The sequence below is a fragment of the Eptesicus fuscus genome, chromosome 11 (assembly GCF_027574615.1).
Source record: "Eptesicus fuscus isolate TK198812 chromosome 11, DD_ASM_mEF_20220401, whole genome shotgun sequence".
Taxonomy (NCBI): Eukaryota; Metazoa; Chordata; class Mammalia; order Chiroptera; family Vespertilionidae; genus Eptesicus; species Eptesicus fuscus.
Window position 1 is genome coordinate 52,325,292 of NC_072483.1, and position 72,089 is coordinate 52,397,380.

Sequence of the window (72,089 nt, forward strand, 5' to 3'; positions counted from 1 at the left end):
GCCAGTGTGGCTCAGTGGTTGAGCATCAACCTATGAGCCAGGAGGTCATAGTTCAATTCCCAGTCAGGGCACTTGCCCAGGTTGGAGGTTAGATCCCCAGGGTGGGGCGTGCAGGAGGCAGATGATCAATGCTTCTCTCTCATCATTGATGTTTCTATCTCTCTCTCTCTCTGCCTCCCTCTCTGAAATCAGTAAAAATATATATTATTTGAAAAAGAAACTTCATAACACTAAGTCTTTATTCCAATAATGGCTGTTGAACTATGGAGATATTGTATAAAATCATATTTTAAAAATATTTTATATAGCAGGAGCACTGTAGACAAAACAAAACAAAGAAAAACAAAACAAGAAACAAACAAAAATAAAAAAACCAAAACCTTGCCTGGAGAGGAATTACAACTTTCACTATGATCCAAATTTTGAAAATCTGGTGTTTCCTTTCAGTTCTGTTACAATGCATGCAATATAGTATCAAGAACCAAATCCTGTTTTTGCTTTATGTATCAAATAATTACCCAAGGCCAAGAAGAATATATGAAACTATATCTCTAACTCATGTTAATAATCATACATTTCTTTTTAAATTGCAGGAAGTAACAGAGCCATCAAGAATATACAAAGTGCCCGGCCAGCATGGCTCAGTGGTTGAATATCTACCTATAAACCAGGAGATCACCGTTCGATTCCTGGTCAGGGCATATGCCCAGGTTGCAGGCTCGATCCCCAGTGTGGGGTATGCAGGAGGCAGGAGATCAATGATTCTTTCTCATCATTGATATTTCCATCTCTCTCTCCCTCTCCCTTCCTCTCTGAAAGCAATTAAAATTTTTTTCTTAAAAATAAAAAAAGAATATGCAATAGCAATGATAAGACTTACTGTGAACATTTTACTTATTTATAAATGTATATTTTATATCTCTCAGAAATAGTGATTGCTTTATCAAAAGCTTTCAGGAAAATGTCCCCAAATACTTGAGCTTTATGGAGAAACTGTATGGGAATCCTTTCACTTCCTTTTTGATGCTGTGATTCCTTAGTGTCCATTTCATAAAAGATCTTTCTCAAGTACACTGAAGAATGTAGAATTATTTGGACAGTTGCCATTAGCACTGAAAATTCAACCTGTTCAAGGCCTTAGCCCAATTTTGTGATTTATTTAAATAATAAATATTTTTTCCTGTTTATATAAATTCATTGCTAACTCAGGCATTAGAAATGTACTTTTTGTGTTAATTCCTAGGTTGTGGCCAAGATATCCTAAGGGCCAGAAGAAACAAAGCCAAGGAATACATAGTTCCTTCTATTTCTGTTGCTAGTGATTGTGTTGGCAGAAATAAGACTTGGGATTCCACGCTGCAAAGAGTTTTGCTTCCCAAGTTTGCTAACTCAGGTTGCCAGTCTTCACCTGCAGTTGTCAGAATAATGCATGACTCCCATAACCACAGAAGTATAAGTTATACACAGAATGCTTATGGTATCATCTACCAATTTTTCTTCATTCATCCACCCATCCAACAACTATTGAACACCTACTATGTATCACATGGGACACAGCGGAAAACACAAGCACCTCTGCCTTTGTGGAGCCCAATTCTAAGAATAACTTTTCCTTGAGTCTCTTGGACCCTGGTAGGTCACTCCTTTGCCTCTGTTTTGTCATTAGGTTTTGACAACAGTAGCAAATAACTCTCTGCATTCTTGTGGCTGGTAAGAGTTTTGCTTTTAACATTTACTTGTTTTATGCTATATTGACTATAAATATCCTTAAAATATAGACCAAGCATATAATAATTACTTTAAAAAATCTAATGTCATTTCTTTCTTTAGAGCCTTTTCAGAGGAGGTGTTTTCTCAATAAAGTGTGTAATGACAGCACTTTTTTGAATTAAGAAAATTTGAATTATTTCAGTGCAACGTATGTGCCTGAGTGACTGCAATACTAGAACAATTAGTTAATGGATTAATGGGACCATTAATGTGTTGCAGAGGCTAGTTTTGTTTCTGCTAAAATGTCTTTTACTTTTCTCATGTTTAAAAATTGAATCTATTTATTGTGTCATTTGGCCCATTGATGCTTCTCTTTGCTGTTATCACCTGTGCTAATAATAGTATCTGGAGTCTAACAGTCATGGCATGGACTTACACGTTTAAGTGTGAGTGATGAGGGATGGGCATAATGTGAAGATCGCAGCTTCATTTTTGACTGTCAACAAGGTAGTTAACAGGGTGTATGGTTTAGTTTGCACAACAAAATTGTAGCAACTTATACTGTGCTCAGTGGAGCACAGACCAGGACATCCTGAGGTGTTAATTGTTCCTGAGGTGAGGGTGATTTGATGAAGTATTGGGAAAGGTGGGAATAGTGATTAAGATTAAGTAGGATTTCTCTGCCACATAGAAGCTATTTTCAGAAACGTTAATGAATGATATGTTCACCCCTATGACCACAGTGAGATGAACAGGAAATGGAAAAATCTTTGTTAATTGACTAGGTTCAAAAAATCGGGGAGCACACAAGCTCTTTTCTGTTTTAAAGGGCAGTTTTTTTAAAGCCTGACTTATGACTGCCCCACATTATCCCACTCTAAAGAGACAGTCAGTTGTTTCTAAGATGCGGATGCATTCCAGGAGAGAGAGCTATGCAGGAATGTGTTTTGAAGCAAAGAGCAGTTGGGAAGTTATGAATGGCAATTATGAATGGAAGCTATGAATCACAGCCAAAAATCAGTTGGGTTCATATCTATGGATCTGAAATAGTTTTTGGAATATGCTTCTGTTTTCAAAACATTTCCAGAGAATTTCTTTTATTTCTTGGAAGTCATAACAAGACAAGTCCCCTTATTGAATATGGGACTGAATTAAATGAAAATAATAAAATAAAAAAATTTCAAAGGTAAAAACAGGAACGTTTATAGATTTGTTTTCCATTTGTCAAAACTAGGCTAAGTACAGGAATTATTTTATTTAACTTTTATTTTAACCCTACAAGATTAGCACATTTTAATATCCCTTTAACAGCTGAAGAAACGGAGGCAAGGAGAGATCAAAAACTTTCCCAAGCTCACATAGCTAGTAGTATTTGGATGGGAGCTCCGTAGCTCATGTCCCTGACCATCTTTTTACAAGGCCTATCAGGTTTTAACAAGGGAAAATGAAATTCTGCATTCTTTTTTTATCTCATGCTGTTTATTCAAAGGTCAAATTCACATCTCTCCCGTATGGGCATTTTGTGGTTCTGTCTAGAAAATTGTTCATGATTCTTTTCAAAGACCTCTTTGACTTAAGGGACTTACTAGTATGTCCAATTTTATAAGTTGCCTGGTCTGAGCAGCTTAAAATTATCTGGTGCTTACTTGCAACCTTTTTCGTAAATGCCCTTCCGGCTTGGGGTGGCTTTGGTATTTCATATTTAGTAAAAGTGTCTGCCACCTGCCCTTAGAAAATATCTCCGTTTTATGTCTCCCAGACTGCTTGTTGCTGAAGGCAAAATGTGGAATGGAGAGTGGTGCAATTTTACTGTGCTATAGAAATTAGGTGCAACCACTACATTAAAAAGCAACAGCAGGTGCTATAAATCTGAACTTTGTTTGGGGGAAGAAAAAGAATAAAAGTAAAACATGTGAATGGATAGGCTGCTAACTTGCCAAGTTAAAGACAATTTTCCTAGAGAAACAATTAAGGCTTTCTACAAAGAAATCATGTTTTATTTTTGGATTTCACTTAAAATGTTAAGGTACAATGCATATTTCTAAATAATTAATTATTCAGTCAAATTCTATGAAGCTATTTCATTCAACTCCTTCAAAGCACTTCTATTTTCACAATATTTAAAAAATATGTTCTTGTTATTAAAGTAATTAATATTTATTCTAGAACATCTAAAAGTACATGAGTAACCCAAAATATCACAACACAGAAATATATACTGCTAACATTTTAGTATAGCTCCTTCCAATATTTATTATACACACACAGTTCTTAATGTATTCTGTTCTCATCGCTTATCAATATGTCACAGTTTTCCATCTTATTAAATATTCTTTTATAGCATCATTTTAATGGTGATTATATCATATCTTAACCAAACCATTATGTTAGAGATTAAAATTGTTTCTAGTTTTACACTGTTATAAATAATGCTGCATGAATAATTTGTAGCTAACTCTTGGTATACATTCATGATTATTTTTTCTTAGGATAAATTCTTATACCTGAACATGCTGACCCCAAATGTTTGGAAAATATACTGCCCAACTGCTCTTCCAGAAAGGCACCAGTTTGCATTCACAAACATAGAATTTCTTTATCTTTCTTTTGAGTAGTTTTGGTGAGTTCTTATTTCTATATATATATATATAAAAAACAGCCCTCCTTTGATTTGTCTGTCCAGTGGACACTGGATGAGCTGAGATAGTTCGTCAGTCATCTTTCCATTCATTTTCACTGCTACCGCAGGCTTTATATTTTGCTCCACTGTATTTTGGTAGAGTTGCCATGAAGGAGAGATATTATGGAGCAGATGGGTGAGGAAAGAAGTCAACACACTATCCTAAACTGGACTCCTTGGGGTATAGTGCTTTCCTGTGACAGATTTATGATAGCAGGCAACAAGATGCTCACTCTTTTTTTATTTTCTGCAGTAACCAACATTTGGAACACTATATTATAGTGTGTGAAAGGAAACTAACACATTCAAAACTCCTCTTGTGTTGTTTCATAATTCTGCCCTGCTCGGTGCGTCCTGGGCACAGTGGTTTGGATTCCCCCCTGTGAGATTCTGCTCCTCACCTGTGGTCGCAAGTGGCTTACTCCAATAATCTAGAATGACTCTGGGCCTTAAAGCCACAGAGAATGTCTTTAAAGATGAGGAAGACTCCTGGAAGGATGATATCTGCCTTCCACTTTTACAGGACTACTTCACTTTTAAACAGAGGTTTGGAAAAAAAAATTCAGCTTTTTATTTCTTGGAATGATCAGTTATTATTTTCTTTTCCACATATATCATGTTTAAGTGAGAAAACATAAACTTGTAGGGTTCTATCTCAAGTATGCTAAAAATTAAAAAAAATCATTTATTCAAATAAAATGAGTCTATTATAGAACTAGTGTTGTTTTAAACAAAGAAAAAACTCATAGACACAGAGAACAGTATGATGGTTACCAGAGGGAAATGGAGGAGGTAGGGCAGAGGGAGAAGAGAGTAAATGAGGTCAAATGTATGGTGACAAAAGGTGACTTGACTTTGGGTGGTGAACACACAGTGCAATGTACAGATGATGTATTACAGAGCTGTATACTTGAAACCAGTATGATCTTATTAAGCAATGTCATCCCAATAAATTTAATAAATTTTTTAAAATAGTGTAGTTTTATAGCACCAGCCCTTTATTATCCAATTATGTCTATGTAATTAACCACACAGCAAACTGCTTTAATTCTACATAGTTTACTTGTAGATTTATATGGAGCAGAAATTCTGTTTTCCTTTCTTCTTATGAACAAGCAAAATTAGTGATTTAGTGTGAAAATTCCTAGGGATTAGATCATTTGAAGCTGATATGGCTCTTTGACCACAAAAAGGAAAGTGAAGCTCTGATAATAAAATGGGGATAGTTATAGTAAAAAATATATTTCATAACCCAAACATGAACCCAAATGTTGGCTATATGCCTTCAAAGTAGTTGGCAAAAAGGGGCTTAGTCTAAGGCATGTGTAAGCCGACGTTGTCATTCATTAATCCTAGAGACAACTGGAAGTCATTTAGCCTATGGATTGAGTGTAAATGTGCACAGAGTGGATTGGTTGGATAAGCATTCCAAACTGAATGATTCAAAGGACGATTTTCTTCTATTACATCCATTCTTTATAAAAGAAATTGGTGCCACTAAATCATACTGTGTTCTAAAGGTAACCTTTTGCCCAAACTTCTCAATTCAAAATAGTCAATTTATTGCATGTCATATACCTCTTCTTAACCTAGACAAATAAAACTGTTCCAGCTTTCATAAGAAGATTTATTAATATGTATTTTTAGTATTTGACTTGCTCACCATAATTAGCCTGGGTGTGTTCCCAATTCAATAATCTTCACTGATGGTATATTTTTAGTGATGGAAGAGCTTTATCAAAACATCAAATCCACCACCCACACTCCTGGGAGATAAAAAAAAGACTTTGGAGCTGCAAAACACAATCCGGCAATGAATTTGTTAATGTCACTGGAACATTATTGCAGACAATAACTAGGCCAATGAACAGCCTCACTCACCTGGAGTTAGAAAAGTCTTAACAAGCCTGTGTATTTGAGAATGGTAGCCAGTCAGGCCAAAGCAACATGGAGACCCAAAAGAAGTATCTTCGCAAACAAGGAAATGCAAGTTCGCATCCATTGTATCTCAAGGAAGCAGGCACAATTATGGAAAGCAAACAGTTTAAACTTTTTTTTTTTGGCTGAACTAAGCTTCTGTGGTGCCTTGAAATAATAATAAATACTTCTACACTCTATCCAGAGATGAAACCCCTAATTAAGTGGAGCCCAAGAATGATAATCATGCAAAACCATGGTTCTCAGGTCTGATACCATGAAAGCTCCAAGAGTTTGGCTGGGGTGCCTTAGAGGTCTGGGTTGGGGTTCTCTTGCCTCATCCAGAGCTCTGCCTTGGACCTCCTTCTAAGTGGCCACTTAAAGAAAGGACACCTTTGAAATAATAACAGTGATAACAATTACAAAAACAGAAAAGTACCAGTATAACTATAAAACTGTGGTCTAGTAATGATTACATTATGACCAGCATATTGACTTGGCCATAAACATCAGCAATTGAAAGATGTTCTAATACTCTTAGATTATTTTTTGAAGGAAAGATAAGGCCTAGCACAAAATAGATACTCAATAAATGTTTGTAGAATAAATAAATTAGTGAATAAAAGAGAGAGAAAAGTGTTGCATCAGAAGTTTAAAGAGCTAGATTCAAATCCTGATTTCTTTTCTTTTTAATTAATTAATTAATTATTTAATTATTTTTATTGATTAAGGTATTACAAATGTGTGGTTATCCTCCCATTGCCTCCCCACCCCCCAATCCTGCCCTCACTCTCACCCTCTGTTGTCTGCGTTCATTGGTTATGCTTATATGCATGCATACAAGTCTCTTGGTTGATCTCTCCCCCTTACCCCCACCCTCCCTTACCTTTCCTCTGAGGTTTGAGCATCTGATCAATGTTTCTCTGTCTCTGGATCTATTTTCCAAATCCTGAGTTCTTGAGGGCTGTCGGCTTCCTCTCTGGGCCTCTGTTTCTCAAAATAATCAATTTTGAGATGCCTTCAAGTCAGCCTGGAATTATGATCTGAAAAATATGTGCTATGTTGGAAAGAAATCTATACTAATAAAAGGGTAATAGGCTAATTAGACCAGACATCTTTCGGACATCCATCCGGACGTCCTTCCGGACAAAGCCACGGTGGTGGGGGCCGAGGCAGAGGCTGTTGGGGCAATCAGGCCAGCAGGGAAGGGCACTTAGGGGTGACCAGGTATGCAGGGGAGCAGTTAGACGTCAATCAGGCTGGCAGGGGAGTGTTTAGGGTGTGATCAGGCTGGCAGGCAGGCAAGCGGTTGGGAGCCAGCAGTCCCCCCCCCACTCGCCCCCGTGCACGAATTTCGTGCATTGGGCCTCTAGTTTGCAATGAAAAGAGAAAGTTACAAATGCTGAAGGTCAGATAGGTCAATAAAGATTAAACCACCAGCAGCATCTGCAATGTCCAGCACAGCCTGCCTGGAAAGCTGAATATCACTGCTATTCCCAAGTCATTTCATACACCTTCTCAGAATATCTTCAGCCCACTTTATAACTGGCAAAACTGAGGTTTGGCAGGGCAAGTAATTTTGTTAATGTTACCCAATGGAAGCTAAGTCTTAAGACTCTGTCACCTCATGGACTCAAATATATAAAAAGCTTTTATAACCTGATCACCCAGGTGGGAGGGAAACATAAAGTGGCAGAAGGATTCCAAAGAATTGGGGTGGCCTAGTTCTCTCTTGAGAAGGAAGCCTATAACCTAAATCTTGTAATTTCCGATCCAGAGTTTCATGCATGAAACTTTATGGCCTCTTGAAAGGTGAATGAGTAGGTTTGATTCATTGGAAGTCAGAACAGCTTTTTTAAACATTTGAGAATCAAGATAGGTAGTTAGTCTGCCTTATAAAATTTTCTTATGGATGTTGCCATCAGAAAAATTTATCTTAGCTTCGTACACTGCAAGCTTATTCAAATCCATTACATCTTCAGATTCAGTCATTGTTAGTTGAGGGTTTTAGCATTAATCCTAGCTGCATCTTAATTCATGTGATCTTGGAAGTAGCGATTTGTTTTGCTATCACCAAGTTCCATCCATTTAAAATAGGTCACCAAGATGTCACATTTTATGAGGTTATTTATACTACCTTACTCTTTTGGGCTGCAGTTTTACAGGTTATTTTTCTTCTGTGTATTAATGAGAGGAGTTAAGAGTACTGAATTTTGTTTATTGGAAGAAATTGGCAACTGTGACTCCTGAGTAAATAAAAAAATACAAAGCGTGAAATAATGAAATACCTTATCTGGCCAAGAAATGGTAAATTCTAATTTTATAGTATTAGTCGAGAAAACCTTTTAAAAATATTCTTTATTTCCTAGTTTATTTGTAAATTGATATAATCTATACATGTAGCTTTAAAAAAACACACCCAAATATATTTTAATAATCCTTCATATCTTTATGTATCTGTATATATAAATAAGTATACATATTTCACACATATTCTAGCATAAAATGAATTACTGATGAATGTTTTTAAAAGATCTTGTCCAATAACTAGTTTCTAGATATATGAACAAGATAATTTTCTACATATGAAAGATAGTTAACAAATAGCAACTATATTTCCATTAACAAATAACTATAAGTTCTAACTTGTCCTAATTATTTCTAATAATATCTGTGGAGACTATTGTCTCAAAAGTATGGATGTGTTGATGATAGAAAGCAGGTTGAAGAGTACTGATTTATTACAACCCTTCATTAAGGTTAAAAGCATTCCAGTGAGATGAAGACATCTGCCTTGTATTTTCACATTTCAGAAGAAAAGTTAAGGATAGGAAGAACAAAAAGAAGAAAAAACAATGTTTCAAGTTGAAGTTAGGCCAGGTTTGAAAAAAAAAACAAACAATGCTAGCTTTATATCTATAAAAGTTTTCAAAAAAGAGTCTTCTTCATGCCCATAACTTTCATTAATTATTATGCTACCAAATATATTTAATACTGTATATTAACAATGAAAATTATTCACCGTGTCCCTAAATTATTTTTCAAATTTTTATTTACAGTTAATCAACACATGCATCTTTCAATCCTCTTATTTATTTATTTTTTGTCTTTAAAAATTGACAAAGAAAACTAATACTAGAAAGAATTAAGATAGGTTAATTATGCAATATACTAGAAAAAATATATTTTTAAATAGGCCATTTTACCCCCTCTTCTTTTAGGGGTGGGACTGGGTAAGGTTGGCAATTACAGGGTTTAGTGAATAGTCACTTGATATCTTCGAAATCAAAGGAAAGGGCCACTGGAGAGAGGCTGAACTTAGCTGTTGCAGGATTTTTATCTCTCTAAATGAGTGCTACTGACAGGAACCATATGTGTTACCCACCATGGCTGAGGAAGAGAACACGGGTGGTTTTCCAAGGAGCCGTGACCTGCCTGCATGTGCATGTCTATCTGTGAGCTCATGTACAAGTCTGATGTATTTATGATGTTTAATAAACACTTGGAACCACATGTGAGCTTGGGGACTAAATCTCTCACTTAAAAGATTATATGTGAATATTCAGGTTGATTTTGCCTTACAATTAAAATCAATCTTTGTACTTCATGGTGTTTGTCATGACACAAAAACATTTGTGGAAGTGTGAGGCTCTCTTTGAAATGACAGAAGAAACATTAATTTGTTTCTAGTTAAGCTTGTATTTAGCCCACTTGAAAATAAGAAACAGCTTAGGCAGAGCTGATGATTACTCAGGACAATTTCACTTAAACGCATTTACTTCATGCTGTAGTGTCAGGGTTTTTGAATGGCAGATATTGTCCCAGAAAACACAGATGGAAGTGGCACTTTACTTTGTGTTTTTGTGGTATATCTTTTGCCATTTACTACTTTGTTTTTTCATTTATTACTTATATGTGGCATATCCTTTTTCTTTCAACCTCTCTACATCATTATGTGTGAAGTGAGTTTCTTGTGGAAAGTGCATAGTGGAGGGAATGATTTTCTTGAATCTATTTCAATAATCTCTGTTTTTGATTGGTATTTGTAGACCACTTACATTTAATATAATTATTGATATGTTTAGATTTAGATCTATCATGTTATCTTTTTATTTTCTGATTTTCATTCTTCTGTTTTCTCTTTTCTGCCTTCTTTTGGATTAGTTGAACCATTTTTTTAGTATTTGATCTTAATTGTTTGTGTTTTTGACCATATCTCTTTGCCTTGATTTTTAGTGGTTGCTCTAAGGATTGTAGTGTATATATCTAATTTTTTATAATCTGCTTCAACTCAATATTTTATCATTTCAAGAGGAATGTAGAAAATATACCACCATATTGATCCTTTTATATGCCCCTCCTGAGATATTATAATGGTCACATATTACACATGCCCATATGATAACTCTATCAATTATGCTATAATAGTTCCCTTTCAACCACTGAACATTTTTTTAAGAACTCAAGAAGAAAACGGCCTATTTATATTTACCCAGATATTTACCATTTCTGTTGCATTTCTTTCATTCCTGATGTTCCAAGTTTCTTTCTAATATCATTTTCCTTCTTTCTGAAAAACTTCTTTAACAATAAATTATCTTAGCTCTCCATCTACGAATGTTTATTTTACTTCCATTACTAAAGAATATTATTTCCAATATAGAATTCTGTGTTGATAGTTCTTTTTTTTTCCCAGCACTTAAAAGCTGTTGCACCACTTCCCATTGGTCTCCAGGGTTTCTCATGAGAAATCTGAAGTTATTAAAATCTTTATTCTCCTATAGATAACATTCTTTTTCCCTCTGGCTGCTTTCAAGATTTTTTTTCTTTGCCTATAGTTTTCAGCAGTTTGATTATAATACTAGTATGTCTAGCTAGGCATGGATTTCTTTGAGTTCATCTTGTTGGAGTTCACTGAGCTTCTTGAGTCTTTAGGTTTATGTCTTAAAATTTGGGAAGTTTTCCATCATTATTTCTTCAATTTTTTTTGTACTACACTCTTTCTCCTGTTCTTTTTGGACTCAATTGACATGAATATTAGGCCTTTTACTGTTATCCCACTGGTACCTGAGTCTTCATTAATTTTTTACATATTATTTTCTCTTTGTTACTTAGTTTTCATAATTTCAATTGATCAATTTTTACATCCAGAGGCTGTTTTCTTTGCCATCTCCACTCTGCTATTGAGCCCATTTAGTGAGCATTTTTATTTCAGTTATTGTATTTTTAGTGCAAAAATTTCCATTTGATTCTTCTTTATATTTTCTTTTCAGAGTTTCTATTTTTCTCTTTGCTTTAAGAGAGTTTGCCATTGCTTGTAGGAGCATTTTATAATAGCTGCTTTAAATTCTGTTAGATAATTTGACCATCTCTGTTATCTTGGCATCCATTGTTGTTGTTTTTCTCATGTGAGTTGAATTTTCCTGGTTCTCATATGCTGAGTAATTTTAGACTGTAGCCTGAAAATTTTGAATATTGTATTATGAGAACCTGGGTCTTGTTTAAATCCTAGGGAAAATATTGATACTTTTGTTTTAGCAGGCAATTGACCTGATTATGTTCAGGGTACAAGTTCCAACTGGTTTTTCCATGGACCAGGATCGAATGTCAGTTCAGGCTTTAAAGCCCAGTGTTATTCAGATCTGTGCCATGAGTACACCACTAAATCATAAATCTGAGACCTAGGTAAGAGTTCATCTATTCACTTGTCAAAGTCTTATATATGATAATTCAGATGAGGTTCATTCATGTACAAATTTTGGAGTCTCAGAGTTGATAAATAACTTCATGGGTTGTCCTCATGAAATCTTCCTTCTCCACAACCTCCCTAGTGCTTTCTTGTTCCCTGGGACTTACCTTTTGAAGCCTCCAGTCAGAAAATTGGGGCTCTGCCATGCATTTCTGTAGCTCTGCCTATCTCCAGGGCCAGGTGACAAGAAAAAATTAATGGTAAACTCAGACCAGTTCAGTGGAACTTTGAATTTTGATCCTCTTCCTCAATTTTTTATTCACTATTTACTTTTCAGAGTCTCAAATCACTGACTCACACATTTACTCCAGGTTTTATAGCTGCATTCAGATGAAGAGCAGGAAGGAGTGTGTTTTTCCCTCTTACTCAGAAAGTGAATCTTGAAAGTGACATTTTAAACTGAAACATTTTGTTAAAGTAAACTTATCAGATTTTCAGGTCTAGTGACCTCAAAATTGAGGTCATTCAATTTAAGAAGTTTTCAAATATTTAAGTCTTAAATACCTACTGTTATAAAGAATGGCATACTTAGGTACTAAAACCAGGAAACAGCTGTGACAAAATCAATACAGTATCATCCTCTCTAATAAAATGGTAATATGCAAATTAACCATCACTCCGCTACATAAGCCACGCCCACCAGCCAAGCCACGCCCACCAGCCAATCAGGGCGAGTATGCAAATTAACCCCAATCCAAGGTGGCTACAGCCACAGAGAGCAAGGTTTCCTAGGTAACAGAGCAAGCCAAGCTTTCCATAGCCATTGCAGGCCTAAGCCTCCACTCAAGCTACAAAGTTTCAATTATAGAAGGTAAACAAATTCAAACAAATGGCGGCAGAATGGAGCTTGAGAGAGCAGGTCAGGGTTGCCGGCAGCAACAGGGGAAGCAAAGCTTTCCGTACACCCTGGCCGGGCTCACCCGCTTAAGGCAACAAAGTTTCAATTGTAGAAGGTGAATTAACTGCCACAGAAATGGCTGCCGCCCCAGGCTACAAAGTTTCAATTGTAGAAGGAAAATAAATTCCAGATACCAGGGCCTCCCCTTGAGTTGCTAGGGGGCGTGGCCAGCCTGCAAACCACCACAGGCCCCTCGCTCAGGCTGCCCCACACCCTAAGGGAACCCCACCCTGATCAGGGACACCCTTCAGGGCAAACCAGCTGGCCCCCACCCCTGTACCAGGCCTCTATCCTATCTAATAAAAGAGTACTATACAGATTGATCATCACTGCAACACACAATATAGCTGCCCCCATGTGGTCAAAGATCCTGCCCCCATGTGGACACAAGATGGCCACCACAAGATGGCCAGCAGGGGAGGGCAGTTGGGAGGCACCCGGCCTGCAAGGGAGGGCAGTTGTGAGGGACCAGGCCTGCAAGGGAGGGCAGTTGAGAGGGACCAGGCTTGCAAGGGAGGGAAGTTGGAGGTGATCAACCCTGCAGGAGAGGGCAGTTAGGGGTGACCAGGCTGGCAGAGGAGGGAAGTTGGGGGCAAACAGGCTGGCAGGGGAGCAGTTAAGCATCAACCAGGCTGGCAGCAGAGTGGTTAGGGGGTGATCAGGCTGGCAGGCAGAAGCAGTTAGGGGCAATCAGGAAGGCAGGCAGGCAAGCAGTTGGGAGCTAGCAGTCCTGGATTGTGAGAGGGATGTCCGACTGCGCGTTTAGGCCCGATCCTGGTGATCGGGCCTAAACGGGCAGTCGGACATCCCTCCAGGGGTCCCAGATTGGAGAGGGTACAGGCTGGGCTGAGGGACAACCCCCCGCCGTGCACGAATTTCGTGCACCAGGCTTCTAGTATAAAATATAGGCCTGACAGTATAGCTTTGTTCATAGATATGCATAAAATACATATGCAACCCTGAAATTTGCTCCTTCTGATTCTTCTGGCTTGTCTACATGGTGGTTCCATATTATAGTCTCATTATGTGAGGTATTTTTAGTTCACAAATAATCCTTGAGTTTGTACGTATAAATGTGTGCATGTGGACATACACTTACACATACAGATCTTTGTTCAGAAAAAATAATTTGTATAGAACTGGATTTTCCTAAAACAGTGGTTCTCACACTTTTTGACTCAGTATTTCTGGTGTAGGGTCCAACAATTTGCATTTCTAACAAGACAATGCCAGATGGTCCCAATGTTTCTGGTTTCAGAACCACTCTTTGAGAACTGCTACCATGATGGAATGATCAGAGCACACCAGAATTTTATGTGGCTCATGAAAATGCATAAATTGATGATTCAATTGGAATTTGTAACTTTCTATTGACTTTATGAGATTTGCCAGGAACAAATTCATTTTGACCTTGAGTTATCTTTTTATCATAATGACTTTAAATTTAAATTTTGATTAAAACATAAATATTTTCAGTCAGTTCAACTGCTGTTATATATAAATATGTATACAGACAAGTGATATGCAGTATATTCATAATACTAACATTGCAAGTTGAAATGATAATGATTCATTTAATCAAACAAATTCTTTTATTTCTCCAGTGTTAAAAACTTTTGAAAATTAATTATCTTAATTGCTATTCATGCAATTAGGTTTAAGTTACTTTTAATCTAAAGCAGAAGTTGGCTTATGGGCCAGATCTGCCCCATGTCCTGTTTTAGTATGATGGGTAAACTAAGAATGTCTTTTACATTTTTAAAAACTTAAAAAAGATGCAAATCAAAACAATAATGAGGTACCACCTCACACCTGTCAGAATGGCTATCATCAACAAATGACAAGTGCTTGAGAGGATGTGGAGAAAAAGGAACCCTCTAGCACTGATGGTGGGAATGCAGACTGGTGCAGCCACTGTGGAAAACAGTATGGCATTTCCTCAAAAAATTAAAAATGGAACTTCCATTTGACCCAGTAATCTCACTTCTAGGAATATATCCCAAGAAAACAGAAACACCAGTCAGAAAGGATATATGCACCACTATGTTCATAACAGCACAATTTACAATATGTAGCTAATATTTGGAAACAGCTAAGTGCCCATCAACACATGAGTGGATTAGAAAACTGTGGTATATCTATACAATGGAATACTATGCTGCTATAAAAAAGGAGGAATTCTTACCATTTGCAACAGCATGGATGGAACTGGAGAGCATTATGCTAAGTGAAATAAGCCAGTCAGAGAAAGGTAAGTATCACATGATCTCACTCATTTGTGGAATATACTGAACAACATAAATTGATGAACAAAGAACCAGAGCCATAGAAGCATCGAACAGACTGTCCAACCTATGAGGGAAGGTGGGGGGTGATGGGATAAAAGATCAACCAAAGGACTTGTATGCATGCATATGAGCATAACCAATGAACACAGAGGTCGGGGGAGAAGTGAGGGCATGTGCTGGATGGTGGGGGTGGGTGAGGAGAGATCAAGGGTGGGGGGAAGGGAGACATATGTAATACTTTAAACAATAAATAATTTAAATTTAAAAAAAGAGAAAGAAAGAAAACTATACCACAAAACCTGTATGTGACCCAGGAAGCCTATGATATTTACAATTTGACCCTTTAGGAAGAAAGTTTACTGACTGATCTAGAGCACTGTCTGGTTAGCCGAGGTTGTGCATTTAGAGATGATATAACAGCAATTAGAAACAGAGTTTTTGTTATCAGATTGCTCTTGTTCAAATCCTGCCTCTATTAACGACTTTATGTAGCCTGGGACAATTTAACACAACTTTCTGTGCATCAGTATCCACATCTACATAAAACGGAGATGATGAAAGTACCTAACTCATAGAGCTATTATTGATTTAATTACTTAATACATGTAAAGCCCTTAGACTACTAGTACCTGACAGATAGTAAGCACAAGGTCAATATTACCTTCTAGATGAAATACTGCCTAGACATTAAAGATGATATTTGTACTAAGCATTAATAATATATATACATATATATTAATGTTAATATTTAAATATCATGTGAAAAAAGCACAAGATAGTCTGCAACAAAAAAATATGCATTGGCAAAAAGAAAATATAGAAAGGAAATACTTCGACTTATTAGTAATGGCCCCAATTTATTAGCAATGGGACTATGATTGATTTTCCACGTTCTACTTTCCCACATTTCCCAAATTTTCTAAAATTTACTATGACTCTCAGATGTGCCTCCGAGGTGCTTATCCCCAAGACTGGATAAGATGAGCCGAGGCTGTGGTAGTCACCATATTTCTGCCAGTATTTATTTTGGTCTCTGTAACTCAGGCTGTTCACATTCCTTGTACATAGTTGTATTTAATTAGGACTTAGAGTTGGCCATAAAATATGCTTTAATTGTCTGTTATTTCATAAATGATGGCCAAAATAACAACCCTTGATAGGAAGAGTTTGGGGGTGAGCACCATTTGGTCTGTTCATCTTCCAAAGCTCCCTGCCCCAAGCAAGAGATTTCTGTTCGTTATCTCCTTTTATCCTGGAGAATTACGAATCCTGCACCACCATATTAAGTACCAATTAAGCAGAGATTTGTCATTCCTGCTTGAGAACATTGAGCTGGGCTGTGGCTGCATATTTCACAGACTTCTGACAGAAATTATTTTAATTAGACTGCTGCTAGCAGCATTTAAAATAGTCTGTAGGGCCAGAGAGAGGAAGAATGGCTCCTCAGTCAGATAATTTACTTATTTTTCTTTTTCACTCACCATAAATCTTAGGGTTGCGGTTATTAAGCCTTTGGTAGGGGGAAGGGGATAGTCAGGGAAAGAAGTCAGCTCAACTTTATCTTGCTTTAAATACCAGAGAATAAAAATCTCCCACAACTTTACTAAAAGAAAAACGTGTTCAAGCAAAAACTGACACCAATAGAATATTTTTATGTCACAAATATTTAACATTTTAAACAATAAAAAAGGATCCAGGCACCTTTTACATATAACTAAGGTGGTTGGAACCTTTCATTTTCATCTTTGTTATGCCCCCCAAATTGAAGTCATTACTTGGCAATGACACTTAAAAGCAAACTAAATAAGTACCAACTAAACTGAACTCCACATTTAAGAGACTTTGATTAATCGGAACACAAGTTTAACAATTGTAAAGGATACATTTTAGTTTATGAACCCCGTTTACTAAGATGAGAAAATGGAATAGTACAATTTTTTTTCCTCATTGAAGAAATTTTAAGTGAAGATGTCTCCTCTCCATTCTGATCAATACTCAGTTAATTGGAATATTAATCAAAGTGCTTATTTCTAAGCACACTGATTTATTTAATCAGTTGAAATATATTTGAGTTCATATTCTAAAAATATTCTATAATATTTAACTATCAAAAATGCATATTTTTCTTTGTGCTCCTCATTCACACATGTGGCCTAATCTTCCCTCTATGAAGCACCCACAATCCCATCATTTTACCTTCAATTGCAGTTTTCATGCTTTATAGCTTAAAGCATTGAGAGGGTTTCCCACATGAAAGCCAACAAACTTCCAAATTACAAGATGAATCCAAAGACTGTAGGTACTACAAGCTAAAAGATTCTCTGTATGCCCATTATTGAAAGTGAAAAACATTAGTATCCCATGATAGATTTTAATGGGAAGATTGGAAGAATAGATAGAGCTACTTTGGATGTAACACTAGGAGAGATCTGCCCATGGACCCCAAGTTGTCATGAATGGGCTTTTAATCTCCCTTCAGACTGACTGACTACTACACTATTTTTACTATTCATTAAAAAATATTTTTGAAAGACAGGACATGAAGACATTATTGCATTTCTTACTGTAGAAATGGTAGCCTGTGGTAATCTGTGGGAGAATTTGTGCTTTTAGAAAATGAGATTAGAATTGCTATGGAACTGTGAGAACCCAGAGATGAGTAGAAGTGAGTGGAAAGTATGAGTGAAGAAGAAATGGTGGCCATATCCACTGAACACCAGAGGTGGTTACACCTGCCATACATATGTGATTCTACTTCCTGAATCTGTCCCTGGTGGCAGTGAGAAGAGCATGCAGCTGGGGAAAGATGGAGATGGAAGTGAAACCTCAGCTCTTCCTTGAAACAGTTATTGGCTAGGAATTAACAATAATTAGTATGGTAATTAATTCATAGTCTCTTTGACTTTCTAACTCTTCAGAACCAGATTCTTCGAGTCTTATTTTCTCTCAAGTAATTTTGAATGTTTTTCATATTTCTATTTATAGTGCCTATCCCAATTTTAGTATTACAGACAAAACAAATTTGCATTGGCTAATATAGACATTCTAAATGAGTGCTTATAAATTAATTTCCTGGCAAAACCCAGTGAAGGAAATCCCAAGTGAATGTCTGCCATGCTTTAAATCCAGCCACCTTCTCCTTGCTGATATATATTTTATCTGATGCCTTCCTCTAAAACAGACCAGTTCTTTCTGCATTGAGGCTGATCACATTCCTTGATGATTTACCCAAGTGTCTAAGAAACAACTTAGCAGCTACAGAATCTCACACTCCACTCTAGCACATACTTGCATCACATGTAGATTTGCAAGGCCCTTGAAACTAAAGAACCATCCGTAGTCAGGAACAACCATTAGGGTAATAGGAGCCAAAAGGCTGAGTTTCTAGTCCAGTAGTTCTCAAAGTGTGATCCCCAAACAGTAGTAGCAGCAGCAGCAGCATAGACTAGAAACTTGTTAGAAATGCAATTTCCTTAGCCTTCATGCCAAACCTGGTGAACCAGAAATTCTGGAGTTGGGTCCCAATTAGAAGTAGTTTCGTAAGCCCTCCAGGTGATTCAGATGACAAATTCTGAGCACCATTGCTGTGGCCCACTTTGACTACACATAAGAATCCCGTGGAGAGCTCTACAAATTCCTGATGTCTGTGCTTCACCACCAGCAGTTCTGATTTAAATTGGGCTTCAGTATGGCCTCGGAATCTGTATTTTGTAAAAGCTTCTTGGTGATTCAAATGTGTAGTGAGGGCTGGAAACCATTGTGATAGCCCAGACCAAAATGTCTCCTAATTCATCAGTCTTTTGGCAATAATTGTCTACTGCCTAGGTACACACATTTCCATAAGTTAGAAGATTAGTACTCTTTGTCCTTCTGAGTTATTCTTACTGTCAAAGTATCATTCTATATCTATGAGCAAGGTTTGTTTTTCCTCAGCATTTTCACTTTTTTTAGCCTTTTTGCTTTAAAAAAAATTTATCATTTCCATCCTTATCATATACATAGCATCTTTAGAATTCTCAGTGCTTTTGTGGTTATAAACTGTGATGGGATTAATAATGTTTGTCAAATACTCAAAATGAAGTACAAATACACCAGACAAAACTTTTCCTGCCATGTATTAGTGGCAGACATGTTGACCTGTTTCCACTTTGGAGGATCATTTTGTTCTCATCTCTAAAATTTTCCACTAGATGAGCTACTTCACATGACTTATTTCTATATTCCCATTGGGAATTAAATGTAGGCAGGACTATCAGACATTTGGGCAGATCTATATACACACACCAATTCTCACCCTAAAACCTCCACACAAAATCATTTGGTATTTATACCACATCACAGTTATTCACTGATCTATTTAACAAATACTCATTGAGAAGATACTACACATTGAATTAAATAAATATTGAGTAATATTACTATACTAGAGGCCTGGTGCATGACATTAGTGCACTGGGGGGGGGCGGGGCTGAGAGGGGGCTCTCGGCCAGGCCTGCACCCTCTCGCAGTCCAGGACCCCTCAGGAGATGTCCACCTGCCGGCTTAAGCCCACTCCATGGGGAACGGGCCTAAGCCAGCAGGTGGACATCCTCCGAGGGGTCCTTAGCGCTGCCACAGAGGCAAGAGAGGCTCCTGCCACCGCTGAGGCAGTGCTAAGGAACAGTGAGCCCAGCTTCTGGCTGAGCTGCGCTCCCCCTGTGGGAGCGCACTGACCACCAGGGGGCAGCTCCTGCATTGAGCATCTGCCCCCTGGTGGTCAGTGCACATCATAGCGACCAGTTGTTCTGCTGTTCAGTCATTTGCATATTAGCCTTTTATTATATAGGACTAGGGGCCCGGTGCACGAAATTCGTGCACTGGTGGGAGGGGGGGGGGAGGGGGGGTGTGCCCCTCAGCCCAATCTGCACCCTCTTCAATCTGGAACCCCTCAGGGGATGTCCAACTTCCAGCAGTCGGACATCCCTCTCACAATCTGGAACCGCTGGCTCCTAACCACTCACCTGCCTGCCTGCCTGATTGTCCCTAACCCCACTGCCTGCCTGCCTGCTCGCCCCTACCTTGATCTCCTGCCAGCCTGATTGCCCCTACCTTGCCCTCCCCTATCAGCCTGATCACCCCAAACTGCCTGTGCCTTGGCCCCCCGTCTGGCCTCCCTCTGGAGGCACCACCCCCATAACCCCAATGCTGCTGCCACTGCAGATGGTTATGGCTGCCTGAGCCTTGGCCTCTGTAGCCACTGCGGCTTTGTCTGGAAAGATGTCCAGAAGACAACCACTCTAATTAGCATATTACCCTTTTATTAGTATAGATTTGGGGACCATTACAACCACGCAGAACTTGAAGAAAACACATGGCCCTGGTCAGTTTGGCTTAATGGAGAGAGCATCGGCCTGTGGACTGAAGAGTCCAGGTTTGATTCTGATCAGGGGCACACATGCCTGGGTTTCGGGCTCAATCCCCAGTAAGGGGCCTGTGGGCGGCAGCTGATCAGTGATTCTTTTTTTTTTTTTAAATATATTTTATTGATTTTTCACAGAGAGGAAGGGAGAGGGATAGAGAGCTAGAAACATCGATGAGAGAGAAACATCTACCAGCTGCTTCCTGCACACCCACCACCGGGGTATGTGCCCTCAACCAATGTACATGCCCTTAACCGGAATCGAACCTGGGACCTTCCAGTCCACAGACCGACGCTTTATCCACTGAGCCAAACCAGTTTCGGCTGATCAGTGATTCTTATCATTGATGTTTCTATCTCTCTCTCCCTCTCCCTTTCTGAAATTTTAAAAATCCTACCTTATAATAGAGAAACATGCAAATTGACCGCACCTCCGCTATGCCCATGATTGGGCCTGCCAGAGGCTGGGGGCGGGACTCCGGGTGGCCTATCCGGCCGTTGAGAGGACCAAGATGGCGGCGCCCAATCCTCTTAGTTCCGGGGGTCCCGGGGCAATCGCCACCTGGGGGGCGTGTCCGGGCCGAGCCAGGCGCTCCCGGGGGTCCTGGGCGGCGATCGCCACCAAGGGGGGACGTGTCCGGGCCGAGCCAGGCGCTCCCGGGGGTCCCAGGCGGCGATCGCCACCCGGGGGGGGCGTGGCCGGGCCGAGCCAGGCACTCCCGGGGGTCCCGGGCGGTGATCGCCACCCGGGGGGGGGCGTGGCCGGGCCGAGCCAGGCGCTCCCGGGGGTCGTAGGCGGAGATCGCCACCCTGGGGGGGCGTGGCCGGGCCGAGCCAGGCGCTCCGGGGGTCGTGGGTGGAGATCGCCACCCTGGGGGGGCATGGCAGGACTCGCCCAGCCCCTCCCAGGGTCCCTGGGAACATTGCAGGCATGTGGTTGCTGAGACCCAGACCAGGCCTCTGGCCACAGATTCATAGCTTTGCAGAGACCTAGGGCAGGGATCTGCCTCATCTGCAGAGAGACAGAGGTTCTGCAGTGCCCCCAAGAGGTGGGTGGGCCCAGCCAGGGATCAAGGGGCATGGAAGGACTCCTGGCAGAGGGGCAAGGACCCTCACCCCTGAGGTGGGGGTTGAGGGGTGGAGCCACCTCAGTGAAGGGGTGCTGCACTGCAGGGTACTGGACTGACTGAAGTGATTCAGAGAAGCTCCCAGTGCTAATAGGCCTCGCTCAGGCGGCCTTCACACTTCAGAGGCAGTGACTACTGCTCCTGCCTTGACCCAAAAGCAAGCTCGCTACACCCTGCCCCATAGCAGAGCATGCCTAGGCAGTGAGTGGGAAGCCTTCCACCTGCTTCGGAGAAGGGGGGGCAGTAAAGAATGGCGGGAGAGGAAAGAATGTGAAGCATCCGCAATGAAGAGGTGCTTGAGAAAGAGGCTGGGAAGCCTGACTGGAAGGTTTGTTCTGTTTGCTGGGCCGCTGCCCCTTAGGAAGCACAAAGAGCATGGCTCTGAGGGCTTCCTGTGTGCTCTGAGGGCTTCCTGAGTCAAGTTCCACAGCCAACTGGAATTGGCCTCAGTTTCCTGGTCTGTAAAATGGATGAAGCATGTCCCAGTGCCTTCACTGAGCTTTGATGGCCAATTGAGATACTATATAAAGAAAATGAGGGAAGAAGTGAGAAAGGAAAGGAAGGACAAAAAAACAAAAGAAAGATTGAAAGGAACCTGTAAACCCATTGTCACTTAAATAAGGAATATAGTCAGTAGTGTTGTAATGATGGTATGATGCCAGGTGGGTACTAGAAATATCGGGGAACACTTTGTAAAGTATATGATTGTCTAACCACTATTCTGTAACTAATATAAAACTGAAACCAATACAAAATAATGTTGAATGTAAAGAAATGAAAATTGGAGTGAAATTTTTATAAATTTCAAAGTTTAAATAAAAGCTGTAAAGGAAGGAAGGGGAGAATAAAAAGTGTTTTTCATTTTGCCACTTCATTAAAAAGACAGTTGTCTTTATGTGGTGCTTTTATACTTTTCTAAGTCATTATCTCATTTTAATTTCCGGGCAACTTAAAGACAAGATAAGTATTCCCTCCACTATTCAAAGAAAGGAAATCTTGGTGTCTGGTCCTAATGATTCAATCGTCAAGCCCTTATTGTAAAGCAGGGTTAGTAAAATTTTCTGTGCAGGGTCATATCTATACTAATAAAAGCCTTGGGGGTGATCAGGCCAGCAGGGGAGGGTATTTGGGGGCAATCAGGCCCACAGAGGAGCAGTTAGGGGTCAATCAGGCCAGCAAGGAAGCAGTTAGGGGGCAATCAGGCAGGTAGGTGAGCGGTTAGGAGACAGCAGTCCCAGATTGTGAGAAGGATGTCCAAATGCAGGATTAGGCCTGATTCCACAGGCCTAAACCTGCATTTGGACATCCCCCGAGGGGTCGCATATTAGAGTGGGTGCAAGCTGGGCTGAGGGACACCCTCCCCAGTGCACGAATTTCGTGCACCGGGCCTCTAGTATATATATATTTTAAAGAAAACACATGATCTTCACTTTGGGCTTTGTCATCTTACAATATCCTTTGTGCAGTGTTTTAACTTCCCTCAACTTTCCTTTACCCACCTTTAAAGTGCAATCTATTTTGGGGAAGATGATCAGGAAAGTGATTCCAGTGGGTAGAAGTTTTTTTTGGAGGGGATGGGTCATGAAGATATTTAAAAATTGAGCATGGTGATGGTTGTACCACTCTGAATTTACTTTAAAAAACCAGTTCATTGTACACTTTAGGTGACATGTACAGTATATGGGTTATATCTTAACAAAGCTGTTCTTTTATTTCTTTTTAAATAAAGACCAGTCTTATAATCAGTTGCAGGTGTTTTCAGAGGCCCCTCAAGATTTGCTCACCATGTCCCAAATCACGGCTGTGATTCCCAGTTGCCTCCAGTCCTGGTGGATCTGGATGGTGTGGTTTGCAAAGGAGAAGGTGGCAAGAGGCTTAGGGAATTTCGGCAACCCCATTCCCCCGGTCTCCTCATAGGGCACCAGGGCCATTCCCACTGTGCCAGCTCTGCTCCCTTTAACCTGTTGGGCAAAAGAATCCTGGGTGCTCTGGCCAGAAAGTGCATTCTTTCTTAGCTGGCCCCCATGCTTTTTTTAAGGTCGTTTTATGGATTCAAAAGAATAAACAGAGATGTGGAAAGCTTTTGTCAAGGCAGACACCCAGGGAGCGCCGGCTCGGCCCGGACACGCCCCCCGTGGCGATCGCCATGCGGACACCCGGGGAGCGCAGGGCTCGGCCCGGACACGCCCCCCCGCGTGGCGATCGCCCCCGGGACACCCACGGAGCACCGGGCTCGGCCCGGACACGCCCCCCAGGTGGCGATCGCCATGCGGACACCCGGGGAGCGCCGGGCTCAGCCCGGACACAACCCCCGGGGGGCGATCGCCATGCGGCCACCCAGGGAGCGCCGGGCTCGGCCCGGACACGCCCCCCGGGTGGCGATCGCCCCCGGGACACCCACGGAGCGCCGGGCTCGGCCCGGACACGCCCCCCGGGTGGCGATCGCTATGCTGACACCCGGGGAGCGCCGGGCTCGGCCCGGACACGCCTCCCCCCTTGGCGATCGCCATGCGGATCCCCGGAACTTACAGGATTGGGCGCAGCCATCTTGGTCTTCCCAACGGCTGGATGGGCCACCCGGAGTCCCGCCCCCAGCCTCTGGCAGGCCCAATCATGGGCATAGCGGAGGTGCGGTCAATTTGCATGTTTCTCTATTATAAGGTAAGATTATAAGGTAAGATTACCCATGCCATTGACTATTTAACAGATATTAGAATATAACTATCCATTTAAACCAGTCTGGTAGAAATTTCATCAAGGAAGAGTTGCCCAAAGGACTCTTATTATTTAGTGATGTTAATATATGATGTTGATCCCAAAGCTGGTGGCAATGTATAGGGGCTCAGCATGAAGGAACCCACTTTCCATTGCCTTAAAACTGCGGGGGGGGGGGGGGGGGGGAGATTAGATTTCCACACTCTGACATATAGTCCCAATTCAATTCGTCAGATATTTGTTGAATAATCTACCAAATATTTATCAAGCACTTTCTGTGTGGAGGGCACAGTACCGTTTCCAAGTTGCCAAACTGAAACAACAGGAAAGAGCTGTTACTGATGCCTTACCACCGACAGGCATTGGCGGCCCCGCTCAGGTTTGACCTAGGGCAATTTCCTAGTGGCCATATCTGCTTGACCATGCCTGGGTTATTTGGTGCTGGAGGTGGCTAAGGACCATGTGAATAAATGCATTGTCTATTATGTCCAGGCTTCACCTTGTGTGGAATAAAGAAATGGAGACATTTTTTAATGAAAGGAGTTATTCATTTGCTAATGGTCCAATGAAATTTGGGGAATGTCTGCTTTGTAACTCTCCCTTCTGGTGGAAAGTCAAGAAAATGCATGTGGGAAGATGACAGTCTGCATTAATATTCTGACTCATTTCAGCACCTGCCCCACAAACCCACTGGTTTCCCAGAGAAGTGGGTGTCCTTGGCCTTGGGAGGTTAAGGTCCACTCAGTGGTTCTGACCTATTTCTCAGCTTTCAGAGGTTACGGGTTGATTGGGTTTGGTGGCCGGAGTTTCCAGAAATCCCCTCACCCTAAAACACAGCATTTTGAAGTAAATTCAACTTTACCAGGGAGCATGTGGCCAATGCTGAGCTGGTGTTGGGAGTGGGGGGTGGGGGTGCGGGAAGTGGCTGGGAGGAAATAAGAGCAAATTCCTCCGAAATGATCTGACAGGAAATGACACAGTATCGGCCTCATACCACCCGATGGCCAGCCCTCCGAGAGGGAGCAAGCCAGCATGAGGGAGAAGTCCTTCCTAATCACAGAGCCGTGCCAGAGCGCAGTAGGTGAGGATGATGAAATAATAAAGCATTTCCCGTGTGTGTTTTTCATTAGGCCTGTTTTGTTTTGCTTCCAAGTGCTGGGGAAACAGAACAGAAGCCCCGCTTCAACCAGCACCACAGTGGCCGCCTCCCCTGGGAGTAGCAGCTGCCCAAATAGGAGGGGAGCCCTCGGTGGAATTGATTCTAACACCTTCCTAATGGAAATAATGATTTGTAAAGCCCTCTTTATATCCTTTGCTACATAATTAGTAGCCCAAAGAGCAAAAGATTAAAAACGCTGTTTCTACTCCCAGCATTTTTTGAAAATTTAGCAAAACATTAAATGTTCCTTTCTTAGAGCCAAACAGGTAGAAGTCTTTGTATAAACCCAGCCTCGGCTGGTCCGGCTGAATCTCGAATCACTCAACACTTATTACATAGAAATTAACTGGCTTGATGTCAATTAGTGAGAATTTGTTAGCAGACATACCCAATGGAACCTCCCCCTCCCCCTCTCCCAACTTGGTGGGTTTGTGGAAAATATCTACATTCCCTTCATTCAAGCTCACTTAGATAGTGTTAGATGCCACAAGTTGTACAGCCTAGTGTGTGTGTGTGTGTGTGTGTGTGTGTGTGTGTGTGTGTTTATGGCCAGGGCTGAACATCAATTTTCACCTATCTCTCAAAGAAGATAATTAAGAGGAAGCTCAAAAGGCGGCTGGCTGGAAAATTTTCTCCAGCCCCAAGAAATAACCAATCCAAAACGCCTGTTGTTAAATGGGTCATAAAAGCACTGGGAAATCAATATTTGACTTTCTGTTTCAGGAATGGTGGCTGCTACATGCAGTTTTAGATCACTCTGCTATCGTCATTGTGCCCCGAGACTCAAATAATTCCTCCCTTAACTCTGGACACTTTGAAGTGGAAATCTCACTTGTTTATCTTTTTATACATAATCGCCCCCCTTCACTCCATCCCAGTTCTACGAAGCTCACGTAAAACAAACCATGTGATAAATAAAATAAGGACTCATTTTATTAAATATCTAGGAGAAGCGCTTGGGTGACCTGAAAATGTAATTAAACCTCTAAATAAGCAGGTTACTGGCTGAAAAGCGAGATTGATAGATGAACCCCTTCAGCTAAAAGGGATTGCTTAATGGAGTGAGCAACAATCTTGGACTCTCTCCACCTTGGAATCGCAGGTCCAGAATCAGGCGGGCTCCACCCCGCCATCGCCCCTCCTGAGATAAATGAAGCTCCACTCGGCTGCTGCGAGGAGAGCTCAGGGGTGAGACCCGGACCTGCAGATGTGCCACACGCTCCATACAAATAGCCCGAGATGCCCAGGGCCGTGTTTCTAAGGGCTCCTCCTGACTTATCACTCAAAAGGCCGGAAGAACTTGCCCATCTCAGAAGGTTAAATTTATTTCTGAAGTTTTTAAAAGAAGTTATTAATTGTAAAATGAAGAGCTGAAAATGAAATGAAAGCCCCAGTAGGAAAAGTAAGCTAAAACAATAAAAATGACCTGTTGTAATTGTATGCCTACCATTACTCGTCCTCCCAATGCCCCCCTCCCCCTCCTCCCACCCCCAGTAAAAAGAGGCCAGAAAAACTTCTTGGTGAAGTTTTGATAGTATAAATTTTGGGCCCAATTCTCTGAAGTTGATATATTTCAAGTTTAAATATTTGGAACATTTTGGATTTATCATCTTGGTTTTCTGCTTTGTTTAATTTATAAACTGAAATTAAATGAGCCATCCCCCTGAGCGCTGTGTGACACTTCCAGAAATTGACAATGTCAAAACCTAATGTCTTTTCTTTGATAATGATAGGGGTTCTGTAACCTGCATGATCAATGCAATTTATCATAAGATGGAAGCAGCAGCCCTGACTGCAGAGCAGACTGGCCAAGTTGCAGCTTTCTTACTTAGTTTGTTGCTGCTGGTCACCCAGGCCTCTTTGCTCTCATGACCAAAGGTAAGTCCTTCAGCCAACATCTCACTGGTCAGTTCACTCCCAGTATGATTTGGTCAACCCAGAGAAGATAACCTAATAGATAGCCCTTCATGAAACGCTATTTTCCAATCTAGTTTTGTAGAACAGATCATCACTGTCTCTCAGACTCTGAAAGGTAGAACTCTGTCCTCTTCTTACTTTCCGGAGAGAACAAGGGTAGAGTCCTTATCCCTATTTAACCCCTGAAAGGCACATCCTGCTGGTCATAACCATTAGGGAGCTTTGGTGGCAAATAAACTGTAGTTTCTTTTTTTCATAATTTTTATTGATTTCAGAGAGGAAGGGAAAGGGAGAGAGTGATAGAAACATCAATGTTGAGAGAGAATCATTGATTGGCTGCCTCCTGCACACCCCACACTGGGGATCGTGCCCACAACCCTGGGCATGTGCCCTTGACTGGAATCGAACCAGGGACCCTTCAGTCCGCAGGCTGATGCTCTATCCATGGAGCCAAATCAGTCAGGGCAAACTGTAGTTTTCTTCTTTTTGATGAACCATAATGTGAAAAACAATAGATCTCAGACATTTTATAGTCATGTTCTCCACCTGGACTAGAGCAAAATATTACTTTGATTGTAAAGTCAATTTACCCTCTCAGAGCTCGTTACCAGTTAGATTAGTATTTCCCAGAGCACCCTGGCCTCTTTGATATGGAGTAACTCACCACTTCACTTAGCTCCCTAGATACCCATCTTATTCATCTTGGTTCCATGTTCTTTTTCTTGCTTCCCAAAGTTTAGCAAATAGCATATGAACAACTTGGCATTTTGGCACCTACAGTTACATGCTCTTCTATCAAAAGAGTGTTCATCAATAGAGTACTATATGTGAAGGGGTGCAATGTGGATTCGGAGTTTAGTCCACATCTTGAATTGCCCTTATTACATAAGGCTTATGTGTTTTGACTAGACTGACTCTTCAACAGCATGAGAAGTGCTAGAGTATCATGGTCCAGACCATAGACTCTGGAGCCAGACTGCCTGGGCCTGAATCCAGCTCTACCACTTATTATCTTATACGTATACTTACTAGTAGCTCATTGCATGATATTGCGTGCAGTAGGCCACGCAGGAGCCGGCGGGAACCACTGCATGCCGCTGGGAGCCACGCTGCTTCCACAGGAGCCGGGTGGGACCCGCACCAATACTGCGGGAGGTGGGAGGGCCCCGCGCTGCTTCCTGAGAGGTGGGCCCGCTGTCTCCTCTCTGGGCCTGTGCTCAGCCACGGAGGCTGCGGGCCGGGCCCCCTGTTCCCCAGAGGCCCTCAGTGGCCAGGGTGTCATCGTGTTGACGAAGCAAGCGTCCCGCCCCGGCCACTCCACGCCCGCTGCCCAGAGGCCCTCCATCGCCGTGGTGACAAAGCAAGCATTCCACAAGGCCACTCATGCTGCCCGCTCTCAGCAGCAGCTCCCCAGGACTGGGGGACTCTGGTGAGGCTGAGGGGACTGGGTGCCGCCATCTTGTGGCTATGGGCACCACCATCTTTGTGATGAAGTAATGGTTAATTTGCATATTACCCTTTTATTAGATAGGATACAAGTACATAGTCTTTCTGTGCCTCAACTATAAACACGTGTGTTACCTCATAAAGTTTTAAGGATTAAAAGAGTTAATGTAGGTCATAAGCTTAGCTTGATAGTTGGCCCATAGGAATACAACACACAAAGTTGTATTTTTGTATGCATTAGCTGTTACTATCTCAACTTGCTAGGCATTATTTGCAGTGAAGGCTAGCTGTGGAGGGAAATCAGGAGAGGTTCTCTCCAGCAATGATGGTTATGATGGCTAATTGTGCATAGCACGAAATGATACTTCTGAATGCTCCTCTTTACGTAAACTCTCCTCTCCACAGTCCCCGCCTCATAGGAGCTGCCAAAAAGTCCTCAGTTCTTCCCTTTCTGGACAATATTCTCTCACTTCCTCCCTACTCTCAACTCTTTTGGTTTTCTCCAGGTAGCTTCATAATCATGCCAATGTAGAGACAGTAAGTCTCTCAGTTTCTCCAGGTCTGTCTCTACCCATTAACCCATCCTATCCATTAGTAGTGGTACAAAAGGATCCCCCTTGGGAGGCAGGAGAGGGACAAAGACTCTAACTATACTTTTAATATTTTTATCTCTATCAGAGTAAATATCTTTCTAAAGTACCTGAATATGATGCTATGAATCTTTTTAATCTGAAGGCAATGCCTAGAGTCTAGTCATTGGCATATATTGTAGTAGCATATTTATTTTTTCAATTACACTATTTTCTGTCTAGTACACTGGCAGCATGATAGAATCATTACTTTATTATTATTTGTTGTTTTTAAATTACTATAGCAATCTGCATTAAGAGACCTGCGGAAGTCTATATTTCTCTTTTTACTGAACCATCAGAATGGATTAAAATTAATTCTAAATCATTTCTTAAAAAGAACATTTAGTGTTTCTTTGTTCACTACTTGGCTGACAAAGATAAATTATGTTTTGAAATATTATGTGACATTACCTGGTTCTGTTTTCCTATAAAGAAAAGAAATACACCTATGTTTTTTTTTTATTTAATGAACTAAGATAACTGAAGGCTATGGTACTTGATACATCTTGTGGCTTAAGATCTTGTCCAAATTTGCATGATTCATAATTTACAACTCAAATGGAAAAGGACATGAGTGGAAATTGCAAACCTGCTGGGTAGTACTCTTGATGTAGGGGTCCAAGCTATGCTCCAAGCATGTATCAAACTGGCAACAAGACATGTTTCTTCCACCTATATCACTACTAAAGAGGAAAAGCCTGCAAAACCCTCTAAGGATGGCAAAGTTGGCATTTGCTACCCTCTTCCCACTGCTTCTTTTCCATTTCCATCCTTTTGTAAATGGCAGCCCAGATTCCTATCTCCCATCTCTTCCAGGGTCCCTTCGTTTCTCATAATAGTTGTGATGGTTAGCTGCCCACCAAAAATTTGTGCTCCACTTTCCACGGTGCTATGGGAAATGTCTCCCCTGGGTTTACATTTCCCAACCCCACTTGCATCTAGAATAGTTTTTATCAATGGCCATCCTTGGCCAAAGTATTTAAGAAGCCTTCCTTATGCTTTCTCTTTCCTTTTCTGCCATTGAAAACAAAGGACTTAAGCCCTTAGGATACTAGAGCCACAATGTGGAAGGAGTTAGGGTCTCTGAAGTTCCACATGAAACAAAGCTGTTCACTCACCAGGACATCTATCCTGGGTGTTATATGATCAAAAAATAAGAAGCCATTGTGTTAAACCACTAAAATTTTATAGTTTGTCTGAGCAGCAAGCATTACCCTATCCTATGTAATAAACTTTGTCCTCTATTTAATTCTCACTTGGCTGAACACTGATGCCCAGTGGTAAGTCAGGAGATCTTAATTAATCTTACTCCTGACAGAAGGATTTGAATTGTACCTGGGGGAACCTCCCACTCTTCTCCCCCAAAGAGGACTGTACTTGGTGTGTGTGTGGCTGTGCATGGTGAACACATAGGGTTGACCCTGCCACCCATCAGTATAACAAGGAGAAGATAGTGTTGGTCAGAGTCAGTTACTGGATCTGAGTTCTAATAACTTAATGCTTAGTGGGTCTTGAGCAAGTCACTTAACTTGCTGAGCCATAATTTTCTCATCAGGAAAATGAGGGGTGGGATGGAGCCTCACAGTCGTTGTGATCTACAAGATCTTGGCAAATTCCTTAACTTTTTCAAGCCTTGGATTTGTCATCTGCAAAACACAAATAAGATCACCTTTTTCAAAGGCTTGTTGACTCATTCACTCAGTCATTCACTCATTTGTTTATTTATTCATTCAAAAAGTATTTGCTGAGAACTCTACCAAGCTTCTCAGTGTGTTTACAGAAGATATAGTTGTGAAAAAGACAAGGTCCTACCCTTACAAAGCTTGTATTTGAGGGGACATGGTGGGCACTAAGCAATAAATGGCCTGCATTCAGCTAGTATGGTGAGGATGAAACAGGCTAATATCTATAAATTGCTTATGCAGTGCCTGATACATGGTAAATACTAAGAAATGGGAACTATCATTAATATCAACTATAAATATGAAAATGTGTAGAATAGTAATTGCAATAGCAACCAATAAGGCGATAGTGAGGATTAGATGAAGCATGTGTTTATGACTTATTTATTATCTACTTACTTGATGATTAACTGAAGAAATATAAAGAATGATATGTTAAGGTCCCCCTCACCATTTCAGTGATGTTGGGGCATTTTCTGTTGGCGGCAACTGTTTGCATCTTGAGAACAGTCACAGTCCACCCCTGATCCTCTGGTGCCAATCTGAGCGATTTTGCTGAAAAGCCTTGGAGGGGTTGTATCTGCCCTCAAGCTGAAATCATTTAGCTTTGGTTTAATTGAATGAGAGAAACCAGGGACCCTTAAACAGCCTCCACATTCTGTCTTTGGCACAAAAGAGAAGACCAGTCCCTGGGCCCTACACAGAGGATCTGGCCTGGCTTGCACCAGTGTCCACCTGCTGGAAACTGTTCCTCAAAACCCTGGTGTGAAGAACTCTGTGCACTGACCCTTAGTGAAAAATTCAGCAAGAGGAGTGTGTGAGAGCATGCAGGTAAAAATATGTGCAAGGCACATCTCCTTTTGTGAAATTCTTACTGTGTGATTTTCCTACAAGCAGGTAAGCAGAGCACACTGATGGTTTGAGTTGCATAAGTAGGATGACTATAAAACTTATCAGCCAATCTGGGACACTTTTCAGAGTGAAAGGGGACAATATAAATAATTATACCAGAACTGCAGGAGTAAATCGGGACTCTCCTACGGGGCAGAACAGTACACGTGTTCACCCTGGGCACAGATTCTTAAGAATATAGTTTTTATTGAGTTTTAATGCTCATGTTTCTTTTGGAGAAGGACAGGACTGTGTTTATAAAAATGTCTCAGAAGTAACAACATATTAGTATTTCTCTGTAACTGTTATAGCAATATACTAAATATTTTGGATCTGCACTGCATTAGGGGAGAGCACTTATACTAGGCTTTATGGGGGCTACAAAGTAGTCCAAGACATGACCCCAGGCCTCAGAAAACTTGTAATTTAGCAGAGGAAAACAGTCATGTACAGTCAACCTCAGAGCAGAGTGTGATGATGCTGTGAGAACTGTCAGGGGCTCAGAGCTGGCAGATGTTACTTCTCATGTGGGAATCTAAGAAGCCTTCATGGAAGACATGGCACTTGAGTTGGCCTTTTCAGTTTAGGTGAATGAAGCTTGTGCAGAATGAGGTGACTGATGGTTCATATGGTGGGAGATTTGGACAAAGGCTTGGTTTATAAACCAAAAGCCATGGTTGGGATTAGGGAGTGATGTACAGCTGAGTGTTGTTGGATTAAGGTGTTTGTGGATGAGAATGAAGGTGGGGTGTGGGTCAGGGCAAGATGGTAAAGAGTTGTGAATGCCACAACTTGGCATGTGAAGGATTTGGCCTACTTCTTATTCCTGTGATCTCAGAAGAGGGGTGAGTAAAGTTCTGCTACAGGGCCCAGGGCAGGTCTTATGCACAAACAGACTAAGTGGCCAGGTTTTCAGGAGGGTACCATCTCAGTAGGACTAAGGATTAATTTTTAGTCCAGACATGACATTGAAAGCAGATCCTTTCTCCTCTAAGTGAGCGGCCTTTAACAGGGATGCAAACATAAGTGGGAAATAGTACAAGAAAGCCTTTTGATGCTTTGGATTCTTCAAAGACTTAGTAGGGAGAAGGGAAAATTCTAACTTAAGAGGAGAGTTAATGGTCACAATTTGTAATTCCTCACCATTAGCACATTACGTTGGCAGAAAAAGGGTGTGTATAGAATGTTCCCAATAGAGACCCCTGGAAGCTGAGTTGGAAGAAGCGCAGAACTTTCATCAGTGGGCCTCAAAGAGAGGAGCAGAAACATCAAAGAAGTGATAGTGTCCTTTTGCCATGGGCTCTTGCAAAGTGGTGGCTATGGTTCCCCCTCTCCAATGGCACTGGCTGTGAATGGTCTTAACTCATCAGGAGGGGCCAGGTGTCTTAGGTTGGTGTCCTGGAAACAGGCTCAGAGATGGTGATTTGCATGCAGGGAGTTTATTGGGCTGTGGCCTTAATCTGTACCTGTGAAGGAGCAAGAGCAGCAGGATTGGGTAGAGGGAAGAGTTGAACATTTTTGCAGTCATGCCAAAGACCTCAGTAGTTCCCATGGGAAGCTCTAGCCTGGGATGACACTTTAAAGTTGTTTCAAGTTGAGGAAAGGGTTCCAAGCCTTTGGATCCCCCCCACTTCTCATCTCCATAGACCAGTCTTGCACGCAGGATGCCTCAGAGAGGAGATTTGAACTTGGATGGGGTGACTCTCTTCAACTGAGGGCAATGCTAGGAGAGTGAAGACTCATATATGTCTTCATTTGTAATAGTCACAGCATTTAAAAATATTAAAACTCTATCTATTTGAAAAGTATTTTTAATAATTGAAGCTTTTTTCCAAGTCACAAAAGCCTTTTCACCATCAATGAGTTTATAAAACTTCTCTCTGTGTTACTTTACTGATGTATTGAAACCAGTTTGGAAATAAGTTTTGCCTGAGATAGCTACGTAAGTGTTTTCTTAACTTGCCTTGTTAGAAGATTTTCTGAGATTCTGATTCAGCAGGTCTTGGTTAGAACCTGGGAATCTGTATTTTCAATAAGTATTTCAGGGAATTCTAATATAGGGTGTTCACAGGCCCCACTTTGAAAAACACTGAATTATATGATGCTGAAGTTCTTTCTTTCCCCTTAACATGTGTCTGAATTAGGCCGAAAGAATACAGCATAAGTAGAACTGTGCATCTATACCAACCCATATGTGAACATATGTGTAGTCGACATGTGTCATATACTATGAGTAGAAACTTAGAAAAATTGCTTTGTAAAAAGGTACAATTCCCTTACACAGAGTTTATGGTGATATTTCTTTCTTACTCATTTCCTTCAAGGTGAGATTTAATTTTCCATGACAATCATTTCATCAAATGATACACACTTACAAACACATAATTTTCTTTTGAAAAATTCAATAATACTGTTCACCTCCAGGGTCTTTTCTTTGTAGTGAAATGATTTGTATAATTTCATGCCTTAGCTGCATTCTTTGCATTTGTATTGATAATTGTGCATGATTTGTTGAGGACAAACACACATCAATAGGAGCATTGAGCTCTACAAATTATAAACATAAGCAAAATAAATAAATTGTCTGTCTCTGGTAGCTTGTCTGGCAAACACATTTTATATACTACTTCTTTGACCTTGAAAATGAGAATAGGTTTTAATCAATTATTTAATCATTTTGAAACAGATTTGAATATGGCCTGTGTTCAACTTATTTATTTTGAAATGATGATATTTCAATTAAATAAAAATATTTTAAAAGACCACTGAATCTTGCTTTCTAATTTTCAAAGTATACAATTGTTACAGTAGGAGGTTATTTTTAAATATATATATATATATATATATTATTGATTCGTTACAGAGAGGAAGGGAGAGGGATAGAGAGTTAGAAACATCGATGAGAGAGAAACATTGATCAGCTGCCTCCTGCATACCCCCCACTGGGGATGTGCCTGCAACCAAGGTACATGCCCTTGACTGGAATCGAACCTGGGACCCTTGAGCCCGCAGGCCGACACTCTATCCACTGAGTCAAACCGGTCAGGGCTTCTTTTTTTTTTTTTTTACAGTAGGAGGTTATTAATGAGTCTTTACTAATTCACAAATTTTCTCATCTTCCCCTGACAGCCAATAACCTCTCGGTGTATAATGAAGTCTTAATGAACAAATTTGGGAGTGTTGTGGTTTACTAAGATGAAAAGTTTACAAAAGTACACCACAAGCCATTTACTACTGGGCAATATATATTATCATTAGTAATTAAAACTGCATTACCCTTGTCAAAATGAATGAAAAAGTGAGTCTTATGGTGTGATACTCTTGTATTTTATCATGTTTGTTTCTCATCTGCCTATCGGGTGTTTCACAGATCTCCCAGTGCAGTTTCTGAAAAGCCTGGTAGCAACATTAGAGAGCAACCTGAAAGAATATGATAAATTCAACCCTTGTTTATGCACCAGGGATCCACTGTACAAATCTTATAATCTGAAGTGGGCCTCCCCATTGTCATTAATAAATAAGCAAAGTTCTGCTTCCCTTATCACTTTAGAAAAGTGTTTTAATTCCTACACTTTGCTTTCACCTTCAATTTCTGGTGTACATACACTTCCATGGCTCATGAAATATTTTCGTGAAATAGATGGTGATGAAAGGGAGGCAATGAATATGGTGACTAGTCTTTCCTTTCTAAAATTATTCTGCCTATTTATTCAACAACACTTATTGAGTACCTACCATGTGCCAAATGCTGGGTAGGAAGTAAACAGAGAGGATTAAAATCCAATGATAGTTCCTGCCCTTAGGAATTCACATTCTAATTTGGAGAGATCACTGTATAAACAAACTAATTAAAATAGAATGTGGCAAATGCAATGATATTTACCCGTGGCTCACACACAACACAAATGCATAACAATGCTAAAGGAGCACATGGGGACCATCTAACTCAGAGGAAGTCTGTCCATGAGGCTTCATGGTATAACAGCCCTTGAGTTAGGACTTCAAGTACAGGGATGCTGGTAATAATGAAGGAGTCCAAATGGCCCTGGAGGTGGGGAAGGCCACACCAGCAGTGAAACCACCTACTACACACTTCACCATTTCTTTGTGGGTCGATCCTAGCCCTGTAAGAAGTTCTGTGGGAGTCTAGTGTGGATCTTCTCCATGTTCTCCATGTCCCTTCCAAGCCATATAAGTGGGGGCCCCTCCAGAAAGCCTCACAGAGAAGGTTCTGGGCAGGGTCTTGGAAAGGGCATGTGCTTCAGGTCAAAGACTCATGTCCCAAGGCTGATTCTACCACTGGATGGCCCTGGGGCTTTAACCAAGCCACTTACGCTCCTGAACTTTAGTCCCATTTCTTATTTTACAGGGTGGCTGTGAGCAGAAATTAAGTAAGGTGCCATATAGAGAAATGTTACTCATGTTCACATTGAAAGAAAAGAAAAAATCTATAGCTACTAAACTGAAATATTTTTCACAGGCAGAAACCCTTTGTCAAGATGCTGTTTAATGACTGTAAATTAAGAAATTTGTATATCACAGAGTTGTTAGAGTTTATGTTTTGCTCCAAACTGGGAATAGGCATGATTTCTCAGAAAACCTTTTGTAAGACTACATTATTATTTTTACTTCTCTGCCTATTTTAACAAGGTGGCTTTGATTGGAAACACAGAGCATGTGTTAGAATTCTTCACCTGCTGTGTACCCCGAAGCAGATGGTTGACCTCTCTGTGCTATAGCTTCTTCTTCACATCTGAAAACAAACTCAAGCTTGGGAAATAATAAAAGTGATAACCAAGCACTCTTCTGCCAATCCAGGGCAAAGTAATTTTGTTATATACACATATTACCAGTAACTATATAGTATTTTTAACCAGCCTGAGAAATAGACACTCACCTCCTTATCCAAGCAGATTAAAATGTATGCCAACAGAACAGAAAACCATGCTGGTTTTGCTCATTTAACCCATTCTCTTGGTGTCATAAGCAAGGGAGTAGACTGTTTACAAACACGTGTGAGTTCATTGGTGTAGACACTTAAGCTTTATTTAAAAATAAATACAGTGTGTACAGTGGATAATCTGACTATCATGGTCAACCTTGTGCTTTGGATTGACAATTTTGTATAATTTTTAGGTGTTTAAGGAAGAATTCACTGACAAAAATGGGAGTCATTTAGCCTGGCTGGTGTGGTTCAGTGGTTGAACATCAACCTATGAACCAAGAGGTCACAGTTCAATTCCCGGTCAGGGCACATGCCCGGGTTGCAGGCCCAATCCCCAGTGAGCGGTGTGCAGGATGCAGCCAACCAATGATTCTCTCTCATCATTGATATTTCTATCTCTCTCTCTTTCTCCCTTCCTCTCTGAAATCAATAACATATTTTTTTTAAAATGGGAGTCATTTATTTGTGTAGTGGTTGCACAGTGGTGCTGCTGCTGTGAAATGCTCATCAGCACCCCAGTGCCCTCTCACTCGGATTGACAAAGGCCTGTTCATGCAGAACCTCAAAGGCTTCACCTGCCCTTGTATTGGTCAGAAACATTAATGGCAACAACCATCCAGGCTTTTCAGGGCTGCTGAGTTGGCCCACGGTGCCTGTCCCAGTCCTTACAAAGCCCTCAAGCACACCCAACACCCCAGGTGTTCACGTTCACAGAGGTAGGTATTGACCCTGGGCAGCACTTCATGTGTCTCCTTAAAACAGAGAGACAGCCCCAAGTAATTCAGAGCATATCAGGATACAGAGGCAGTTAGGATTCGGTACTTCTGTGTCTCTAGAAATAATGGTGGAATCCAGTACTAAAAGTTGGGGCTCACTTCTCAAGTGGACCAGAGTGCAAGTCCTATCTCCACTGATTTGTTCCCTAATCATAAGTTAATTGCTCCATTTTTTCTCAGCCTGTTTCCTCGCCAGTAAGATAGATAGATAGTTGGAAATGAAGTTGTAATAGATAAAACACCTGGCCCAAATTAAGGGACTCAAAAAATGTTTGCTTTCTCCCTAATTATAAAATCATTAGATTTATTCAGGGTTAGGTATAAGTTGCTAAGTTAGTTCTTTCCATGAAACAAGTGACATTGACCACAATACATTCTCCTTTATTAACTGGACAAAGATTCAGTAACAACAAAAGCTTATTTGGGGGATGATCCTTGCCAAATTCACTTTCAAGTTTTTGTCATAAAAGAGCAAAGCCAGCTGGAAGTGATGAAATGGCTAAGCTAGACACAAAAAATGTGAGACAGAGGTATGCTTTCCACTGGTTTTCACTCACTGAAATATTCTGCACCTCCCACAAGTTACAGAAGAGTGCTTCCACTCAGAGTCTACAGATCACAGCCCCTCTCCAACCCCAAACATCTTTTAGCAAAATCTGACTTTGACTTAAAAGGAGAAACGGGTTCTGAGCATCTGCTTTGGAGGCCTCAGATAACACTCCTACTTATCAAGCCCTGATCAGAGAGGAGGCCAGAAACCCATGGACAGGTCTCACCCCTTTGACCTTCCCCCATAATATCTGGAAATGAGAGGACTCAGGGCATTTTAGGAGGAGCCTGGAAGAGAGGTGAGTGGGCCTAAGTTCAGTTCCACACACATTTATCAAACCGGGCCCTAACGCCAGACGTGCTGGGAACTGGGGTGGAATTAGGAACATCAGAGAGGCTAGCAGGCCCTCGGCTTCTGGAGCCAGGATTGCTCCTGAGTACCAGCACCCTGGTCAACACACTCGCCATTTGATGTGCACATTGTATTCTCTTTATATGTTGCAACACTGGCCCAGCAACAATACGGGCATTATAACTATTGTTGTTGCACATGCATAAGTTCACAGTGTTGTGAGACATTGTACAGAATAGAATCACAGCAGGTCCAAATTCAGCATTGTCTTAGATCTGAGACCTCAGTGGCCCAATTTTAAAATGGTCCACATTATGCCATAAATCATGCTGGGAGGATGATACATAGTAGAAACTCATAACATCTGAATCCAGACACTGATTGGAGGAACAAATGGAACAATTGAGGAAAAGCATCTCATTCAGTGCCTGGATTCCAGTGTGTGTCCCTTGATTCACATTGGGCATCATTGAGATTCCTATCAAATCAGCTTATTGTTGCTCCAAACAGGCTCGTGAGATCATGAACATAATTCGGCAATACTCAATAAAATTACAGAAGGGATTTTGAAAGGTCGTCCAGTCTCTCCTTATAGCTAACCTAAACCTCTCAGCCATCCTTGTAAGCCCAGTTTTCTTGCCCTGTCAAACCATGTTCGGGATGAGTAACCTTTTGATTTTACTCTTCACGAGAGCCTTAAAGCAGAATGACACCTAATATTTTTTACTTATTTTTTAAAGAAGCTGCATGTGCTTGTGAGGGAGAGATGTTTTTCCTCTAACTTCACAGTCAGACTTCAAACAGAAAGTGTTCTTATTGAAAGACTGGCCAGATGCAGGTATATATCTCTGCGAGTTGCCCTGGTTTCTTTTTCAATTAGGCAGTGAATATACTTCTTGACATGCACACACAAGATTTGTGGCAAAAACACCTTTCTTTCATGTAACTGATTTTCCTTTAATCCCAACCTTAGTGTATATCATTCTTGATGCATAATCTCAAATGGGCTTTGAACTAGCGAACACTAACTTTGAATAATGAAGAAATAAATGACAGTTTACTTTATAGCGGGGCTCAGGATATGTGAGGTTGAGGGGCAATGGCGGTATAACTGTTCACCTTTCACCTTGCACAAGCAGGTAAAGCACTAAAGGGAAGTGATTAGTAAGAGGTGACAATAAGTTAAAACCCAGAGGCCCCGCATTCCCGATGCATTTGTATTCCTTGGTATGTAAGGCAATGTTTAAAATAAAAAACCATCACCAAGACAGAAAAACTGCTCTAGTTATATCACAGCACACTGAGTTGCAAACCTTTTAATGAAAGACATAATTCTTGGATTGTCTACATCATACTATATTCTCATGCAAAACACTTTAATGCCTGGCATAAATTACTTTAGACTTTCTTAGTATGTATTGCATTTTTTAAACATGGGTGCTCAGTTCTATTTTCCATTTGGAGGCCAGGAGAGCAATATCCCAATAAAGCTAGGTGAGCTCCATACCTGCAGCCTCCCCTTCTCTGCTCCTGCTGTCCCCACTGCCCCCTGTGTTTCTCCTTACCCATCCACTATCCCATCCCCCCACCTCTAGGACAGCTACAGTTCCAGGTACAGCCTCAGCTGGAGAGTATAATCTGGTGCTGGGCCAGAAAAATGAACAAATGCAGCTTTTCCCAGGACAGGATGCCAGACCAGGGGTCATCAAAATGCTCCGGCCCACCCTGCACCAGGTCCGTCTGCAGACAGTGAGGCTGACCCACAGAGCTCTAACACTTTGTGAAGTGTTATGCTAGGAAGGTTACAAAGAACCTCCTCATATCCATCTACATTCTGAGAAGACATGGCTAACGGGATTTATTTATTTATTTTTTTAAATATATTGTATTGATTTTTTACAGAGAGGAAGAGAGAGGGATAGAGAGTTAGAAACATTGATGAGAGAGAATCATCGATCAGCTGCCTCTTGCACACCCCCAACTGGGGATGTGCCCGCAACCAAGGTACATGCCCTTGATCGGAATCGAACCTGGGACCCTTGAGTCCGCAGGCCGACGCTCTATCCACTGAGCCAAACCGGTTTTGGCTAACGGGATTTTTAAATATGCCAGAGCCAGAGTGTACGTGCTGCTTTCCTAACGGCACTGTTGCGGTGGTCGTCTCTATAAAGCACCAAGTAGACCGAACTTTTCTTGGCACATCCTCATTTTCTACTTCTCCCTCTAAGGCAGAATTCATTACTCATATGTACCCCCAAAACACTGTCCGTATGCCTTTATTACATGGTCGCAGTGTCACAGTGGGCCATAGCTGGTGAACAAGGTCTTCCTTGACAACCTGTAAGGAAGTCTGGGGCCCAGACTCATTCATCTAAGAACCGCGGGGGATAGCACAGCACTGATTTGTAATATAGTAGGTGCTCCGTCAAAGCTTGCTGAATAAATAAATGATAGGTCCTATGGAGAAAGATGTCATATTTATACACAGCCATGTAAATCATGTATATTTTCATTTCACAGTCTCCAAATTGTGTAATGAAAGCAGGAAAGACTCTGTAATGGTGACAGAATTCTGGGTTCTGTAGTCTGGAAAATATTTACATAAAGACAGTAAAACACTGACCATGTTTATCCATTTTTTAATCCAGAAGACTGGCAAGATGGCTGCATTTGAAAAAAAAATTTTTTTTTGGAGGTGTTGGGAGGAGTGAAAATGTAACACGTCCTCTGCAGGATTCCCCCTTTTTCCCTGATGGAAAAAAATGCAGCTTTTTCTTATTTATCTATTACCATTGCAGGGCTCTATTTTTTCAGCTGGTTCTTCCTATCCAGGTTCAGGGCCTACACAGGGGGTTGGTCCAAGGTTAGCTGAAGCCCTGGATGAGATGAGTGTTGGCATCTATCCCTGTAACTATTGATTCTGGGGCTATGCCAGGTCCCTGGGGATTGGAAAGATTCCCTATCTGAGGCTACTTGGCTCCAGAAACCCTTCCTCCAGCCCCTGCCAAGTAAAACAGTAGGAGCAAATGTTGTGTGGCAACTGGGTATAAACACAGCAGTTGGAATGCTTCAGAGAGAAGTTTGGATTTCCTGGTTAAGTGTATTCAATGTTAAAACAACAATAACAGTGTTAAAAACACATTTGGGGATTGTTAGAATGCCTTACTCACTGATTCTCATTATTGCTCTTAGAGAATCATTGGCTACACTGGTATCTCTGAGAAGTATTTTCTTAGGGATTGTCTTAAAAGCTCTGTCTACACAGACTAGGTAAGGAGAAGAAAGGGATTGAAATAGGCCGCCAAATAAAGCATATGCAATGTTTGTTAAACCAATGCCTGGCCTGTAAGTAAAATAGTGAAAGGGGAATAAAGAGACACGGGCTCCACTCTTGACTGTGACTCTTACAAGCACTGAGATATTAGGTAAGCCTTGTCTCTGGCCCCCAGTTTGTTTATCTATAAAGTGGGCATGTCATTCATAGAAATCTCTAAAGTGCCTTCTAGAACTAAAGCTTGGTGAGCATTGCTATCCTCTGGAATTGACCAAATGGCCTGAGACCCGCATGCTCTATGCTTGAGTAGAGAGCAAAGGCACTTAGTTTTTAAATCATGAATTGATGTTGGCCTGAGGAAAGAGAACCTCATGAATTCTTCACCCAGGGACTACCTGGTTGGGAAGGATTCCTGGTATGAGTTAAATTGTGTCTTCTCAAAAAAGGTATGTTGAAGATCTAACCCCGTTTCTAAGGAATGTCACCTTATTGGGAAATCAGGTGTTGTCAGTCATGATGAGGTCATTAGGGTATGCCCTAACCCAATATTTCTGGTGTCCTCAGATAACAGGAAAACTTGGACAGAGACAGATATAGAGGGCAGATAAGTGAAGAGACAAAAGAAGAATACTATGTGAAGATGGAGGCAGAGATTATGCTGTCACAAGCCAAAAAATGCCTGGGGCTTCCAAAAGCTGGTAGAAAGAGGGAAAGATCCTTCCCCTATAGGTTTCAGAGGGCACACAGCCCTGCCAAAACTTTGATCTTGAACATCCAGCTTCTAGAACTGTGAAACAATACATTTGTGTTATTCTAAGCTGCCCATTGTGGTGCTTTCTTATGGCTGCCCTAGCAAACTAATACATAGGGTGTCCCCCCAAAAATGTATACACACACTTTGAATGACTATAAAAGCAGTGTTTATTAAAGTACATTTGATTTTCAAAATTGAGCTATCAGCTATTAAAGTGTGTATACAATTTTTGGGGACACCCATAGACCTACACCAGAGCCCCTGAGCTCAAGATCCACCAGCTTCTCTACAGAAAGGAATGGATATGTTGCCCAGGGTGTGTGTTATTCTACATGTACCAGATGAAAGAGTGGACAAGAGACAATAAGAGAAGAGAAAAATGAAAATAGAAAAATTAAAGGGTAGCTTTATAATAATGTATGCCACCTTTGAAAGTTGCTAAGAAAGTAGATCTTAAAAGTTCTCATCACAAGAAAAACAAATATTGTAATTATGTGTGGTGATGGAGGTTAACTAGATGTATTGTGGTGATCATTCTGCTGTATATACAAATATTGAATCATGTTGTACACCCGATGCTAATATAATATACTAGTGGCCCAGTGCACAGATTTGTGCACATTGAAAGGAAATTAATTAGAAATATTGTAATATTGCTATTCGCCCTTTCTCTATAATAGAAGTGTCAACCAAATTCACGACCATGACAGATGGAAACACATGTGTGTGATTGGTGCCAGCAAGAGCTTTATATATATAGATAAACTTGCTTAATTGGACCTGCTTTCTGATTTAGCTAAACTTTCTCCAGCCCAGTGAAGGACCCCAAATTCTCTTTCAGGTAATTGTCAGCAACACAGCAGTAAATATCAACACGAAGCAGATTATTATTGTAGATCACGCAGGGAGAAAGGGTAAAATAGAAAACCTGGTCATTTTCAAGGTCCACCATTTCTTCTTTTCAGTCGGGTCAAGTTTCTAAGCTTTCTAAATCTCCATTTTCAGGCTAATGAAAAGAAAATGGGATTCCACCGCATCTCCTGTGTACCTACTCCAGGACTTCTGTGAGGATCAAATGAAATGAGGCATGGGAAAATGCTTCACTGACATTTGGTTGAAGTGTAAAATGTTTCCACCTGGCTATAAAGCAAGTCATATTCCTGGGCTGAAGAAACTGCAAAGAGGCTAGTCACTAGGGAGAGGAAGTGAGTGTTGCTATGTGACATCATTACCCGACGCCCACAGCCACCGTTTCAGGACTGGGCTGGGCTGTGGGCTACATTTTGTGCCATGGGGTCTTGGCAACGTTGGCTGCAATTTGATGGGCTGTCACTCCAGGGTGGTGGTGAGGCCTGTGTCCCACTTGGGGGAAGCCGAGTATTGCTTTGTCGGTGCCAAGTCCATGGTGCCATTTCTCTATAAATGACCAGTGCTTGTCACGGCAGCTCCTATGTTGAGCGTCTGACCCCTGGTGGTCAGTGCATGTCATTGCGACCAGTCAGCTGGTCGGACACTTAGCATATTAGCCTTTTATAAATATTGATGTGAATTATCCTATATAATAAAAGCCTAATATGCTATGTGTCCAGTCGTCCGGTGACCGGTCAACTGTTCAACAAATCAAAGTGTAATGTGCTAATGATATGCTAAGGCCGCTCAACTGCTTGCTATGATGTGCACTGACCACCAGGGGGCAGATAGTAGACTGGTCGACCAGTCGCTATGATATGCACTGACCACCAGGGGGCAGACGCTCCGACCTGTAGGTTAGCTTGCTCCTGGGGTCCAGCCGATCAGGACTGAACGAGAGCCCTCCTGTGGTACCTCCCTGGCTGGCCAACCTCCCGTGTCCCTCCCTGGCTGGCCGGCCCGATTGGGACTGGGCAAGATGGGGTGAGACATGCCTTGGAGCCCTCCTGTAGTCCCTCCCCGGTCCGATCGTGCCCTGGTGGGGTCCCTTGGCCTGGCCTGCGCCCTCTCACAATCCGGGACCCCTAGGGGGATGTTGGAGAGCCTGCTTCAGCCTGATCCCACAAGCCACTCCCCTTAGGAGGGCGCCAGATGTAGGGCTCATGGCTGGCGAGCGCTGCTGTAACAACTCCCAATAGGGACTGATTAGGTGTGAGCCCATGGAAGGTGAAGTGGGACTGGGATGAGCAGGAGCAGCAGGTAGGAGCTGCAGGCAGCATTGGACTGCGGTTTTGGCCCGATCCTTGCAGGCCACCTAGAGGGGCCACACCCGTGCACAATTTCATGCACTGGGCCTCTAGTACTTCAATAAAATAGTTTGTTGTTGTTGTTGTTAATCCTCACTGAGGGTATTTTTTCCCCATTGCTTTCCAGAGAGAATGGAAGGGAGGGAGGGAGAGGGAGAGTGAGAAAGAAACATTGATGCAAGAGCCACACATCGACTGGTTGCCTCCCGCATGCACCCAACCAGGGACGGGGAGCAAACCTGAAACTGAGGTAGTGCCCTTGACACGGAATCAAACCCATGAATCTTTAGTGTGTGGGCCGACACTTTAACCACTGAGCAACACTGGCCAAAGCTACAATAATTTTTAATTTAAAATATTTTTAAAAAACAACAACACATTATGAAAATGGAGAAGGCTGGGATCATGGCTGCTATTTAACTGGAACACATAGGTACAACCTAATAGCTACAGTATTTACATGTCAATAGCCATTTCCCAGAGCCCCCTCAGTTTTCCATTGCCAGGCTGGCTGCCTCTGCCACATGGTTCCTTTGTTCCTTCCCAGGGGGGCCCTCTAGGATTCCCCCAGAATCCAACAAATGAATGATTGACTCTTGATGCTGCAGGGGGCCTCTGGATTTTGTCCCAGGGTTACCTCTGCCACAGTCCCTTATGATTGTCCAGAACCAGTTGCTAATAATATTATTTCTAATTGAGAACCTTGTGCGTTTGAGTTATGTGCAGGGCTTCTGCAGATGATGGGAAAGCATGCCATGGACACAGGTGAACCCAGAGGCTGCTGGAGGGAGGGGAAGAGAAACAGACATCCAGGGATCAGAGCAGTAGGAGAGAAAACAGCCAGGAAGAGAGGGACCACTGCAGCTGTTACTAAAAGTGCCTCTGACCTTCTGGTCATTTTCCTAGCAACCCACCACTGATCGAGAGTCAAAGAGAAGGGAGGAAAGAGGGCAGAGAGGAGAAAGGAAGGGAAGGGCCACTTTCCCACAGAGATACAGCTGAGGTGAGATTGGTCAGGACCTAACTTTAAACTTGTCACTGGGCCAGAACAGATGCCAGGGCAAGTGACCACCTGCTGATGCTAACCGTGGATACAGGTGGGCTGACAAAGCTTGGATATAGGAAACTCTTAAGTCAGTCAGTCTAGTGGGCAGTGGGGTGGGTACAGGTAGCAGTCACAGCAGCAATAACCCTTTCCCCTCTCTACATGCTTCATCTCACTTCACCCTCATAAGACCTCTAAAAAGTAGATATGGCCTTAGCCTGCTTGCTCAGTGGATAGAGCATCAGCCTTCGGACTGAAGGGTCCAGGGTTCAATTCTAGTCAAGAGCATGTACCTCAGTTGCAGGCCGGCTTGATCCCCAGCCATAGTCAGGGCGCGTGCAGGAAGCAACCAATGGACGTGTCTCTCTCACACTGGTGCATCTCTCTCTGTTTCTCCCCCTCCCTTCTACTTTCTAAAAAAAAAAAAAAAAAAAAAAATCAATGGAAAAACATCCTCAGGTGAGGACTAACAGAAGAAAAAAGTAGATATGATAACTAATTCTCATTTTACAGGTGAGAAATCTGAAATGCAGTGAAATTAAATAATTCACCTAAAGGCCAGTAAGAAATGGAGCCAAGATTTAAACTCAGGGATATTTGCCTCCAATTCCTATGCCCTTAGCCATTAGTACACAGTCCTCCTAAGATTATCTGTCCATGTGTTATTCAGAGGCCACTCAGATCTAAGAGTATATCACCAATCCAAACTTCGAACCAAGTAAAATCATTTGGCCAAGTCAAGATGACTCATGTGTGTAGAGATAAAACCTTACAATAGTGAACATTAATGGGCTGTCTTCCCACACTGTCAGAGACTCTGTCCAAATGACATCATTTAATACTTACTGAGTCCATTGTGAATTGAGCATAGGATGCACCACAGTCACACACTGCCATTTCTCAGGGTTTCTGTATTGGACACAAACCAGGAATTATTTTTCATGGTCAGCAGTGATCTTGAGAGATTCAAAATTATTTTTACTTTAACCCTACACACACACTGGTTGGATATAAAGGAGCATTTCTCAGATACAATTCAGATGTATGGGTATTGTAAGTCCAATTATTCTTAAATAAGATTTGGTTTTATCATCTAGCTGTCTCTGGAGCATTCTTAACTTTTTATCTGTGTTTACACCCAGTCAACTCTGTTTGGTAAACACCACCCAAGCATGCTCTCAAACACACAACCCTTTAGAAATCAATGTGAATGTAATTCTAACAACTGAAACTAAGCTAACAAGATCTGAGAGGTCATAATAGTACCAGACATGCCATGAATAATAGCTGTAAATGCAGCTCAATGATTGATTCAACTGATGACAATAAAGGTCCTGGGGAAAACGAGCTATTTAATCTTCTCATCTACCCTGTTATGTTCTAAAGCACCTTTAAATTGGGACTGGCTCTCAGGCTCATTGTGTTATCACTACATGCATTATTGGAGCCTGCAGAAGGAAACGAATCCATAAATGTAGAAGAACCTGATTTTATTGCTGGGTCTAGTATGGCCTCACTCTTCTGTCATAGAAAGACCCTAAATCACCCATGTGTATGTTTTGTCTATTCCCCTTAAACAGATCTGTATTGCTTTCCTAGGGCTGCCATAACAAAGTTCACAAGCTGGGTGGCTTTAAGCAACAGAAGTTCATTGTCTCACAATTCTGGAGGCCAGAAGTCCAAATAAAAGTACTGATAGGATTAATTCCTTCTGAGGGCTATAGAATAGAATCAGTTATATGCCTCTCTCCTCGAATCTGGTAGCGCCAGGCTTTCCTTGGTTTGTAGATGCATTAGTTTGGTCTTCCTGTGTGTCTGTCTTCACATGGCCATCTTCTTATAAGGACATTAGTCATATTGCATTAGGGACCCACCCTACTCAAGTATGACCTCACCTTAATTAATTACATCTGCAATGACCCTATTTCCAAATAAGGTCACATTCTGAGATGTTGTGGGGTTAAGACTTCTATATATCATTTTTTGGGGAAAACATTTCAATCCATAGCAACATCTAATTCAAAAACTTTAGAGCTCACAGCACTACAGCTAAGTTATAAATCAAACAAAATATACACCAAAACTATAATACAGAATATGGAATGTTTATTCATAAGAAAGTAATTTTATTATATTTCTCCTTTTCAAATTATAAAATAGTTAACGCAAAAAGAATACATATAATTATGTATAAGGTAGGGAGAGTAAAAAAATTAATATCAGTGTACCTGTCAATTTAAGACATTGCCAATTAAGTTAAAGTCACCATATGTCTTTATCTTCCACTAATCTCATCCCACTTCTTTCTTGGTGAGCAAGGCAGACTAGGTCCCTGCTGTCATGGAACTTACATTTCAATCGAGAAAGACAGATAATAAACACAAAAATGAGAAACAAAATATCAGATAAGAAGAATGCTAATGCAAAGCATTAAAATAACTAATCACAGAAATTAACTAGATGGTGACTTTGAATTGGCAAGTCAGGTAAAGTTTCTTTGGGGTGGTGACATTTAGGATGAGACCTGGTTGCAAAGCATCCAGGATGCTTTGAGAAAGTGCAAAAAGGCCATAGGCAAAGCAAGCAAATAAAAGGCAGGTGGCTGGGACTTTGTAGGTGAGGATGAGATAAAACCACAGTTAAGAATGTGCTTTAAAAACTGGAGTAAAAAGTTTAGATTTTGTTCTAGGAGCAATGAGATATTATCAGAATGCTTTAGGCAAGAATGTAACATGTCCTGATTTATGTTTCAAAAGGTAACTGTGGTTGCTATGTGGTAGGGGCAGACTAGATGCAGAGAAACTATCAGGACCATATTGATGGTTGTGGAGATGGACACAGTTCAGATTTGGGATGTGCTTTAGAGATGGAGTCTTTAGTACTTATTGTACTGGACCTGAGGAACAAGGGAAAGAGAAAATGATGCTAATATATTTGGCTTGAGCAACTGAAATGGGTTGTGGTGTGTTTTAACAGGATGAAAAAGTTTTGTGGAGGAGCAAATTTAGAGATGTGTAAATTACAAGTTTTCTTCTGTTCAGTTTGAAAGATGACCTGTTAAGGTAATCATGTGAAGATTTTACTAGGCAGTTTGTCATTAAAGTTCTTGAATCTTTGTTAAGAACTAGTCTCATTCCTTATGAAATACTATCAACTCTACATTAGTCAAGACACATTCTCTCTTTGGTAAATTTCCTGAGCCACTTTCTTATGGCATTCTTTCTTTTTATTTTCTTAAATAGCTTGTTAACTATTATATATATATATATAGCTTATTAACTATTCAACCATTCACCAAATATTTTGTAGTATGCATCATGTGGATGAACACAATGCTGGTATCTAACATACCATAGATATAAGAGGCTCTCTACAAATGGTTGTAGAATAATTGAATGAATGAAGAAATGAATGAATGAATGAATGAATGAATATACTGTTCAGGTTCTCTTGAGGCTTAAGTCTTCAAATAGTGAACAATTGACTACAGTAAATAATATATATACTTTAATAACTTTAATAAAATACAATGCAAAAACTGATGAGTTGAACAGAAAAGGTGCTAATAAAGGACTGTGGGAGTTCAAAAGAAGATAAGGACTTCAGAAAATGTGGTATATTCACATGATGAAATATCATTCAGTAATGAGAATGAAGAAATTAAAAGTATATGCAACATCATAAATAAATTCCGCAAACATGATACTGAGTAAAACAAACCATAAAAAATATGAGCTGGCCCCCTGGTGTGGCTCAGTGGTTAAGCATCGACCCATGAACCAGGCGGTCACTGGTTCAATTCCCGGTCAGGGCACATGGTGGGGTTGCAGGCTCGATCCCCAGTAGGGGTCATGCAGGAGAGAGCCTATCCCATAGATGTTTCTATCTCTCTATCCCTCTCACTTCCTCTCTCTAAAGCTCAATAAAAACATCTTTAAAAATATATATATGCTGTATTTTTATACAGGCTTTATGAAAGACAAAATGAATGGTGTTAGAAGTTGGGGTAGTGGTTGGGTTACCCTGTGGTGGGAGCTTGTGACTGGTAGGGAGCATGAGAGGAATTCTGGGATTCTTACATTTTGTTTCTTGCATTTTGCTTGTATGACTGTGCTTACTTTGTAAAAATTCGCCTATCTGTACACCTCGAATTGTGTACCTCTTAAATGTATTGTGTGTCAAGAACTGTGAAGGGTCTGAGATTTACCTCCTGTTTTTTTGTTTGTTTGTTTTTTAAAAAATATTTTTATTGATTTCAAAGAGGAAGGGAGAGGTAGAGGGAGACAGAAACATCAATAATTTGAGAGAATCATTGATTGGCTGCCTCCTGCACGCCCCACACTGGGGAGCGAGCCCGCAATCCAGGCATGTGCCCTGACCTGGAATCGAACGACCTCCTGGTTCATAGGTTGACGTTCAACCACTGAGTCACACCGGCCAGGGCAGATTTACCCTCCTTGCAAGCCTGCCACTGTTTTATGGATGCTGGCAGAAGACATGACACTCCTGAGTCAGAGACAAAGAAATTGATTACTCATAGCAAGGCAAGCAGCATGAGCTTTGTGCTTGCTCTGGTTTCCCTTGCTCCCCCTCCTCAAAGCTACCCAAGGGAGGCTCAGAATGGGTTTGTGCCAACTGAGGAACGCCAAACTTAGAGGACCCGTCTTTCATAATGGGGTCCAAGTAAGCCTGCCACACCTTTGTCTGGAAGGAGATAGCATCTCTTACTAACCAGTAAACAAGCCTATTCCCTACTTGGGAAGAAGACACTATCTTCCAAGGCTGTTCTCTACACACCCATCCTTGGGGAAAAAAAATGGTTGGGATCAAAAGTTATCAGTGCCTTTCTGCTCATAGGACATGCAAACATGTAACAGACGCCAGGAGAATTACCTCACAACATGGCATACTTCAATACAAAGTTTGCATTTAAAAATATGAGGTGTTTTACGAGGTCTTACTTGGGCATGATCAGGTTGAGGGGAAAAAACTTTGATGTAAGGAACAGTGAGCAGCAGAGTTTGACCAGAGCATAGGGTTTTCCTACCTGAAAGGTCATCCACCATTGGAAGGTGAGTAAAATGAAACATAAATGGCCAATTTTACCGTCTTTTTTACTGCTTGGATAAAGATGTGTAGCAAGGAGGAAATTCACATGAAAGGATGAAATAAGACTTTAAGGAATCATCTGTGGATCTCATTTATTCTTTTTCCTACTCCCCCAACTGTGCAAGAGTTTGGATTATTTAGAGTTGAGATTTAGAAAACATTTTCATCCTAACATGTGCACAGTTCAGTAGCTTTTATTTTGAAAATAAAATAAGAAATACAGAAAATAATATACTCAAATGCATTTAAAAGTTTTTTTATTTCTGTAATTGAAAGTTTTAAACCAAAATTAGATTGATCCAAATTAACTTTATGTTGAGAGACACATCTCTAAATATGTCTTTTCTTATTTATAATACGTCTAGATGACCCAACAGCATTTAAGTAAAAATGCGATATACTTAATGCTTAACATTTTCTCAACATTTTCTCTCTGAAACATCTATTTTATGCTATGGAGGTAAGAGTGTGGAAGTGAATATTAAAATCCCATAACCATATTTTGGTGCTGATGCTGCGTTTTCACATTTTATGATCTATCTTGAGCTGTTAGATTGAACCGCAGACTGCTGTTTAATCAAGAACCATGTGTTATTCTATATAAGTGTACTGTAATATAAAAGTGAATGTAAAATTAATTTTAGGATATATATGTTTAATTACATAGCCTCATGTTACATATCTGAATAAAATTGTGCATTGCCTTTTAATAGCTTGAAAAAGTTTGGAATTACTTTAAGCAATGAAGCTTAAGATCTTTTTAAGGAAGCTTTTCTCAGATCATAACTGAGTTCTTGTAGTTGGGTCTTTTGTGGTTTTTCCAATTTAGTCCCACGGGTTGGGGAGTAAAGGATATGTCATTTGTTGAATAGTTGTTTTCCACCAGAAAATGTAATAGATGGTTTATACCTTGTTTTAAGCCTAACAAAATTCCACAAGTAAGTGTAATTATTTCCATTGAACAAATAAATCAAGAGTAAATTAGATCACACCATGAATAAGTAGTGGAATCAGGATTTGAATCCACAGCTGTATAATAACATTATTTTTCTAAATAAGACTTGCATGTGGGTAGGGGAGAAGACCAGAAGGATGACTGAACACCATTGTGTTAGCATGGTGGGATTACAGTAATTTTTAATTCTTATAAACATATTTATTTAAATGTAGTATAGGATTTGAAATGGCCTTGAGAAATCTTTTAGGTTAAAACTATTAATGCAAGAGCTCCATAGGCCATATATATATACACACACACACATATATTTAATTCTCACCCGAGGATATTTTTCCATTGATTTTTAGAGAGAGTGGAATAAAGTGGGAAAGACAGAGAGAAATAGAGATGTGAGAGAAACACATTGATTGGTTGCTTCCTGCATGAGCCCCAACAAGGGCTTGGGTGGGGGATGAGGAGCCTCCAACTGAAGGTATGTGCCCCTGACCAAAGGTATGTGCCCCTGATGGGAATTAAACCCAGGACCCTCTAGTCAGCAGGCCGACACTGTATCCACTGAGCCAAACTGGCTAGGGCTCCCATAGACTATATTCATATAATGTCTCTTGACAATGGAAGTTTGAGTCAGGTAATCTTCTGAAAGCTTAAGCTATGAGGCTATTACTGGGGACCTTATAATTATCAGGTAACAGTATACCTCCCACAGAGACCTCAAAGGTCAAGAGACCCCAAAGGAAGCTGCATTGCCCAAGGTTACCTGCCTTTCCTCAGGGACAGCCCATATCTAATAATGCCTGGACTATAAGTGGGTACAAAGCCCAGCACCCTTGCTCCATTTGGAGGCATCTATGAAAGGCCCCCCCAGCTCCAGACCTCTGTAGGATCATCTGAGATTCCCCTTGCAACCTCATCCCAGTTCAATGCTCCCTCTGCCCAGCCCTCCTGTCCTCACTCCCTTATAGGCATTGCTCTTTAGAGAACTCACCCCTGAGCCCTCTCCATGTAATCTGCTGTCTCAAAGTCTTTTCCCTGGAAAACTGGAACCTAAGACTCAACTGCATTATGTATGGCCTCCACTCTACCATTCTACTCCAGAGGAGCTACAGAAAGAGAAGCATCCTAAGGTGAATATCACAGTAACCGTACCAAGCAGTTTCCTGCATGGATCTTCCTTCTTCTTGGAAAGACTGAGCAAGCAGTTAATCACATAGACTCACACAAGCAAGTTTGCTCAGAAAGGGCCTCTAAATCCTGCTCTCTAGCATTATACTGCTTGTTAGCATGTAACTGCCAACAGTCCTATGGGATACAGATAAAGTGAGTGCTGGCTTCAACCTGAGCTTTAAGACTGACTGACTTCTGGACTTTGGAGGCTGTAGATACACTGTCAGCTGAGAGTTTTCTGTAGTTGTGGCAAACTGCAGAAGCAATAGTAAAACAGAGGTCTCTAGTTTAGGATGGAGCCCAGCCCCCATTAATCACATTCAGGAAATCATGGAAATGAAATACAGTCATGGCTACTTAATGTTAGGGATACATTATGAGAAATGCATGGTTAGATGATTTCCTCATGTGAATGTCATAGAGTGCACTCACACAAACCTAGGGTGGTATAGTCTATTACACACCTAGAATATATGGTATATACCACTGTTGTATATGCAATCCACCATTGATTAAAACGCCATTATGTAGCACATGACTATAGGCTCTGCCTCGTGTGGGTGTGGTGACTAGGTAACTTAGCTTCCTTTCTTGGATTTGCAAACACTACCATGAAACTCACAAAATCCAACAAAGTTAGAAGGATAAGATGGCCACAGAGGAGACCACAAAGAAATGTGTTCTCTTTGTAACAATTCTCTTTATGAAAAATATACTGGAAGAGATTGTTGTAGGACAACTTGGTCAATAAAGACTTCTGGATTTAATCACCCACACAGGGGAACATTTTTTTAACATGAGTAAGCTATTTTCCCCAGTACTACAATGATCCTTCCACAATCATTGAGACCCACCCAGAACTCTCTAGATGGGTTCTTAGCTAACCACCATCCAAACTAAAGCAAAGGATTGATTGACTTATGTGAGAAAAGACTCCAGGGGGAAAAATCTGTAAATATCATATGAATGGTGGTTCTCTATCCTGCTAAACTTGTTTCTCCATTTCTCAGATATAATTTCCTCACTTCAGCTTTCAAAAAGAGTTTATAGGATAAAATAATTTCATTCAACTGGTAAACTAATTTAGTTTCATGAAGATCAACTTTGTAGCTAACTCCTCTGGGTAGGCAGGATGCAGTGCTGCTCAAAATCAGACCATTAAAACCATTTTTCAATGACTTAAACATTCAACCAATAATCCTTACTGTTACCATTATTTCTGTCAAGATTGAAACAAAACTATAAAATTTTCCAGGTTGCTCTTTTGCCTCGCCTACTAGGAAACTCAACGCCAAATTTAACATTTAATTACAAAAATTCTTAGCTCAGATTTTCTGATGCAATAACTCTTTATTTCCCACCCCATATTCATTCTATCTCCCCAATGATTTGCACAAAAACTACATAATTTTTTTAAAGTATTTTAAAGCATTTACCCTGATAAAGGAAAAACAAGACCAAGAAACATCCTGCAAACTGTAACTATTTCTGTCCTGCTGGTCCAGTATTGTAAGGTTGACATGAAGGAAGCAGGTAAATCAGAACCAATTAGTAAGTGGGCAACAAGGAGAAGAAGTCCAATTCAATCTTTCCAAAGACCAAGAATCTAATCTAATAATAGGCAAATATGCAAATTGACCGCACCTTGGCTACACCTAAGCCATGCCCACCAGCCAAGCCACGCCCTCCAGCCAATCAGGACGAGCATGCAAATTACCCCAACAAAGATGGCGGCTAATTTGCATATCAAGACAGCGTAGAAAGAAGCCAAGAGATGCAGAAGGGAGTAAAGCTTGGAAGAAGCAAGCAAGCGGGGGGGGGGGGGGGGGGGGGGAGAAGGGTGGAGCGGAGGCGGGGCCGGGGGCAAAGGGAAAAGCAGGTGGGCTGGTGGAGAAGGTGGGGCGGGCAACAAGGGAGGAACAGAGGCGGGGTAGAGTGCAGCAGGAAATCCTATTGCAGGATTTTTCCTGCAACGGGAACGCTAGTCTGATAATAAGTGGCTGAATATGGATTGTATATCCACCATAGAAAGGAAAACAGTCTCTTCAATACAGAACCCATTTTCCAAAACTGAATAGATCTGCACCTCAAGCAGTTCCATCAGACAAATTGTGCTCCAAATCATCTTTGAACTGCTGGGCTTAAATCAAATTTAGATATAAAAGGTTTCATTTTACATAACCTGTATTTAAAGCTTCTATTGAGTCTTCAAAATGATTTGATTCAATGTATGTGTTTTTGGTGTGAGTCCAACTTCTTAACCTGTCTAGAGTTACAGTGATAAAAGTTCACATTAACTTAAATAATCTGCCAGCATCGAACATTCTCAGGCTAGTTATCAGTGTTCTCCATGTCTTCAGTATATTCAGATAAGATGAACGGACTCTTTATAAAAACTGACATTAATTGTTAATGATTCCTTATATCAAAACCTCAATCAATTTAAAAATATCCTTCCACATTCTGTGTATGTTGGAAGCTAAGATAATGGAATGTATATGTCAAGATAGCATGAGCTCTGATGTGGTAAAAATATAAGCCTGGAGTCCCAGTTACTTAACAGAATAAAGGTTTATTTTTTATTCATGCTAAGTCCCCTATGAGTTAGCTAACTCTCAGGTAGCTGCCCTCCATGCTGTGACACAGAGATCCAGACTATTTGTATCTTATAGTTTTGCCATCACAATACATACCCTTCTTTGTCTCATGGCAGGAGAAAAGAGAGTCAGAGAGCTGTACACTGACTCTTGAATGCTTCAAACCAGGAGTAGTTCTTGTTCATGGATCATTGCCCAGATCTAATCACCTGGGAGCACATGGATATTTAGTGAACAGCACATTCCTCTCATTCAGCATTCTGAGGGAGTATGCAAAATTGTTGCATCTGGTTCTGTAAAAATGCAGGTTCTATCAATGTCACTGTTTTTAAATAAGATTTTGTTTAATGGTACATATTTAAATAAATATATAACACCCATGCTTATAAATATATACTATATAAACATAACATAAATTTGTTTCATAAAATAACTCCCTCTCCCTTGTTTTTTAGAAGTGATTCTTGTGTGCAGTTAAGTCCATTTTTGGTAAAGGTGTTGTTTAATTGTTCGGGTGATAAGGGTTGAAGACATTCCCCATGTAGGCAGTAGTAGGGTTTCACTTGAATAAGAGATTATTCATGGCACTAGAGTTCTGGCAATCTTCTCAGGAAGAAGCAAGCTTCTCCCTCCGAAGGGAATCTGAGTTGAGAGACATTGCTCATGGAGGCAATGGAGTGAGAATGCTTTTCTCAAAGTTGGTGAGACTTTCAAGAGACTATCTTCTGTAAATGGGGAGTGAGGGCAGGGAGTAAGGTTCCTAGGCATGGGACTATTAGGGCCTACTGACCCTTTAGAATAAGAACATAAAAGTGTGCTGAGCATACAGGGAACCTGAATAGGATATGGGACCTTGCTCACTACCTCAGTACTTGACATCAGTCTCCGAACGCTTAGGGGAAGCAAGATCTTGGTCTATCTTTGGACCAACTTTTATAAAGGAAGCAGAAAATGTTGTTAATGTAGATGGATATTGGAATAAAGGAAGTGAGAAAACACCAATGGAAGACTATATTCTGGGGGACAAAGGCAGGGTGCAAGTTTTTTAGTATGGCTGTAATGTTTGATACACCAGGGTGAATGAGAGGAGTGACAGGTGAGGTTATGGAAATGGACAGTGGGTCAGATCATAGATACACTTCTGGAATCAATGTAGTCAATGTGAGATTCATATCAGGAAAATATGCGATGGACTGTCATCTTTGAAACATCAGCCAAGAGGCTATCATAGTCTATTGATGATTTGGGAAATTATGGCAGTGGTGAGGATAGAGATCAAATATTTCATGATAGGCTCCACAAGACCTGGTGAGCTACTGATGGTAGGGTGGGAGAGTTGTATGTAAATCATGATGACTTCCAACTTTCAGGCTTGGAGAACTGGGAGATGATGGGGTCACATTCACTGGGAGGGAGCAGAAGCAGACTGATTGGGAAGAAGATAATGGAACAGTTCTGTGCAAGGTGAATTTGAACTACTTGTGACATAGAGCAGATACTTAATAATCATTCTTTGAATATGTGAATTTCTTACTCCTTTAGAAAGAACAGTAATGTCTATTTCCCAATATCTGTGTCTCACAGAAAGAGTACCAAGTGAGGTCTTCTGATAGTGTCATGTCTGTTAGACATTAAGATAATAAAGGCTCAACTTCTATTCAAAGTTGTCCTCCACCAAGAGTTGGAGGCACTCATTATTGCTCAAATCTTGATGCAGTGTTCTGCCCTGTGGGCTAGACTTCCTGGTTCTGACTGCTGGAATTAGAGCTCAGTTTCCTAGATCCTCTGGACTCAGTGCCTCCACCAGCATCTCTACAAGCTGGCTTTAGCATCCACAACACCCACCTATTGAACAGGTCTTCTTCCTAGCCTCAGACAGCTTCTCATCTGTCCCAACCCAAGATCTTACAGCCTTGATAGTCATCTGACTGGCTTCCCATAGCAATGATATAGACACTGTGTCTGGGCATCCATGGGCAATTACTTCTGATGAAGTAATGTTCACCAACTACATCTGGACTCTCAAAATAGATAACCATTCTCCTCCCCCAACTTCAGCGAGGCACATAGTGTTTGACCCGTGGAAAGTGCTCAGTCCATGTTTGTTGAATGCATAAGGATAAAGTAAATGGGAGACCATTAGAAAAACAAACCTCTTACTACTCTGTCAGACACATACTTGTGATATCTCAATAGTCCCCATGCCAATGATATATACCTCTTACCTGGCGATGAACACAAATTTAGTGGTGAACACAATTTTCACTAATAACTGACTAGAAATAGCCGAACTCATCATCTATCTAGAGCCTAAAAGCTCCACATATATGTGTCAAAGGAGAGGAGCAGGCAGGTCAACAGCCTTCATGACACAACTTCCCGAAAGAAGTATAATGAAGCATATTTTTACAGACATGAAAAACAGAGCAGGAAAAGAAGGAATAACATGTTTTTAATTGGAAACATTCAGATTTACTCTTAATTTATTTCAGCTGCCCAGCAGCCATGATTAGATTTGCATCATGATGTATCTTCAATACAATCTATTTTCATAATGCAAACTTTCCTGAATATGGTTCTGATGGATCCTGACATTTTAAAATATGTCCTATTGTCCTTTTCTGTGCACTAGACCAAGCATAGAGTGTTCCCTCCTATATCATTGTCACCGTACTATCAGACCAGATGGCTACTTCATCACAGAATCAAGAATTAGGGATAATGTATGCTGTTCTTTGCTCTAGAATGCGCAAATAGAAAGCATTTGCTGCACACATACTCAGGAAGAGCAGTTCAACCCAGCAGTAACCGCCTTGTCACAGGGCATTTGGTGCTACGGCGGCTGCACTGTCTTCAGGAACGAGATTTCATTCCATGGAGCCCTAAGCTCTCAAGTCTCAGAGAAAATTGTCAAAGCCAGGGCAGGAGTCCATGCTTCATCCTGTAACCAAATTAAGCCTAGAGTGCCTCTTTGTTAAGGAAAACAGGTTGCAATAAAACAGTTCTAAAATGGGAAAGATTATATCTGAACACTCCATTGTTTGACATTCAAGGATTTCTCCCTTTCATAGGAAAAAAAATACGAATGTTGGCTTAATATGCAGAGCGGTTGTTTTTGTGTCTGTGAACATTAAATGTTAGAAACGGAAGAGCTATTTATCCTCAGCCTGCTGAAGAGAACAGTGGAAAATTTTTTCTTTATTGGTCTATAAATAAGCCAAGTCGGAACACACCCTTTATTGGGAGAAGAGCCACGGCGACTCATTACACATACCAACGAGCTCGTCAGGACTCCTTCATGTGATGTTGCCATAAGCCTGCAAAGACAGACAAAAGGCTGTCCTCTCAGACTGTCAGACATATTTAACCCTAGGACCAACTTTTCTTCCCTCGGTGAAAGAAAAATGAGTATAAAGTAAGCATTTCTGATTACCAGGGTTTATCGTTCAATACAAGCGAATCAGTGAAGTGTAATTTAACACAAGCTCGGAAGTGACATATTCAAGGGTCTGTTGGTTCCTTTGTTGTATTATCAATGTATTATCAACAAAGAAATGTAGAGCTTTGAGTTTTGTCTACACAGTACCAACATGGACTGGTTAAGTAAGTTAAAAAAAAAAGACTCCCCCAAAATATTAGTTAAAATGTCTATTTGAATTCTACAGACCAAAGACCTTGCTGCATTTGTTTTTTTTAATATATCAATTTGAGGCTGTGAACATGTAGAAAAGCCACTGAAAATGTCTCAATTACATGGGCAATATAATCCATCCTTTCTATTTGAATCTGTTTAATTTGTTCATATGTATTAACTTTTTCAGATTAGATATCCTCTGAAAACAGACAGCTCCCCTTGGGGAATTTATTTGTGTAGGCAAAATTAAAAGGTTATCCGTCTGAAAAGTGAGAGCAGACAGAAAGCTTAACAAATTGAAAAGAACAACAGGCTGCTAGCCATAATCATGTTTCCTTTCCAAGGAAGGACTGTAGCTGCCTGTTCCCTGTACATGATGGGAGTCTTATCCTCATATTAATGATCATACCTCTTCCATCAATATCTTGGATTATTACCAGTGTCTGGGAGAAATTTTATTGGCTGCTGCAGTTCATTGAGAATTAATTGATATGACACACTTACTCTACATGAACTTGGAATAAAGTCTATCGAGTGAGTGATTTAATTCATTTTATGTTAACTATAAATTATTCCAGGAAACACTATCATGGGTGGACTTGTTTCCAGCTCTTGGACTGCATGTGTGAGCAGTTTGTACTTTTGACATTCTGGTACCCTGCCTCTGACTGACTGGCGAACACCTTAGGAAAGCCATTCATTTGGCATGCTCACCAATATTGGCACGTTCTTAGACAAATTAGGACAGGAGGAGGCAGCAAATGGCCCACTTATCTTTATCTGTAATTTAACCAACATTATCAGAGACACCGCCAAATTAGATAATTAAAAAGTCTTACTCGTACTCTGTATATTTAAAATGATTTTCTAAGTGTTTTATAAAATTGAAAAGGAAGAGAGAGTGTGTGTGTGGAGAGGCGAGGGGAGGAGGTTCGGGGTGGGGGTGGGGGGGGGAAGGCTGCTGCCAAATCAGATGGAAAAGGAGATTCCTTTAGAAAGAAAATGTAGAGTTACTGGCTGCATCCTGAAGAACTCTTTATTTTCATTTCCTGTTCAGCCCTGCCAAGGAGTAGATTTCTCCCGGTTCTCCCTCCCGGGGAGCACTAGTACTTTTATTAAAAGAAGTCCATCAGATGTGGTAGTTGTTATGCAGGAGCGGTAACTCGCATAATGGGGGATGGCATTTCTTTCCACTCGTGCTGCTCCGCTGGTTCTAATAGCAACCTGGAGCTCAATTTCCTCCTCAAGAACATTGCATTTCATGTGGAATGTCAATTATTAAAATGCAGTGTCCCGTGTCTTACTTCTCACTAGATGAATTCATTTGCAAAACTTGCTAATTTATGCAAATGATCCTTAACCTGTAACTGCCTGGAATCTATTTCATCCTTCCTAGCTTCTGGCAGCTTGAAGCCTGGGTGGGGGAAGGAAATCCATTAATGCAGAATTTCTCAGTTCTGTCATCATTTTATTGGTTATTGAGTTGTTAAAAAAGCACACCACCAAAGCAACAACAGGAAAAAAAAAATGTGTGATTAAGTGGAAGCCAGCAACAGCTGGAGCTGAGAAATCTAGAGATTAAATTCAAGATAAACCAGGATGAGAGGATAGGTACCTTGCAGGTCCTGACACCCTGGGTAATGTTAAAAGCTAATGACCTCTTTTCGGGGAGAAACCAACTGATTAACCCAAGGAGGGTCTAACTAAGACAGATACAGATTGTAGTAAGATAGGAATTTCTTCCTGAGAGTAAAAATCAAACTGGCCTGGGTTTTAGTAAAAACAAATACAAAAGGAACTGTATACAGTTTTTAATTTTTGGTCCTGGTTACACACAAAAACGATATATTTGTCAAGAAGGGGATTGCTGTGTGTGTGTGCAAGCATGTGTGTACATGTGTACATGTTCAAATATTGGGGTTGCTAGTGGGCCTGCCTCTATTTCTGGGTCTGAATGTGTGCTCCCACAGGTACCTCGGACATCAAATCTGTTCCTCTGAATGAGTTGGGTTTTGTGCATTCTTACATCAATGACACCATATTTTAATCAATTGTTCTCATAAGACATACTGCAGTGTTTGCCCCCGCTGGCCCTCATTGGCTACTACACAGTCTCTTTTTATGAACAGTTTTTTTAAAATATGTTTCTGCAAACCTTGGAGCTGCTTTTGCCTTTCCTTTTCTTTTTTTGAGGTCAGGGAAAGGATTGAGATTCCTGGCCTGGCTTCTGAATTCACAGGAAATAAATACATCACAATGTTTTTATTCAGTGGTCTTTATTCCAGCAAGTTTCTCAAGGTCATCAAGCAGTTGAGCAGCCTGGATTGGATTAGCTAGGGAGACCTGACCATGAAGCAAAGGAAGAGAGAGAGAGGGAGAGAGAGAGAGAGAGAGAGAGAGAGAGAGAGAGAGAGAGAGAGAGAGAGAGAGAGAGAGAGAGAAGCTGTAGTCTGGACACCCACCCTGAGCTATTGATGCAGAATCTATCCATCAGGCAACCCCTCTAGACTCCAGCCTCACACAGACCACCCTCCCCTGGTGATTTCTTTTGTCCTGCTTAAACTTGGCCTCTGTCTTACCTGAATCCATGCTACTCATACATGGTCACAAGCTGTCCTTGTAAGTTGCTCTTCTGACTGCTATGCTATATTTTTCTCTTTCTTCCGTACCAACAATTGCAAAAGGGGGGGGGGTGGTGGTGCATTCATTGTGGATATTAGAATGGATTTTTAATGTCACAGTGGTTTCCAAATAAAAAGTGGGGGCGGAGAATCTGCCTTTAGTAAAATGGACAATTGCCACTTCAAGAAACCTGTCTAAACTCCAGAAGAATAAGAGAGTACATGTTTAATCACTCACTTGGCTCCTGTTTCTTTCAGAACCATGTCTCTTTAAATCTACTGAGAAAGATATTCCTTCTGGCCCACAGGATGCCAAAATGACTTGATGATTTATCTATGCGGCACTTGGCAGCCCATAGTCCAGATTGTGGCTGAAGCTGAATTTTATGAGCCTTCCCCTAGTGAGTATATTTTAAAACTATATTTAAAATATATCTTTTGAAAACCTCAGTCATGTTTGGCCCAGCCTCAAGCCCTGAGAAACACAGTGATAGGAGTAGGGAATTAATATTGCTAAGGACCTAACTGATGAAATTTTTATTGTGAGAGATTACAAATATGTTAAGTCTTCATGGGGAAAAGAAAAAATGGTAGTCATACCTAAATGCTTTCATGATATCAAATGTGACCTTTTATATTTGTAGCCAGTCACCTAGTCATTCAACAATTTATTTGACTTCTACCATGTTCCATGAAGGATTTTAGGCCCCAGGGACAGTGGGAAAAAGACAAGCACTGTTCCTTCTCTTCTGAAACAGACATATCAGAGGAGAAAGATGGATGATAAACAGGCAAATAGGTACTGTAGGTGAACAGCATGGTTTCCCATCACAATAAATCCCATGTCATAAGAGAGACTTTGAGCTGAGACTTGCCTGAGATGCTGTGCATTTACATGTTCACCTGAGAAGATAGTTTCCCTAATGTGAAATCAGAATGGATCTTGCAAAATGCTTTCCTAGATTTCCTTCTGCACAATCCAGGTCCAAAGAAAAACGTGCTGTCAAACTCAAATGATAGGGTTTAGACCAAGAGATGAAGTTGAAGAGACCAAGGTGATTGGGCAGCATAGTTCTAGAAGTGACTTTGAGTTTGGCATTGTGGACTCAAACTTAACTTGATTAATTGTTGTTAAGGAGGTCCAAGTTTACAAAAAGTCTGAAATATGGCCAGAGGGGCAGAATTTTGTTTGTTTTTTTTAATGTGTTTGTTTCTGGCGTACAGCTTAGTGGTTAGAAAATTATATACTTTACATATACAGTGTTCCCCTTGACATTTCCAGTATCCCAACTGGCACCATGCATAATTATCATAATATTATTGACTATATTTCTTATGTTTTATTTACTTTCTTGTAACTATTTTATCACTACCAATTTGTACTTTCATCTCTTTCACCCAGTCCTCCAATATCCCCTCACCTTTGCAACCAACAGTTCTCTCTGTATCTATGTACCTGTTTCAATTTTGTTTATTTTATTCACTAGGTTCCACATATAAGTGAAATCATATTGTATTTGTTTTTCTCTGACTGACTTATTTCACTAGCCTAATACCTTCTAGGTCCATCCATAATGCTGAAAATGGTAAGATTTCATTCTTTTTTATGGCCCAGTAATATTCCATTTTTTATATACCACAGCTTTTATTTTTAGCCACTCGCCTATTGGTGGGCACTTGGGTTGCTTTCATAGCTTGGCTATTGTAAATAATAGTGCAGTGAACATAGAGATGCATATATTCTTTGGAATTAGTGTTTTGGGTTTCTTTAGAATTACTGGGTCATAAAGCTGTTTTTTTTGTTTTGTTTTTTAATCCTCACCCAAGATTATGTTTATTGATTTTAGAGAAGAAGGAAGAGAGAAAGAGAAATGTTGATGTGAGAGAGAAATATCAATTGGTTGCCTCCGATACGCATCCCAACAGGGAATCAAACTCAAAACCTAGGTATGTGCCCTGACTGGGAATCAAACCTGAAACCTTTTGGTGTACAGGATGATGCTCCAACCGAGCCACCCAGCCAGAGCAAGGCAGGTACATTTTTAATCTTTTGAGGAATCTCCATATTGTTTCCCATAGTGGGTGGCTGTACCAATCTGTATTCCCACCAACAGTGCAGTATGAGCAGAGTTTTTATTAATTAGTAATAAAAAGTGACACAGCAAGGATAAGAACTTAAAATCCTGGTCAGTCTTCAAATAGATAAAGATGATGTGGCACACATATAAAATGGAATATTACTCAACCATAAAAAAGAATGAAATCCTGTCATTTGTGGCATGGCAAGTGAGATAAGTCAGGCAGAGATAGACAAATACCGTATGATTTCCCTTATTGAGGAATCTAAAAAACAAAATAAATAAACAAAAAACAGCAACAAGCTCATAGAGACAGAGAATAAATTGATGGTTGCCAAATGAGAGTGGGTTTGGGGGATAGGTGAAAAAGGATAATGGAAAAAAGAATTACAAATTGCCAGTTATAAAAATAGTCCCAGGGATATAAAATACTAGACTCATGGCAGTAATCACTTCATCCTTACTAATAAGTGGCCGTCATCCTGTGATGCCCTCATGATGTCACAAGATGGCTCTGCACACAGAGTGCGCATGCAGATAGGCGGGGCTGAGCTTGATGCTGAGTGCGTGGCATGGGGCCTGCCTGGTAGTCCCACCTCCTCCCATCTCTGCGCCGCGGGATGAGGCCTGCCTTGGGGTCTTGCCTCCTCCCAGCTCCACGCGGCAAGGCCTGCCTGGGGGTCCCCAGGCTCCATGCAGGGAGGCTTGCCTAGGGGTTCTGGGGGTCCTGCCTCCTGGCTCCGGCCTACCTCTTTGGGGCAATCCATTGAGGAGCCCCAGATAGGTGGGTGGGGCCTACCTCTTTGGGGCAATTGATCGCGGGACTCCTGTACTATGACAGGGCACAGGGCAGGCTGGGGGACCCCCGCCCCCAAGTGTACAAATTTCATGCACCGGGCCTCTAGTAAGTTATATAAATGTCTAATCAGTATGTTGTACACCTGAAACTAATATAATACTGTATGTCAACTGTAATTGAAAAGAACTTTAATCCTGGCCAGTCTTTATTGAAAAGTATTAATAGCAATACCTCATACTCACATGTCACTCTTTTTTAGAGTACAATTCATATGTCCTTTGATTTCCAAATTATATGAAGAAACTAAGTCACAGAAAAGTCATATAGTTTAAAAATGGTGTCACTTTTCTCTTTCCCACGGCTGGGCATTCATTCATGGATACAGATACTTCACAATTTTAAAGGAAACATTCTTTGTACTTATATTACATACTGCCCCTATATCCAATTGAAAAGTGAAAACTTCCAATAGTGCATTCTTTTGTTCCTATTTTTATGTAGATTTTTAAAACAGAAGTTATGTCTTCAGAGTGCAGAAACAACCACTTAAATAAACAAATTGGTAAGAAAATGCTCAGGTTGGTTCTATATACCAAACAAGCTATTAAAAACCATGGTTTGCTGTGGAGTCAAATACACAAGGACTCAAGTTCAAAGATATAATCTGGTTCTTATTGCTGACACAGCGGAGATAGATTTTATTTCACTTAAATTAATGCTGAAAAGTAAAGATCAAAGGGAAGCCTGGGACTGTGTCTGAGTCTAGGCCAAAAGATATCGGGCCTTATTGTTACTCTTGAAAACCATAGCCAAGAACAATCACTAGAGCTGAGACTCACATGTGAACAATTATAAGCTAGACTTCTGCTTAAGAACTGCTGGCCAAGGAAATAAAAAATCAATAATTCAAATTAAACTCACTTAAATCATATTAATATCCTTTTTGGTAAACAAAGATCTTTTCTCAAAACATAAAATTTCAAGGAATTTATCACTTATAAAGAAATAGATATAATTATTACCAGATAACATTGTCAAAAGCATTTTGATTAATTTTATTGGGTACTAATAAAATCAATTTTATTTGATACTAATAATGTACAAGGGATGTTGCATAAAACATAAAATTAGGCACATTCCTGCCTATTGAGTGTGCAATCATAATGCAATAACACAATACATTTTTTAAAAAAATCTTTACTTGAGGATATGCTAGGAGAGAGGAAGGAGGAGGGGGAGGGATGGAGGAAGAGAGAGAGAGAGAAAGAGAGAGAGAGAGAGAGAGAGAGAGAGAGAGAGAGAGAGAGAAATATTGATGTGAGGGAGAAACATCAATTGGTTGCCTCTTGTATGCACCCCAATTGAGGATCAAACCTGCAACCTAGGTAGGTGCCAGGAGTCGAACCTGCAACCTCTTGGTGTACAGGATGATGCTCCAACCAGCTGAGCGACCTGGCCAAGACACAACACAATACCCTTAAGCTGAAGTATTTCTATCACCAATAAACTTACTAGTAATCATCTTTCTAAAAAATTCATTCTTGTAACTTCTCCACAATGTGGTCTTGTCAATTATGTGCTTGTTAGTATGCATTTCATTGAAGATACTCAAGCATACATTTGAGTTAGGATTGCACTATTTTTGTTGTCCCAAAGTACTGAGCAGGAGAAAAGTTCAATCTAATAGGTGTTTCTTCTTAACTATCATGTACACAACTATATACTATATAAGCTGTTGGGAGAAACTTGTGTATGGGCAGACCCCATATTCTTGAGCATGTGAAAGAATCCTCCTGTTCTATCCCAGTCAGGGCTCATGATGCTCCTTCAGGAGATGCTAGAATAGATTCTAAACTCCACTTACACCTGTAACTCACATTCTGAAGCATCTTGGATAGACAGGTTCACGTACATTCCAGAGCAGGGCTTCTCAATCGGTTGAATGTCTGGATCTCCTGAGACTTTATAAAAGTTGTTCTCTTACAGAGCCAAATCTCTTTGGTTATTTCTTCTACCATTTGGGACTATATGGAATCAGTCTCAACGCTCTATTCTAAGTCAGTAGAGCTATGAGTCTTAAGCAGGTGATACCATAGTGTTGATGAAAATGTCTAGGTTTGGAATCTGCTAGAACTGGATTTGAATCTCAGCCACTCTGTGAGCTCCAAATTCCTTATTTGTAAAATGGGAATAAGCATGCCCACTTTAAAGGACATTGTGAGGATTAAATGATAGAACATCCCAGCATTAAGCATCTAGTAAGTGCTCAGAACTTCGAGCTCTCTTGCCTCTCAACTCTTAAGGACTTTGCCTTATCGATATAACTCAGTCTCATAAATCATTTCAAGTCACAGATATACAGAGTGGATTTTATGTCTGTTTCATCTGGCTGCATATTTCATCTGAAAATTTTATACTTCACTGGTATAGTGAAAACTTCTTTTAACATCATCCTTGGATTTCTTGTTCTTGAGCCATTGTACAAATAGAAAAGTGTAGCACAATATTAACTTCCCTCAAATAGGGTTTAAGTTGGACTCACCTTATCATGTAGCATGTGGCATAATGGGGAATAAGGCCACCAAGTATTATCCTCCAAGGTGATATTAAATTCCATTTTGCAGTTAGACCTTAGGATCTTGGTCATGTTTAAGTCACAGTTCAAAAAAAAAAAATTAGGATGCACAGTTGCTGAATTTGATTGTTAATACCATGGAAAATAATCAAGTTGATTTAATTAATTCTTTGCCCCATCAAGGACAGCCTGGTTACTTTCACAGGGATAAGGATTTGTTCCCTTTTAATTAACGTGACTTCTTAGATGCAGTGTTCGGGGTAGACTCTGTGATTCTTAGGGCACAGTCTATTTTCCCAACAGTTATCTAGACAGAATCAATGTTGTTACTTCAAGAGTCATACAATGGAATGATTACAGGTAATCCCTTCTTCGGAACTAGCTTGAAATAAAAATTAAATGGGCCTTGAGCGTTTGTAAAATGCAGTGTTTCATTGGGGCCATGGAACACTAAGTGAGGCTCAGAAACAGGGTGTTAATTCAGGCCTAATCATTTAATTCCACTCTGTTATGTGCTGTATTTATTGCCCTCCTGGATCTGTTTTCTATGGCCTGATAAAGACATAGTGATTCTCTGAAGCTCAGTCAGGGACCATTTTATTTATATTGTTCGTTAGTCCAATAAAAGCATTGGCTTCAGATTCAAGCTGTTATTATCTGGTTTTGCAGCCCTATCATTAACTATGAAAATGCTGATGGGATTTCATCCCTTGGTCTGGAGTTGGTTTTTGGTTCAATGGGGGAAGCGAGGGGGGGGGGGGTTGTAAGGAGAGGAAATAGTCAGGACTAGATCGACTGTAGAAAAATCACGTTTGCTGTAACCAGATGCAGTTTGACTTGGAATCAACTCAGGTTTTAGCCACAAATGTGAACTTCCCTTTCTTAAATGTGTTGGTGTGTGAAAACTTGTTCGACATTTTTGGGGTCAATTAAGATCCTTTTGATATGTGATTCTGTTTGTGAACCAGATAAGTTTTTTAAAAAATTTAAATCAAAACCTTGCTGCAACACTTCTCCAAAATGAAAATAATTCTGTCATGAAAAAGAAAATGGAGTAATGGAGTATAAGTCTAAAGTTGTTTAAATATGTGCAGCAAAGGAGAAGTGATGAAAACAAACATACACTAGGACCACACTTCCAGTACTTTTATTAAACTTTTTTTAATCCTCACCCGAGGATATGTTTTTAAATTGATTTTAGAGAGAGAGGAATGGAGAGAGAGAAACATTGATGTGAGCAAGAAACATTGATATGTGAGAGAGAAACATTCATCAATTGTTCCCTGTACATGCCCGACTGGGGATTGAACCTATAACCTTGGTACTGGAGACCTTTTGGAGCACCGGACAATGCTTCAACCAACTGAGCCACTGGATCTGAGCCTTCTGAAACTCTTTTTAAAAATAGTTTTAATTGCATAGTTTAGTGGATAAATTAGTTGTTTTACTAACAGTCTATAAAATGTTGTAAAAGAGGACAAGAATAAGGAAATGATGATGGAAACTGGGTTTATGGAGGTCACTTGAATTAATGATATGGCAATCAGAAGATAATACAGGTGCATGAATGCAATATACTGTGTAATTACCAGCATTTCCAATGGAGTTAATGTGTAGTAATCCATGTAATAACAGACATTATTTTATAGCAGATATGCAATTAGCTCATGTCATTGGCGTATACTGCACAAATGAAGCAAATCATTGTTGTTTGGCACTAAAAGATGAAGACATTTTGAGGACTGATGCTCCTCTATCAGAGAGATTACCTTTTTGTCTGTCTAAAGGATCCATTCAGCAAGTAAATCTAAAAAGTAATAATAGTTAGTGACTTCCAGACCTGTGCAGGTATGTAGATGTTTGGAACAATTAGCACTGAAGAAAGTTTTATTTGAGAAATGTGACTGAAATCACATGAGCAAATTTGTTTGGAAATGTAAACATTAATAGCCAAAAGTGGCCACATTCTCCAAAAATGATAAGGAATGAGTATTCATTTATTTTTCCAACAAAGTTTTTTTCTAACCACTTTCTATGGGAAATAAAGAGCTAATAATATAGGTTTGCCTCTAAAGTGACTAAGGTACACCACAGCAACAACTCTCATGCAATTTTATTTTTATTTCACTTAAGAAATAAAGATTTCCTCCAAATCACATGAGGTCTCTGCCACTCACCCTCCAAGCAGGACCTAAATTTGTAAACTGAGGGCCCACAGAGCTTAGCTGCAGAGACCTGTCAGGGCATCTCCCCTCCCCGCCCCCCAGCCCTATGCTCTGTAGGGCAGGGGAGGAGACAGCAGTCCATCTTGGGAAATGTGTCCAAAGCTATGGCCTGACCAACGCTCGTGGGAAATAGCTGCCCAGGATTTCAGCCCGAGGATGGTGGCTTTTATAAAACCCTTTCAAATGTATTATTTTGGTGACAAAAATGAAGCATCTTTGTAAATAATTTAAATTATGAATCAGATCAAGTAGTTATTTACATTTCATGACAAAATAGGAACTATGTCAGTGGAATCAAATTGGAAATTCCTTGAATTATATAGGTAATAATTATGTCTGCTGTTTTAGCCTTTTGTAGTAAGAGAAGTGGTTGTAGGATTTAGATACGTGTTGGAGTTTACATTTTTAAATAAACTTAAAAACAAACAGAATCTGATTATCCCCAGAAATCGTGCCATTTCCACAATGCAGACATTTCCACAAACCAAAAGCCTTCTAAAGTTAATAAAATGAACAAGCTGTCTAATTCTCCTAAATACAGAGAGATATACCCTTGAATTATGGAACATAATTATTTAGCTAAGTCCTTTCCTGGTCCACCCCAGTACAGTGCTTCTTAGCACTGGGTAGGTGGGGCTGAGGAGAGGGGAGGGCTGTGCAGTCTATGGGCACATCTGATAGACAGTAACAATACTTAGTACTTTAGAATTTATGAATGACTTTTTTTTTACATGATCACATTTGATGTTCAAAACAAACTTGTAGGTAGGTAGGCATCTCAGTTTTACAGCTGTGGTAACAGTCTCAGAGGGCTCATGTGGCTGGCCCAAGGTCATCTGTGGAGAAAATGGTAGAGTCAGGTTTTCTCATTCCTGGCCTAATACAATTCCTCTAAATAAAGATTGAAAGAAGCTACATGAAAGAATAACTCATGTCCCTACCAGTTCTAACTTTTCACAATCATGTGGTAAGTGCCAAATCACTGATTTCAGAGAGAAAGGAAGTTCAAATGATTAAAAAATAAAAGATTCCAAAGAAGATATGGGAAGTGTGTGGGAGGAATTCTGGAAAGAAGGGCAGAGACATTCAAGGCTGATGGAACAGCTGAGGGGGAAGAAAATTTGGTGGATGGAGGGTGCAGCATCCTGAGGTCAGATGTGCCAGGCACAGCTTTGCATGAAAAAACAATGGAAAATACTAGTATATATTGAATGGTAGACAGTACCCAGATGGTGGAGGCCTTGAATGCCAACTCAAGAGTTTATTTAGAAGAAAGAGAAGAAACACCAAACGTTTTGAGTATGTCATAAAGATGACTTATTATGGGCCTTAATCTAGTGGTGTGCAAGAAAAAATAGCTATTGTTGACAAAGAGTTATGAGACCACAGCAACTGTCCAAGCATGAGGGAGAAAATAATATTGCCGAAGAGTGTAGTATACAAGCACAAGAATTTAATAATTCTCTGGTGAATTAAAAAAACAATTTTCAGATGTTCTAAAGTATTTAAATAAATCAGTCACAGCTGCCCCCCCACTTCCTGAAAAATACCTCCAAATTAAACTTGGCTTTTAGCAGACATGTAAAGCAAAATTAGGCAATCATCTACAATCTGGGACAATGCCCTGTATTTAATAGGTACTCAATAATTTTTTCTTACAATTGTGATTAAAATATTACTCAATTAAATGAATACAAATCAAATTCTTCTAAATATCCAGCTTTTTCAGATATTAATATTTTAGTATGATTTATAAGTCTGCTTTAACTCTTTTATGCATATTTATTTATTTACTTACTTACTTATTTTCTTATCTACTGTGTAATTCACTTTAGTGCCTGCAGCCTATGGGCAGAGGCCAGGCAATGGTTCAAGGTCACAGTCTTCTCTGGCATCTTCTATGCATTTTAAATGTATCGGCCTAGAGTAAATGAAGCTAAATTTGGAGGCCAATAGAGGGGTTTTCTTCCTTTATGAGATGAGGGACGTCGAATAGGATAGTAGTAGGAATAAAGTAATAAATGAGTGTTTTGAATTAAGTCTAGAATCTTTATGATAGAGAATTCTATAAAACATTGGTATTTGCTAAGGGTCACAATTTCAATTAATTGAACCACATGGCCTTAAGATAAGGAAAAGCTATTATTCCTAAAGAACCTTGGGCTTAAATGATGAACTAAGATAAATGAGCTTTTAGAGATACCTGATT